The 72,089-nt window shown below is 39.9% G+C and overlaps 2 pseudogenes across 2 annotated transcripts; both read right to left on the reverse strand.

The window, feature by feature from the left end:
- Window positions 1-5,867: 5,867 nt before the first annotated feature.
- LOC308650968 (disks large homolog 5-like) lies at window positions 5,868-10,249 on the reverse strand (annotated as a pseudogene). Its single transcript has 2 exons — window positions 6,628-10,249; window positions 5,868-6,122 (listed from the first exon to the last, which is right to left on the reverse strand). The product of its transcript is annotated as a disks large homolog 5-like (transcript).
- Window positions 10,250-13,625: 3,376 nt separating this feature from the next.
- On the reverse strand, window positions 13,626-35,819 carry LOC308651031 (SNW domain-containing protein 1-like; annotated as a pseudogene). Its single transcript has 2 exons — window positions 34,281-35,819; window positions 13,626-13,766 (listed from the first exon to the last, which is right to left on the reverse strand). The product of its transcript is annotated as an SNW domain-containing protein 1-like (transcript).
- Between the last annotated feature and the right edge of the window lie 36,270 nt (window positions 35,820-72,089).

Genomic DNA, 72,089 nt, shown 5'->3' on the forward strand with positions numbered 1-72,089 from the left:
GTGCACTTTGTCCCCACATCCTTGTCAACATTTATTGTTATTTGTATTCTTGATAATTGCCATTCAGACTGCAGTGAGATGGAATTTCAATGTAGTTTTAATTTGCATTTCTCTAATTGCTAGAGATGTGGAACATTTTTTGATTCATTTGTTGATGATTTTATTGCTTCTTTTGTGAAGTGTCTGTTTAGTTCCTTATGTGATGGTACCTTTCACTCATTGTTATACCTGAAAAATTCAGTGATGCTGCATGTGACCCTAGTTTGTTCATTCTCATTACATCCTATGCTACACAAATATAAAACAACACATTAATTACACATAAACTTGTTTTCAAACCCCATTTTTTACTTATAAACATCTAGTTTCACATCTTCATATTCTTGGATTTTTTTCTCCTAAGATGTCACAAATACATTAATTGCTCTAGTCTCCGAGAATATTTCATTAATTACATTGAACAGATAAAACCTATTAAAATGAACAGTGCACACAGGCACAAACACACCAACTACACACACAGAAACACTCAAGTCCTTCACCACAGGTCAAGAAATCCATGCACATAGATATGTGTCAAACTAACAAAGAGACACAAACTACATTCATTCTTGCCCAAACTATACTTTCTCCATGTTCCCATCTAAACACCTAGTTCACATTAAACCAGGATCCAATTTTAACCAACGTGCTATGAACTCACTCATGCCAAGCTCACTCATTCCCCACACACCATTTGGCTGCAGTGTGTGCCATGCCAAGCTCACTCATTCCCCACACACCATTTGGCTGCAGTGTGTGCCTAGCATATGTGCAGAAGCATTAATGAGAGACCGTGATCATCTCGGACAATTAAATATTGGCCGGAATGCTTAGTAAACAGGGAGAGTGACAAAAGATTATAAATATTTAGTATTTTCAAGAATCAGATTTTACCAACTATTTGAGTTGAGTCTGTGATTCTCTAGGATATGAAATGGAGAAAATGAATGTATGGAAATTCAGAAAAAAGCAAGCAGTTCCCATGATTTTCACCAAGGTTTGTGGGCATGTGGAGTCTAGAGGGTAGGGTCATGGTGGAAGCACAGAGTATTGAAACATACCGGTTCCCTGTTCAATCCAGAGGTGATTGTACAGAACAAAATAAGTATCTATGGGCAGTGTCAGAGAAGGAGAATGGGGAGGTGAATGCTAGGAGCTGAGCAGCTGTTTTAGCTGTAAGTTCTTATCCCTGATGATTCTCTAGAGTTTGCTCGGGTATTTTAGTTCATCAGGGTATTTTAGTTCATTCAGTCAGCAGAATTTTCAAAGCAAAATTTGGCAAAATAATGGAAGTCAACAGTTGTACTTCATAAACATCATAAGTAATAGAGCTTTAGTGGATGGCACAGCATCCTATCCAAATGAAGGAAGTTTAATGCAAACCCCAACATGCATGAGAATATAGTGCTCATATAGCTTTGCTGTTTGGCAGGAGATGCAATTTTTTAAAAATAATGTCACGGATCTTAGAACTCAGCACATGATATTCAAAATTTTTTTATTTGAATAAATGAGTGCACTAAATTTCTACTATAGCTCCACAATGTTTGTTCTCATCTTTAGGAGCTTTAAACTTACACATGAACTATGGGAGACAGTGTCCTGGTCCATGATATTATTTTATTCTCTGATTTGGATATCTTCTCCTGTGACTCCTCTCTACACACACACTCATGCTGGCAGGGGGCCAGGTAGAACAGCAAACTCTAGATCAGTAGAATAGGGATCTGAGAACAGGAACACCTGAAGAAATCCAGCTCAGCATCTCTGCTCAGTCCCTGAAATAAAGGCGTAGTCTGAACCCAATCCTAATCTTCCATTCCTCTGTCTTTTGTTATGGTCTCTGTTTCTGTCCCATCAACAGGATCTCATCAATAACTTTGCATTTTGGGAGGAAGAAGAGGAACTCTATGGCTACATTTTTTTTTTTGGAGAAAATGTCAAATGTGAGAGGAGAAGAGATGAATTCATGAGAAATGATACTTCAACTTGTATTTTCAGTCAGACTTAAAAGCAAAGAGTAAACATAAAATTAACCTCTGCCAAGTAGAAGCCCAGTAACATCTGGCATGTCAGAATGTGGAACTATGAATAGTCAGTCAATCATCCTTAAGATGGTTCTAAAGACAGTGCCTTGAGAAAAAGGAGTTAACAACCTAAAACTACAAAACATGCAACCATAATGTCAATTCTTCCAACACAACAAACAACATATTTTAAGTTGTAGAAAGACAGATTAACCAGCAATTTTGGGGGGATGGTACATAAGTATGTTTAAATCTACTGAGGCTATAAAAATATAATCAAAATACTATCATGAAAGGATTTTAAAAATAGTAACATTCTAGAAAACTTATTTTATCTTGTGAATGAATGAAAACATCCTACACTACTCTATGGTTGGTTTCTGGGCCCAAATGTGAAGTAAAGAGATGAAAACATTCTTTTGACTCTAATAAAGTTTATGAATTCAAAGAAAATGGCCCTTCCCATTGGAAATATAGATGCACCAAAATATTAAAAGCTAGAGATTTTTATGCTGTATTTTAAATCTTAGATGCAGTAAAATTTATTCAAAAAGATAGAAAACATGGAAGAAAAAACACCCAGCTACTCAAAGTGCTCTTCCATTGGGAATCTTCCAAGGTAGCTTCTGAGTATAATGAGTAGAGATGAGAAGCTGAGAACACTGTGGGCAGAGGATATTTTGTGATATGGGAAAGGTGTCACAACTGAGTACTAAGTACTGTCATCACACAGAGATGCAGACACTCATACAGATACACAAAACACACATAGTGATACATGCTCATCATGACTCCCTTTAAACAGCACCACACATAGAACATACATAAAATTGGGGAAGACATACCACAGCTTCATATTCTCCACATTTATGCCAGGATGACATCTCAGATAAGACATGCCACACAGACAATTCTCATACTTCACAGATACATTTACCCACATTCCACAAGCTCTTACACAGGAACATTCTCATGGCCATTCTGTCTCCTTACATTTGAAAATTTCTTTCCTAGAAATCAATTAATTACATTAAAGTGTTCCATGACCTGGTCCCTCTGAAATGCCTCTATAGAATACAGAATTTGGCAGAATCTGAGTTTTCTTCCCTTTTCCACATATTCAATTTGCAACAGCCTTGGCCAGTAAGCCCTTTCCATCCTCAGGACAAGTGAAAAAGGAAAGAGTTATGAAGGTTTACTATATGCATGTCCAAATGAAGAGGGGCATGTCTGTCCTGTAAGAGACCAGAGAAGCCCTCCAAGGGAAGGCAAGAATTCAAACCATTGCCTTTTTTCAGAGGTGAACTTGTCCCATGTGTCCACAAAAGAGCACTAATGGGCAGTGATGTCAGCTTGGATGGTGTAGCACAAGAGGGGAGGAAGGGAGTGGACAGAGCAGCAGAGCTGCCTCCTCTGGAGGAGAGTCCAGAGCCACATCCCCTCTGTGGCTGGCTGTTGGGTCAGCAGAGTGGCTACAGGTGTATGGTTGCTGCTGGGTCTTCCCAGCTTAGATACCCATCTGGATCATGTGCAGCATGGGGTCAGAGAGGGCTTTAGCTGCCAGGCTTTCCATCTCACCTTTGCCAAATAGAGAAGCCAAAGGAGGAGGAAGAACAAGAACGACAGGAGGAAACAGGAAAATGGAGGAAATGATCTCTGGATTCAATTAGTAAAAAGAGCTGGAGATGAGGAAAGGCTTGTGGAGCAGTGAGCCGTGTAGGCAGAGAGACCTCAGAACCCTGGGAAACATGCTTTTCATGCCTAGAGCTGTGAACGAAATAGAAGATTGATGACAACTTGGCAGGAGGTTAGACGAACAGCGTGCTGATGACGAGGATTTAGAGGGACATGGCACTTTGGTATCTCACTGCTCAAGTCTCCATATGTCATCTACTATGGGTGTGAACACCTGGCTCTTCCGTTATCCTTCAGGCCAGATTGCCTTCACTTCATTCAATCTATTTAATTCTGTGCACTTCCAAGGATAATTTTCAATTCTTGTTTGCTACCTTGCTGTCTGCAATCAGAGAAACAAAAATAACATGATAATTTAATTCACAGGGTCACATGCTTAATTTGGTATGAATAACTTCATTTTATGACTTTCCCCTGTATGAGTATAAAACTGAATTGTCAGTAATAATGGCTCTTAAATTTTCATTTTCTTCTTCTTTTTTTATTACTGAAATTAACCTTTATTTTGTTGTACTAAAACTTTTTGATACAAAGTAACATTTTAGTACAGAACATCCCAGGCTGTCAAATCCGTACCCGCCTGCTCACTGGCCATCACAGCCTGATCTGCCTGCAACGTAGTAAAAGAGCATGCAAGCAATGCCTCGAGAATGGTCTACACTTTTTCTCAGTTGTCTGAGCTAGAAAACTTGTACCTGGAAAACAAAGGACAGCACTGAGGACTGAGACTTGTTTCTCTTGAACAGCTGTGCAAGAAAATATATCCTTTTTTTAAAAAAATGTCAGTAATGACTAAACTACAATCTAGTTTCTAGAATCACAAAGAATCAAATCAAATCAAAGACACCTTGCTATTAAAATGAAATGTTAGGAACAGTATTAAAATATAGGTCCTACTCCAACGACACTTACAGAGCCTGGTACAGAGCCTGGTACAGTACCCGGTACAGGACACACCATTTAAGGAGGAACCACATCAAATCTTCAGCCAGACTCGCCCGACATCAGAAGTGCAAAGGAAAGAAATCGAGAGAAGCCCAATGAGCCCAAAGTAACCTGACAAATGCCAAAGTCAGGCCCATGCTGTGAGCCCTGGGACCAAGATGAACAAGGTCGCAGGTTTTCTTTTTAGATATTCAATAGTGGCTACGCTAACCATTAAACTCCCCCTACAAGCTCTCATTCAAACATCTGAAACATGAATGTTTTCACTTCTAAAAGAACGGATGCACCTGCCCTGCTCTGCGAAGCTGAGAAAGGCTGTTGGGACTCTCAAAACCTTGAGGGGAGCCATGGCAGGCGTCCACCCTTGCTTGACACCCTGCCCAGGACCCAGCTCTGTGGCTGAGACCCGACGGGGACATGATGGACCAGACAGAATGTTTAAATAACAAATACAGCTGGAGAAGAGTCAGGAGACCGATGAGCGCTTGGGGAGTGGAGGAACAGGAGGGAAAGGCCAAGAGGTGAGTTTGTGTGGATGCCCAAGCTGCCCTCCCGGGTGTGGGAGGAAAACGCAGTGCTGGTGAGTTGACCCCACCCAGGCACTGGTTCTGCCATCTCCAGCAGTCTGAGCACCTGAAGTGATGATGTCCTTCCAGGAGAGGTACCGCCTCTGAGGAGCAGGAAGTCTACCCAAGCTCTGGTCCCACTGACAAGAACCTCCTGAGGTGGGACAGCCTGCCCCACCCCCCCCAACTAAAGCAACGAGGGGGGGGGAGAGGGTGGGGTGGGCACCAGCAGCATGGGGCGATCACCTAAACATAACCACCAGATACTTAGAAAAGGCTTGTAAACGTGTGATCTGAAAGGCTCTCTGTGCAGCATCACTGATTGGCTGGCTATAGAAAGGTGGGTGTTGTACCCCACTATCAAGTCTTTTGCGTTTTCTGCTTTGTTTTGTCTTAAAGCTCATGTGAGAGGAGCGGTCTGCCGGCCTGGGCCCAGATCAGAGTCTACAAAGGAGGGGCATCTGGAGTCCTGGTCTGGATCCTTCCCCTGCATGTCCATAAACAGGCCCATCTCTGTTTTCAGTTGCTGGAGAAGAGCAAGCTGGTCTCCCCACCAGTGGGCGGTCCAGTCGCCTCCTGGTGCCCACTTCCCCTAGAGTGGGCAAGCGGGGATCCACAGGACTTTATTTTGTTCTTGATTGGCAGTTGCCAAGATCTGAGTGCAAATGCTCCACAGGGCTCCTCCCTGGACCACCCCTATGAAGTACCTGCTGAATTCCTGTTCAATCTTCTGAGCTGTCTCAAACTGCTCTTTGGAATGCCTCTGTGTCACCTTGTCCCTCAGGTGGATGGGGTCTCTCTGCTCCTTGATGTGCTTGGCCCTCTTGTAGTGGATGAAGATGACAATGGGGTATGTTGGGGTTTGAGTGTGCAGAGTTTAGCTCCCTCAAGCATGACATTTTGCAAGAGCTGTGGTTGTGATTTAGGTCAGCTGAGGCAGACCTCAGTGGAGGAGAAAAAGTTCTCTTCCCCTTATCGCAAGTCACAAGTTCTGCATGGTTTGGCTAGGAGGAAGAAGCTTCCTGCATACTTGTCCTGGGAACAGTACATTCTAAAGAAACAAATGCATCCTCAGAGGATTAGATAATGTCTACAAAGAACTTTGGGAGGGTACTTATCAAATAAACAGGAACGATCTGAATTTAGCTCTGTATACCTGCTAAGGCATGATATTTGGGCAATGTGGGTAAAGTGTTATTGAAGAATTGCTTGCTTTGTTAGAAGAAGAATATAAAAGGAACTTGCAAATAAATCTCAGCATGCAGTCGCAACTGCTGCCTTTGCTCTGCATCCCCTGTGTCCTGGTTATTTCGCGACCCTTACCCAGGGACCCGAACGCTCTAGACGTTCACAGGGTAGATGTGCATGTGGTGTAGGCGCTCGATGGCGTGGGGGGCGACATCCAAGAGGCAGTGTCGATTCTTTTCTGTGATCTCCTTTATTGAAGCCACCGTGGTCACATCAAAATGGCCTCTCCTCCGCTTGTAGGCCTTCATCACCTCCAGCGGGCATCTGCAGAACTTGCCAGGAGCCTCGTTTATCAGCATTTCCTTCACCACATCCAACAGAGGCCCCAGAATCAGGACAGGACTCAGAGAGGTGCAGTCCACCTTCTGGACCCGCTGATAGGGCAGACTCACTGAATCTTCAAAGAGTGGGAGGGAGTCGTTGGAGAAGGTGTCCAAGGCCAGGAGGTCTTTCCCGTCTTTGGACCCACTGCGTTTGTGCTTGTGCTTCCTTCGAAAGAAGGACTGGTGAGCGGGTGCTGACAGCATCTTGGCGACACTAATGTCATCTTTGACCTCAGACATGCTGAGCCTCCTGGAGAATTCTTGGTCCATCACATATTTGCTGGGAATCTGCCCACGCTGGATCTTCTGGGCGTTCTCATCCAGCTGCCATGCCATCCAGGACCCGAACCTGCCCTGGGGCAAGGTGTCTTCCACATAGAGAATGTCGTCCTTCCTAAAGCTCAGCTCATGCTTCACCTCAGCCAGCTGGTCATATAGGGCCCTGATGTAGAAGCTGTCACCAGGCAGGCCCTTGATCCTGGTGAACTCCTCTGGGCGGTACTGCACCTTCAGGCTTCAGCATCTCCATGTAGACTTCCTCACCGTCTTATTGCGCACATCCAGGTTGCCATACTCAAGGATCAGGTCCCCTGGCACCAGGCCATCAGGACTCCTGGCAGGACTGTCATCCTCTACTTCGGCCACAAACATCCCGTGCAGGTTCCCACCACACAAATGCACCCCAAGGTCCAGTTGGGACTTCTTGATGAAGACAATGCGTGGTTCTTGGGTCTTCTTGTTGGCATCTCCCATGATCCTGGGGCGGGGGTGCTCTGCTTGGCTGGGGGTGTGCCAGGACCTTCATCCTGCTCCATGAGCGGATCAATGACACAGGGGTGCTCTGGGGTGGTGCTACCACTGCCCTGGAGAGTGACGTGGGCACCGGCAGGGTCCAGGAGGGAGCTGGAGTGGGAGTGGCTGCCAAGCTGGTGCATATGTGGGTTGTACTGGGCCAGGATGGTGATGGTGTCACACTGCTGCCCTATGATGAGTCGGGCCTCCTGCTCTGTGGCACTCCGCAGGTTAATGCCATTGAACTCAAGTAACTGGTCCCCATACTCAAGGCCAGCCTGGTGGGCAATGCTGCCGGTGGTCACTTTGGAGATGTAGATGCTGCCCTTCTCTCCACTCACAATGGAGATGCCCAAAGGCTCTGAGCTCTTCTGTACCTTCACATGGCGTGGTTCCTCCATGTAAGGCCTGTCCTTCCTTCGCTCCCTGAGGGATGCAGGGTTGACAGCAATCCTAGGCAACGTAGAGGCAGAGGTCTGGGACTGGCTACAAGTGGACAGGGTGTCAATGTTGAGGGGTGATTGCAGAGGGGTGCTGCATTCGGAATGTGACAACGAACCTCTGTCAGAGCCCATGACAGACTGAGGGTACCTCGGCGTTAATGGAATCTTAATGCATTCTGCCTTGAACTGCAAGTTACTGGAAGACCCGAGGCAGGCGCTGGAAGGCAGCGAGTAGGACCCATGGGAGGCTCTCAACTTAGCATAGTCACTGCTGGCCCTGTGGCTGAGGTCCAGGCTCAGGCGGCCTTGGTGCTGGACACTGGGAGGCAAGCCCTGGGGGCCAGCATCTTGGGGCACAGGTGGAGAGCTACAGGGGCCAAGATGGGGTTCCGCAGGATGGAGCTCACAGCAGTGCTGGGGGTCATGCTCCGGGGAACAGTTCCCACAGATGGTCTGTTGGGGTAGAATGGGGGGGGGGGGTTCCCATGCCGGGTGGAATGCCCTGGTGAGTAAGTGGACCACTCCTGCACCTCGGGGGAGAGTTCTCCACTAGCTGGGATGCACTTCTGCTCCTCCAGGAATTGAGCAGGAATCACTACCAGAGCAAGGTTGGGCCGAAATTTAGGCCCAGACTTTGGCCGGTGGCGCTTCTGCCCCAGCTCATCTGCCTTCTGGGAAGTGAGGTCCTCGTCACAGGACTTCTTGGCTAGCAGGTAGGAGGAGTCCTCATCCCCTTCGGGGTAGTAGCTGGAGGCGATGCAGACCCTGGCCTTGCGAGGGGGTGATGCATGCATGGGTTCTCCGAGGTCAGTGTCCGGGGGCGGGGCACCTGGTGGGCTGGTAGATGGAGAGCTGCCCACCAGTGTGGCCTCTGACTCAGAACTGGTTTCCAGTCTGTGCTGGAACTTGATGGAGTCGCTTCTCCTGGGGGGCTTTGGGGTTGTCAGAGGCCCCATCCTCTTGGAGGGCTGGGGGAAGTGAATAGGCCCAGGGCCTGGGAGCAAATAGTCTATTTTGGGGGGCGTCTGGGGACATTTAAAAGTGTTTGGGTCAAAGATAGACTTTCTTTGCTTTGGCTTCTTGTAAACGGAGCGCTTCTCCGGCCCTGCTGTGGAGCCGAGCACGGCCTTGGGCCAGGTCCCACCACTGTTGGAGCCCTCAGCATCCACCTTGTCTAGAGGGGCCTCCACCATCCCACAGGGGCCCACCTCGGTCTCAAAGGGCAGCAGGGGCCGCCTGCTCCGCATGTCCACCAGCCCGTAGCCACGCTCCCCAGAGGCATTGGAGTGGAAGGAGCTCAGGCTGCGCTCGGAGGTGCTGGGACAGGTCTGGGGGGAGACAGGAAAGGAGCTCCCAGGGAACAGTTTGTGTAGAAAGGAGGTGCTGCCTCCAGGGGGCCCCGCTCTTTCCTGTCTTCCAGCCCAGCACAGAAGAGCTCCGTCTCCGTGGAGCTGTAGTGCTGCATTGAGTTCCGCTTGTGATGAGCCTGGGCCTCCAGGCCATGGGTCCAAAGACTCAGCATCCTATCAGAGTCCTTGATGTTTTCAAAGATGTTCTGGCCTCTCCATGAGGAGCTCTGAGGGAACACCTTCAGGAGGGAGAGGGTCAAGGAGTCCTGGCAACTGCGCAACAGAGAGTCACATTCATTCAGGGACTTGTTGTCCAGTGCGATGCCATTGATTGCCAATGGCATCAGGGCTTCTGGGTACCACAGCAGCAGCATACACTCCACTATCCAGACTGATGCCGCTGTCTTTCTGTCCATTGAGGTTTATGTGCAGGGGTGTGACCACCTTTCCACCCAGGGACTTCTTCCACCGCAGGACCATGTTGATGGCCCCCTCTCCATTGAGGAGGGCCTTGATGGCCTGCTTCTTGTCCTTGTTGATGAAGTCCACATCGTTGATTCTCAGCAGCTAGTCGTTGACCCTTAAGCGGCCATCAGCAATGCTTCCTTTGTCCACTTTCGTGACAAATATGCCACAGTCCCCTGGGAAACAAGGCTCATTCACACCTTCTGCCATGTCAAACCCAAGTGCCTTCAAGTCAACATCCTCCGTCTCCCTTTCAAACTCGATGACTTCTGTTTCCCACTCCATGGAATCTGTATCCATGGCAGAGTCGTTGGAGCTGTGGGCCATCAGCTGCCCGAACGGGGCCTCCTTCATTTTTCCCCTCTATTGGTTAACTCAATGTTGGGTTTCTACTCTCATAGTACTGTATTCTACCATAGGTGAATTCTCTTTGATACACTCTGACTTTATTTTGCTGTAGTAAGATGAAGAACACATCCTTTCCCCCTATAAATATCAACCTCTCAATCCCTGGAATCTATGAATATGTGACCTTGTGTGGCAAGAGAGACTTTCCAGATGATATTAAGATGATGATTTGGAATAGAAAGATTTTCCAGGATCATCTGAGTACAAAGTCTTCACAATGGCCTTTATGTGAGGCAGCTAAGAGGGTGCTGGTCAGAGAAGAGAGTGACCAAGGAAGCAGATGTTAGACTGTTGGACTGATGACTATTGAAGAATATGAACAATAGCTAAGGATTGCAGCCAGCTCTGAAACTAGATAGATAGATAGATAGATAGATAGATAGATAGATAGATAGATAGATAGATAATAGAAAGAAAGAAAATAAATAAAGGAAAGCTCCTCCAGTAGAACTTACCATTAGGAGCAGCCCTGCTGACACAGTGATTTGGCTCTGAAGCTTAGAATGGAGCTTTGTTTGACCTTCAGAACTTCAACATAATAAATTCGTATTGTAAGTCATAAATTCCTGGTAGTTTTCTATGGAAGCAGCAGGAATCCAGCATGATTAGAGCAACCCTTTCCCCTGAGAGGTATGTGTTAGCATATTCCCCAGGCCTAACATACCTAAGAACTGACTTCTAAAAAGGGAGATGTGTGGATTTCCAGTTCATACCAGAGAAGAGGAAATGAAGGTGACAAAAAGAGGAAGAGAAGTAACTGAAAAAGGGAAGGAAGAAGAAAGTGGTGTTTTTCTCTATAGTTCTTGAAATCTCCAGGTTTGTCTGAGAATGAAGAAAAGATTCAGATGATTCAGGTCTTGTCTATGAGGTTTTGGATCCAGGCCACCCATACAAAGGCACTGTGTGTCTGACACAGGCATAGTGGTTGGTCCATATTATTTTTCTTAAAAAAAAAATCACATTTTCTTTCATTAGAGTTCTTATGAAGGCAATTGGGGAAATAAATAATGTGATGAATTTTCTAATAGTTCTTTTTCTTTCATGAAGAGGAAAATGGCTCCCATAAATGAGAGAAATATTGAAGAAACCCTGCAGGCTGAGCCCAGATACAGACTCTGAACAGCTTCAGGAAATGGGCAGGGCTGCCTCACCTCAAAGTGCAGATTGTACTATGCTCAATATTCAGGGTGGACACCAGCAATCAGCAGGAACTGAGATGTTACAAGCACCCCAATTCTCATCTGGACCTCTGTTCACGGCAACCACCTGTGTGCAACTATCTAGAATAGTTTAAGATTCAGTGGTGTGTGTGTGTGTGTGTCTACAGGAGGTGGCCTCACTCTCTTAACTATTTATGTTCTATGTGCATATTGGAGAGATATAATTACTAAGTGAAATTATTTACTCTTGTTTGGTCACAGAAACTGCAATCACACACTCACCATAGAAAATAGGATGTGACCTCTCTATATTTAAAAAAATAAGTTCTGTAGAGAAATCAATATCTACCACCCATCTGATTTATAATAAGAGAAAATTAGTGTATACTCATTGACCACAAAGTTAATCTAATTCATCATGTCATTTTTTTAAAAAAATTTTATTTATTTATTTTTTAGTCATATATGACAGTAGAATGCATTTTGATATATAATACATACATGGAATTACATACATCAATCATGTTTTCTATTCTATTCTGCTGCCCTTCCTATCCTCCCTACTCATGTTATTTTATTAGTACTGCTTTTTAGGGCCTATTGCTTTCCTAGAACCCACATCAGTAGGTGACTGGGTTACTGTGAAAATGAGCCAATGCTGAGATACCTTGGAAACATGGAGGGGAGTCTATGTGAAACCAGTCAAACCTTTTGGAAGAAGCAACTTAGCAACATAAAAATTAAAAAGTGCATGCTTCCTGGGCATGGTGGTACATGCCTGTAATCCCAGTGACTTGGGGGATGAGGCAAGAAAATAGCAAGTTCAAGTCCAGCCTGGGAAACTGAGCAAGACTATATCAAAATAAAAAAACGTAAAAATATCTGGGGATGTTGCTCAGTTGTCTGGCACTCCTGAGTTTAATCCCCAGGTTCACAAGAAAAAAAAGTACATGTTCCTCGGTAATTGCATCCAGATAAATATCTTGGAATCATTCATCATGTGTACAAAAATGAATATTTAATATATAAATATGACCACAAGTGATAAATCACCCAATGGCTCATCTCCTGGGGACTGTTAAGTAAATGGTGTCCATCTGTTCTCTGTGATTCTAGGCAGCAGTGAGAGACAATGAAGTAGAGCCAGCTGAACCAGCCTGGAGAGCTCTCTAGGGCACCATCAAGGGAGGAAATAGCTAGGTAGATAAACACTGCCAATATTTTTTAAATTGTCTTAAAAATATAAACCAAAACATATCTCATGTATTTCTACATATTCACATAGTAAATCCATTCACAGGATCTAGAATGAGACCAAACAGAGAGCATCTCAGAGAGGAGACTCAAGTCTGGGTATGATACTCAGGATATGTTTGTATTGTTCACATTTTAATAAGTAAAAAGTAATTGAATTTATTTTGAAATTAAATTTAAATATCTTAAATTGTTTTTATTTACCTACTTTTCCTTTTTTTACTCGTTAAAAAAAATCTATGCAAAATGCATTATCTTTTCTACAAACTGCCATGGTGTTTAAAGGCACATTTTTTACATCTGATCTTCTACCCACCTATGTTTCTATTATTTTCAAACTACCCTACAGACCTGCCCACTTGAGTAAGCAAGTGGTGAGAACAGTAAGTTAATTTATAATTTTGAAGGATAAATGAATTGTAAGGAATTACTCTCAGATTAGAAAAATGGATTTTTATTTGGATTTTAGTGTGTTCTCACTATTTTGTGCATAAAGTTCACGCATTAACAATGTAATTGAAAAAGTCCAAACCAGTGATTTCCTTGGGTGATTTTGACACCCAGGATGTTTGGCAATATGTAGAAACACTTTTGGTTGTCAAGCTGGGGGAGCAGTTGCCACTACCATTTTCAGGGTAGAGACCAGGGATGCAGTTAAATATCCTGCAATGCACAGAACCATCCCACATTAAAATATATCTGACTCAAAAATAGTGCTGAAGTTACAAACTTCTAAATATACCACATGTGAGTAACATGTAACTAGTTAGGTTCCACTTACTGATTTTCTTCACTCCTCTAAGAGGATGGGGGGAGGCCTAGGCTCACACCTGAACAATGTACTGGTAGATCCTGACCAGGCTGACCAGCATGCTGATGTTGGCCAAAAGGGAGAAGATGGACAGGACCTAGAGGTTCCTGATGGACACCAGAAGCACCAGGGAGGGCAAAAAGGTGAGCATGTAGAGTCTGGAGTCTGTGGTGGGTGTCAGGATCACCATCTCATTGTCATGGCACTTGTTGTTGGTCCCAATGGCTGCTTCTATCACCTAGAAGAGAGGAAGAAAGAAAAAGGAAAAGGCCTTCAATCATGAAGCTTGTGACTGTCCTGCTGGAAGAGGCTGCTGACCAAAGGCTCAGAATGTGAACCAGGACTTAGAGGCACCCGTGCTGGTGAACACTCCTTGAGGTCTTCATGGATATTGTTGTTAGCAACCCACCTGTCTGAGCTGGGTGTGGTCTATCCAAGACAGAAGAATGGAGAAGACATCTTGAGGTTTCTCTACACCCTAGGTCTTCAGATGAGAATCAAAGAAAAGAAATGTACATAAAGTGTTAAAACCTCAACTCTTTTGTTGACCAAAACTGGCTTGGAAGCAGTCCTAAACAGAAATTCCTCTCGTGTGTGATCATATTCTTTCTTCTCACCAGAACCCTACCTGTTTAAAGTTATCAGCCAGAAACAGAATAATTACAGCAAAATCCTGGCTCAGTGAAAATCAGGAAGAATTCCTTTATGTGCCTGGAGATGGGAAGGGGGAAGTACAAAGGTCATTAGAATAAAAAAGCAACCCCCCACCCCCAGAGAGACAAATGCTTTGTGCTTTTATCTAAATCATCACAGACCATTCCCAGCAGGTGACAAGAACAAGCACAATCTAGAGCTCTGGGAGGGGAGAGACACTCTCTGTGTGTTTTCTGAGATCCCCTTCCTGATTTCTCTAGGATGCTGTGTGAGGTCAGGGAATCACCAAGGCAGAGCACAGGCATCAGGACCCCTGCCTAGCCCCTTGTGCTCCTCTGTACCCATTTGCCAGCCTATTGCATTTCACACAGGGAGCCCTTGACATAAAAGGCCAGGAAGTGGACTCTTTCACAGCCTCTCCCTAAAACTGGGACCCAATAGCCAACCTAGAATTATATAAAGACACAGAAATAAATGTAACTGAACACAATGCTGGTGTAAGCACTGTTGTACATCAGCTGGTCACAACCTAAAGGGCCATCAAAAGGAAATTGATTACATTATCAACTTCTTAAATGGAACACTGTACTGCAGTGAGAAAGAATGTGAATTCCATATGTGCTGACAGAGGAAAAAACATCCAAGTGATTTAGGGGGGAAGCAAGTTTCTAAATAGTATATACAATATGGTCCATTTGTACACACATAAAATTTTAAGGATGTATATATGTTTGTAGATATATAAAAAATTCTAAGAAGATATTCATGCAAATGTGTCCCGTATTTACTTTTGCTTTTCACTTTATGTCCTTCTCTCTAGTTTAAAAAACAATGCTTTTCCTACAAGGGTACATTTTATTAGAAGGAAGTAGCATGTACAGAAAAGGTGGGAAGAAGAGAGCGAGGGAAGGAGGAAGGCAAAAGGCCAAAAACAGGGATCACAAACAGCGGCAGCAAGAAAAACAGTCCCAGTTCCATAGGCTGAGCAGGTGGCAGGACCCCAGAGTGCTCATCACACACACACACACACACACACACACACACACACACACAGCCTCTTGCCTACCCTTTTCCTCTGTCCCTACCACATGGTTTTTGTAGCTACATCTATTTATAAAACTCTTGAAAATTTACATTCTCTTCTCTAATAATTTCTATACTGATTTGTCTTGTTTTTGTATATGCATGGATTCAGTGCATACCCCAGTCATTTGGCCATGTAAGAGCTGTTTAAATCATTTCTTAGTTGGCTGGATTTCACAGTCAAGCTATATTTTTGCATGCATTTTTAAGTGAGACTCATGGGCACTGAACTGTTTTAGCTTTTCCAATTTTATGATTTTTGTATGTCCATTTTTGCTGAAGAATGAACACTGTTCTCCCTATTATTCCACCTGCTGCCCAATGTCAACCTCCGAATTTCTGAAAGCTATGAATATGTGACCTAGCATGGCAATAGTGACCCTGAGATAGAGACTCTGAAAATGAGATTCAGTTGATAATTTTGAATGAAAAGATTTTCCTAGATCATTTGGGTACAGCATAAGTCATCACAATGGCCTTCATGAGAGGCAGCTAAGAGGCTGATGGACAGAGTGGAGCTGTGATCATGAGTAGATGTTGGACCAATGCCTTTTGAAGATGAAGAACAACAGTTAGGAAGGCAGGCAGTAGAGCTTCCAGACAGGGGCAGCCCTGCTGACACAGGGAGGCCTGAGGTCCAGGGAGGGCTTTGACCTCCATAATAAATTTTTATTTTAGTCCATAAAATTCTAGGAGACAAATATGACAAGAATAAACTTTTTTCCTTATAGTTAGGTCAATGTGAGTCATTTTGATCTTGGGTGAGATTTTTTTTGTTCTGTATTAAAATTATAGATGATTGAGTTAGTAATATGCTTAGTACATACTAGCCTGCTCATGAAGGTACTTGTGCTTATTTCATGGAGTTATATTTTCTCTTGATCCTGATGCTAAGGAATAATTTACTCAGCATAACCTATATCTTTAGAAATGAATTCTGCAGGAATAATCCTCCATACTTTGCTTATTTATTACTTTGTGTCAGAAATAAAAGTTCCAACTCCCCCAAAGCAGAAGTCGTGTTACAAATATTAACCTTGTGAATGTCCCTTTTCAAACTGAGATTATAGAGTTATAAGACATATATTTTATTTTATGAAACATTTGGGTAATTTTTCTCTAATACAGCTACATAGAGCAATACTTCACTTAGTTCATAAAGATTCCTTATTCCCTTATATCTAGATCATTATTTGACATAGATTGACCCTCTGTATTTTACCAATTTGATTCAGGCAAAATAGTATCTTTTATTTTTATTTCTTTAAAAAGCTTACAAAGTTGAATATTTGCTGATAAATATGCCTGTCAGTGTTGGAGAATACCCAGAGTGATAGGGGTATCATGGGGTGAAGGAGACAAAACACATATTCAATTGAAAAGATTAAGTGCAATGTACATGGCATGGAAGGTCCAGTATAGCTCCCTCAGAGCTGAAAATCTGATGGGATCTAAATGTTTCCAGAAGACAGACTGGACTGTGGCACAAACTGCAGGAGAGTGACAACTTTGGGCTTGATAAGAGAGGAATTCCTGAGAAAGGCTAGGTGTGGTGAGCACAGGGTTGTCATCTCCCTAGCACTGTGGGTGTGATGAGGAAGAGTGGTGGAGGAGAGAAGTCTGGCTGTGAAGATACAGGAGACTGTGCTAGGATTAGGGGAAATTCAATAACTGCTGGGGTGGATGGATGGATGAGATGTTCTCAGCTGCACACCTACATTCCAACATGTCTCTTTCCTAGGTTTCTACATAATATAAACAGCACTAATGAAATAAAGTCTTTACCTCTTCTATGAGTCAAGCATGGTTCTGAGCCTGACCCTCTCTGATACTGCCGTATCCTTACCACCTCTTCTTAGGGTACATTATGTGGTATCCCAAGACACATAGAAGAATTTCCTTTGTGTGTTTCATAATGTCTCTCTAATTTTGGTATCAAGTAAAAGATTGGAGAGTTCAAGAGAATAATAGAATTTAAACTGTATAAATGGTGTCTTTTATATGACAGGCTTTGGCAATGTGCAGTAGTGTGAACACTGCCTGGGTCCCTGGACTGTGCTGATGTCACCAATAGGTCATAATTCCCTGCTGAGCCTTAGTGAGAGCTGGTCTCCTAACAACCCTGATGCTGTAGTGAACACTGCTCAGGACAGTGGTCTGAAAAAAAGCCTCTCTTTATTTATTGTTTCTGAAGGTACAGATTTCATTCTCTGTCATCATCAATGAACTCCTTCAGAGTCGAGCTTCAGAGAGAAAGTTACCTGGTCTGAGTGACCCTCTGAAAGTTGTACCTTGAAGAGAAGCCAGAAGATGAAACATGTAGAAAACCCCTTCATCACCCAGCTATCAAAGAAATCAACGGGTATGTATAGAATCTTGTCTGGGCATAAACTAGCCAGCACTGCCTTCTAGAAAGAGGAGAGCATGTCTAATTTGTGATGGATGACGGAGGAGTGAGGGAGAAAGCATAAGGTAAATGACTGAAGAAGGGACAAAGGGACATTTTTCCGTATAGCTTCTGAGGAAAGAAAGTGAAAAAAAAAATTAAAATGTGTCTGGAACCAGCAGTGTCCTGGAAGCAGATCAAGCTCTATAAAACCAAATTGTAAACAGAAAGCCCTGCTGGGCACTGAAGGGGAGCCCACATTTTGGGAAGCCCACAGTTGACCAGCCATCCCCTTATATCAACAGTGCATCTCCCCACCTCCAGACAGAGCACCCTGCAGTGGGTTCTCATAGGAATTCAGCTATAGAGAAGGCAGATGGCCAAGTAGAGGACAGCTTTCACGCAGTGGTACTGGACAAAAGCAGCATGTGGACGAGATCCTCAATGAAAAGAGTGAAAGAGGGATTTCACTAAAATTCAATATTGGGTACTCAAAGTGACTTTTGAGTCAGAAATTTTGATACAATGAACAAAGAAAGAATATATTGAAGCACCACTGCCACACCAAAGCCGAAAAGCAATGATGGTGGTGCTGATTCACCAGAGGGAGGGAGAACACAGATCTTATATGGAAAAACCTGAGTTCAAAAAACTGCCTCGAATTAATATGATCCAAGTGGCCCTACTACGCAAAGTGCTCTACAGATTTCATGCACTTCCTATTAAAATTCCAATGATGTTCTTCATAGAAACAGAAAAGGCAGCCATGAAATTCATTTGGATAAATAAGAGGCCCAGAATAGCCAAAGCAATCCTTAGCAAGAGAAGTAGAGCAGGAGGCATCACAAAAGCAGATCTTAAATTATACTACAGGGCTATAGTAAAAACAAACAGCATGGTATTGGCATATAAACAGGACCAAAGAACTTCAAAATAGAAGACCCACAGACAAATCCACTTAAATACAGTTATCTCATCACAAACATACATTGGAGAAAAGATGGGCTCTTCAACAAATGGTGCTGGGAAAACTGGAAATTCATGTGTAACAAAATGAAATTAAACCTCTAGCTCTCAACCTGTCCAAACCTCAAAGTGAATCAAAGACCTAAGCATTAGACCAGAAATCCTGCACGTATTAAAACAAGAAGTAGGCCCAACTCTTCATCTTGTAGGTTGAGGAACTGAATTCTTCATCAAGGCTCCTAAAGCACAAGAAGTAAAATCAAGAATAAATAGGATGGATAAAACTAAAAAACTTCTTTACAGGAAAGCAAATAATTAAGAACATGAAGAGAGAGCCTATAGAATGGGAATAAATCTTTGCCTCCTGCACCTCACATAGAGAATTAAGCTCCAGGATATATATATTTTTAAAAAAACCTCAAAAAACTTACCACCACAATAAAATAAAATAACCTAAACAATAAATAGGCTAAGTAACTGAACAGAAGAAGAAATACAGTTTCTGTATTTCTGTATGTTCTGAACTACACAGAAGAAGAAATACAGTCAACAAATACATGAAAAAATGTTCAACATCTCAAGCAATTACAGAAATACATATTAAAACTAAACTGAGATTCTATCTAATTCCAGTCAGAATGGCAAGTATCAAGAATACAAGTAACAATACATGTTGGCAAGGATGTTGCTGTTGGGACTCCATACTGGAAAGCAGTATGGAGATTCCTCAGAAAACATATATACCCAAAGGACTTCAAATCAGCAAACAATAGTGACCCAGCCACATCAATAAATGTAGCACCTGACTCACAATAGCTAAGCTACGGAAACAACCTAGGTGCCCTTCAACAGATTAATGGATAAAGAAAATGTGATATTTACACACAATGAAATATTACTCAGCCATAAAGAAGAATGAAATTATAGCATTTGGCTATAAATGGAAGGAATTGGAGACTATCATGCTATGGGAAATAAGCCAATCCCCCCAAATCAAAGTCCAAATGTTACCTCTGATATGCAGATATCAACCCATTTTAAGCAGGGAGTGGGAGATAGAAGTTTATTGTATTAGACAAAGGGGAATTAAGAGATAGGAGAAGGGATGGGAATAGGAAAGCCAGTAGAATGAATTGGACATAACTTTCCTATGTTCACATATGACTACATGAGCAGTGTAACACCACATTATATACAAACACAAGAATGGGAAGTTGTACTCCATGTATGTATATAATATATCAAAAGCAGGTGTATTCTTTAAAAAAAATGCTGCCTAAACATAGTTGATCCAGAGGCTGCACTGTACACTAGTGCTTGAAAAGCACTCCCGTTATCCCACTGACCATGAAGAGCTGAGGCAGGAGCAATCTTGGGGCCGTCTCTCTGCAACAGTGGCTCAGGAGGCAGGAGAGCAGAGCAAACTCCGTTGCAATATCCCAGCAGATGCCAACCAGGTGGGAAGGGTAGCCCAACTCACCTCTCCTTTGAGTCTGGTGGCTCCCTTGACCAGAAGTAGTCCAGGAGTCTGAGCAGGAGCCGTGATTTCACTCATGGACTAAACCCAGGAAGGCCGTGCTCAAGGGCAGCAGTGAGAGATGGATTGGCCCCTATGCCCCATGATTGGATTTCCTTGAAGGTTGCTGAGAACAAGACCCACATCAGAGATCAGCTGCTGTGAAGCCTAGAGGCAGGTGGGTCTAATGCCTCCAAAGCAGACACCACCCAGCAAAGCCTGATTAGCCCTCAGCCCCACCTGCTGGAAGTCTCCTCCCAGATCCCGCAGAAGCAGTACCCAGAGAGTGCACCAAACTGGCCTGAATGGACAGAATGCCAACTGACAGTCCATCCCAACTCACCCTGCCTCATACTGGTGAGAAGGGAAGCTGAGTCTTAAACAGCTTCAGTATTAGGCTGCTCCAACTGGCAGCTCAGAGAGCAGCACAAACACAGGAAGAGGCTAACAACCCCACCCCAGCTCTATTAGTGCCTGACTCAAGAAGGACTGGAAAGGAAGAGTACTGGACATGGACATGACCACCCAATCTGGGCAACTGCTTACCATCTCAGTGGTCAATCTATTCTTTAGAATTTTTTTTCTTTCCTTTTTTTTGTGTGTGTGTGTGTGTATGTGTGTGTGTAAGTATGTATGTGAATTCTTGCTGTGCTGCTTGGTTCAGGGACAAGATACATATACTTATTTGTTTCTTTTCTCTAATTTTTAGCATTTTAAAAATGTAATTATTTATTCTTGCTTTATCTTTTGAGGGTTTGAGTTTTTCAGACTATAGTTGTTGGTCTGATTTTATATTATTTTCGTTGGTTTATTTCTCTTTCTCTCCTGCTAATGACTAAATTCTATTGCTTTTCAGAGTGTTTGTACCAGTTTGTGGACTCACCAGCAAGTATGAGTGCACCTTTGAACCCACATTCTCATCAACATTTATTGTTATTTATATTTTTGATAATTGTCTGGAGTGAGAAAGAATCTCAATGTAGTTTTAATTTCTCTAATTTCTAGACATCAAACTTTTTTTTTCATACATTTGTAGACCATTGGTCTTTCTTCTATTGAGAAGTGTCTGTTTAGCTCCTTTGTGTGTGGCTTCTTTCATTCATCATTTTATATGAAGAATTCATTCATGTCACATATGGCTTAGTCCGTCCATTCTCTTACTTTGTATGCTACGTGAATTACACATAAACATATTTTGAAAAGTCATGATTTTTGTTTAAGCACATTGATTTTCATATCTTCCTATTCTTTGAAGTTTTTCCTTAGATTCCACAAATATAATTGCTCTAGTCTCAGATAATAGTTTATTAATTACATTGGTCAGATAATCCCCGTAAAAATGAACAACACACACAGGCACAAACACAAAACTACACACACATAAACAAGTTCCTCATCACAGGACAAGAAATCACTGCACACAGACATATGTCAATCTAACCAAGAGACACAAACTATATTCATTCTCACTCAAATGTACTCTTGCCCAGACTCCCCTTTGGAAAAAAAAAAAACTAGTCTATTGTACATTAAGCAAGGATCCAATATTAACCAATGTGCTATGAATCTACTCACACCAAGCTCATTTGCCACATACCATTTGATTGAAGTGTGTATATAACATACATGCAGAGGAATTCATGAGAGATCTTGATTACCTTGGACAGTTAAATACTGGCTGGGGTGCTTGGTTAGCAGTAGGGGCAGTGACAAAAGACAATAAATATTTAATGTCTTCAAGAACCAAATTTTACCAATGTATGATTTGAGACTGAATCTGCAGGAAGTGAAATGAAGAGGATGAACGGATGAACGTGTAAATGCAAGGGAAGGTGAACAGTATCCAATATCTTAACCAGGATGGTGGGTATGCAGAGACTTGAGGGCAGGGTCTAGATGGAAACATACTAGTTCCCTATTCAAGCCAGAGATATAGAACAAAATAAGAATCTGTGTGTGCAGGGCTGGAGAAGTAGGAAGGGGAGATGTATGCTAGGAGGTGAGCAGCTGTTTTAGCTGTAAGTTCTTGTTCCTAATGGAGCTCTAGAGTTTACTCAGGTATTTTGGTTCTTCTGGGTATGCAACTGTGTCTTAGAAACAAGGAACTGGAGTGTGTGAGCCTTCAAGCTCCATGTCAGCAGAATTTTCAAAGCAAAATTTGGCAAAATAAAAGAAGTCAACAGTTCTGCTACTTCATGAGCTCTGACACCATCAGGAATAGAGCTATGGTGAATGGCATGGAGTCCAATCCAAATGAAGGAAGTCTACTGCAAACCCCAATGTGCAATGAGAATATAGTGCTCATATAGGTTTGTCTTTTAGCAAGATATAGAATTTATTTTCTATAAAGTCATGGGCCATCTCTATTATTAGAACTCAGCACATGATATTCAGAATTTTTTGTTTAATAAATGAATGCACTAAATTTCTACTATAGCTTTATGATCTTTATTCCCTTATTTAGGAGCTTCAGACTTACACATGTACTATCCAAATCCTGTGTACTCATTGGAGGACTATGTCCTGGTTCTTGAGGATAAAGATTCGTTCTCTGATTTATATAACTTCTCTGAGACTCCTCTTTCTACATACATTCTCTCATGATGGCAGGGGACAGGTAGAACAGCAAAGTCTAGATCAGTAGAGTAGGAATCTGAGTATGCCTGAAGAAACCCAGCTCAGCATCTCTGCTCCTTGATGGATTAGGGACATGCATTAAGTATGGTTGGAGGTGAAAACAAAGGGACAATTTCAACAGCAATCCTGTGGACTTCAATCCTTTATTACCATTAAGTATTTTTGTACCCTTTCTAAATAAGATCTTTTATTTTGAAAATGGAGACCACATTACTTAAAATTATACTATTTTTGATGGTAATAAGACCCAGGTAAAATGGCTGGAGTGTCGCATAATTCCTCAATGAAAAATTTTCACTCATTTTTAACTTTAACCCGTGACTTGGATATATCACAAAGTTTTTAATCTATTTACTTCAGAAACCATAATTATTATTTATTACTTTATTGCATCATTTGGCTTTTCTTTTTAAAAAGTATCATCTTTGAATCAATTATAACTTTGTTTCTTTCCTTCCCTTACTTTATGAAAATTAATATACCAAATATTAAAATATAAGATCATGCTATTTCTTTTCTGATTCCTATTTGTTTATTCTGATATGAACTTGTTCATCATGTCTATTTTACACAACTCTTATGTTTTCCCTTTTCATTTCTTTGCAGTGACTTGTCTTGGAATTCTTGTTTATTAAATCGGGGTGCCTAAGTTTTGTACCACGAAAAATATTTTTGTGATTGCCCTTTCCATTTCTTTGGCTAAAGTTTAATTTCCAACTATAGTTCTGTTTATTTCATGCTGCTTTGCTCTATTCAATATAATTATACAATTGCTGTGTCATTTATTCTGTATTGTTTTGCTCATTGTTGGTTTCTTCTCACAGAGTACTATATTTTACCACAGGTGAATTCTCTTTGATACACTCTGACTTTATTTTTGCTGTAGTAAGGATGAAGAATGAGTCCTCTCAATAAATTTCACAAATCCTGGACAGTGAATATGTGACCTTGTATGGCAAAAGAGACTTTGGAGATGAGAGTAAGACAAGGATTTTGAATGGGAAGGTTTTCCTGGGTCATCTGGGTTCAGTCAAAATCTTCACCATGGCTTTTATTTATTTATTTATTTTGTTCATTTATTTATTCGTGTCTTTTCTGCCCTTCCTTATTCCTCTTCTTGATCTCTCCTGGATGGCACTATATGTAAGCTTCTTTATTTATTCTTTATTTATTAGAGTGTTTCTGTGTCTCCTTATGTCTTTATCAAAATTGTTGCTGTATTATTTGGTATATAGATATTCATTAGTTTTATATTCATGGTGAAATGTAGATTTTAGTGGCTTTTTAAAAAATATTATTATTTTTTATGACAGAGCATAATTTTATTCTTTAAAATTATCTTTAAATTTATAGCTGTCCCACATCTTTGCTTTTATGACATTTTTTCTATGGTTTATTTATTTCATTTTTATTTATTGTTTTTGAGAGGCAGATAAAAGGGAGCTCATCAGAGAAGAGTGTGATCAAGTGAGCAGATGTTGGACTGATGCCTGTTGAAGTTGAAGAGTGTGAACAACAGCTAAGGATGGCAGCCAGCTTAAAATAAATAAATAAATAAAGGAAAGATCCTCTAGTAGAGCTCCTAGACAGGAGCAGCCCTGCTGCCACACTGATTTGGACTTGACGCTCGGAGTGAATTTTTGACCTCCAGAACTTCAATATAATACATTTGTATTTTAAGTCATAAATTCCTGTACTTTTCTATGGAAGTAGCAGGAATCCTGTATGATTAGAACAACCCTTTCCCTTAGATCTAGACCTAATGAGAGTCATTAAGACCTTGGGTGAGATTAATATTTTTCCGTCCTGTTTAAAAATTATAAATCACTCAATTATCAATTATCAATGTTAGTGTTACATACTGCCCTGGTCATGGGCCACCTGTGCTTATCTCATGGAGTTATATTTCTTTTTGAAACCTGATCACCAGTGCCCTCCTGAAGCTGCATTCTAGGGAATATTTTACTGAGTTGGACCTGTATCCTTGGAAATGGATTCTAGAGCAATCACCCACCATAATTTGTTTATTCATTGTTTTGAGTTAGAAACTCTGAATACTAACTCTCCAAAAGCAGAAGTCATGTTACTTATTTGATCCTTGTAAATGTCCCTTTTTAAAGTGAGCTCATAGAGTTGTAGGTTGTGTATGTACTTTATGAAATGTTGCCTAATGTTCTCCAATAAAATCAACGTAAAGGAATACATTCAGTTCATGAAGATTCCTCATTCCCTTATAGCGATATAATTCTTTGGTATAGTTTGATCCTGTAATTTTTATCAATTTGAAACATGCAAGATAGTAAGTATTTTTATTTATTTTTATTTTTCAATAATTTATTGGTAAATTATATTTGCACATAATGGTGGGATTTGTTGTTACATATTCATATACACACAATATAACAATATAATTTGACCAATGTCATTCCCCAATATTTCTCTTTCCTCTTTCCACCTCCCTTCCTCTGATCTCTTTCCTCTACTGAGGTCCCTTTGATTTTCATGAGACCTCCCTCTTTACTTTTTTTCTATGAGACAAGCATGCTGCAGAGCCTGACCTTCTCTGTACTGCCATATCCTCACCACTGAGGAGACTGAGGAATGCAGTCTCCCTAGACACACAGAAGAATTTCCCTTGTGTAATCCATATCATCTCTCTGAATTTGGTATAAAGTGTCATATATGAAAGTTCATGTTAATAATAGAATTTCCACTGTATAAAATTCAGCTCCTCAGGTGATGGGCTTTAGCAATCCTGCAGTACTGTGGACACCGCCTGGACTGTGCTGATGTCACCAACAGGTCATAATACACTGCTGAGGCCTTAGTGACAGCTGGTCTCCTAACAACTCTGATGCTGTGCTGAGCACTGCTCAGGACAGTGGTTTGTCAAAAAGCCTTTCTTTATTTCTTTTGGAGGTAAAGATTTAATTCTTGGTCATCATCTACTAACTTTTTGAGACTTGAGCTTCAGAGAGGAAGTTACCCGTTCTGAGTAACCCTCCAAAGAGTTGCACCATGAAGAGAAGGTAAAAGAGGAAACATCTGAAAGCTTAATCGTCTCCCAGCCTGCTAAGAAGTTTAGGAGTATGTGTTAATATATTCTCTGGGCCTAAGATAATCAGGAACTGCCTTCTCAAAAGGAAGATGTGTGGATTCCCAGTTAGTGGCAGAGAAGGGGAAGAGAGAAAGAGCCAAGAGCAGTCACTGAAGGAGGGAAGGTAGAGGAAAGGGGTGTTTTTCTGTGCACTCCCTGAGGTCTTCCTGAGGGCCCAGGTTGAGAGTGAAGAGAGGATTCAGATGATCCAGTCTTATCTCTGTGGCTTTGGATTCAGACCACCCACACAAAGGCACTAATGTGTCTTGTCGCAGGGATAGTGGTTGGTCCAGATTACACTTCCTTTAAAAAAGATTGTATTTCCTTTCATTAGACTTCTTATGAAGGCGTTTGGTCGCTTCTCCCAAAAGCCATTGGGGCATAAATGATGTGATGAATTTTCTAAAGATACTTTTCCTTTTAATGAAGAGAAAAGTGGTGCCCATAAATGAGGGAAACATTGAAGGAACCCTGCAGGTTGAGCCCAGACACAGACTCAGAACAGCACTCAGGAAATGGGCAGGCTGCCTCACCTCAAAGTGCAGATTGTACTGTGTACAATGTTCAGGTTGGACACCAGCAGTCAGCAGTGCATAAAGTCAGCAGTACATAAAGTGTTAAAACCTCAACTCTTTTGTTGATCCAAACTAGGTTTAGAAGCAATCCTAAACAGAAATTCTACTCATGTGTGATCATACTCTTGCTTTTTACCAGAACACTACCTGTTTAAATTTGCCAGGCAGAAACAAAATAGACACAGCAGAATTGCAGTTGAGTAACTATCAGGAAGAATTCCACAATGTGCCTGGAGATGGGAAGGAGGGAATACAAAAGTCATTATAATACGAATGCAAGACCCCTCCCCCAAGAGAGACAATGCATTGATTGTGCTTTTTCCTAAGTCATCACAGACCCTTCTCAGCAGGTGACAAGTATAAGCATGTCAGTCTAGAACTTTGTGAGGTGAGAGACAGTATCTGTGGGTTTTCTGGGGTCCCCTTCCTGGTTTCTTAGGATGCGGCATGAAGTCAGAGAATCACCAGAGCACAGCACAGACAACCAAGATCCTGCCCAGCCCTTTGGGCTCCTCCATACCCACCTGCCAGCCTATTCTACCTCACATAGGGAACCCGTGACATAAAAGACCAGCAAGCGGACCCCTTCACAGTCTCTCTCTAAATCGTGGACCCAAGAGACAACCTAGTCTCATGTAAAGATGTAGAAATAATGTACCCGAACCTATTGCTGGTGGAAGACTGCTGTACAACATTTGGTTACAATGTAAAGGGGGAAAAAAAGGAAATTGATTACAGTATAGAGTTCTTAAGTGGAACACTGTACTGCAGTTAGAAATAATGTTAGTTCCACATGTGCTGATAGGAAAAAAAGATCTAAGTGATTTAATAGTGAAAAGCAAGTTTCTGAACACTATACACAGTACTGTTCATTGTACACACACAAAATTTTTAAAATGTATGTATGTTTGTGGATATATGGAAAATTTCAAGAGGATATTCATGCAAATATGGCCTGTATTTACTTTTGCTTTTCACTTTATGTCCTCTCTTGTTTAAAAAAATCCTTTTCCTACAAGCACACATGTTATTAGGAAGTAGGGTGTATCGACAGGTGGAAAGAAAAAAGGGAGAGAAGAGGGAAGCAAAATGCCAACACAGAGGTCGAAAGCAGTAGCAATATGGAAAACAGTCCCAGTTCTATAGACCTAGGAGGTGGCAAGACCACAGAGTGTTTCTCTCTCTCTCTCTCTCTCTCTCTCTCTCTCTCTCTCTCTCTCTCTCTCTGACACACACACACACACACAAATACACAACTTGTCTGTGTACCTGATCCCAGGTTTAATGTCTAGCGGTGACAGACGAAAGGAAGGAGAAAGGAAGGAAAAACAGATTGGAACAAAGGCCCAAAGTTACTGGGAGGGACATGTGGAGGTGAACAGGGGCTGCTTCAGGGACTTGAAAGTGAGAAAGTCCCAGGCCTGTTCCACATCCCCAGTGCTGGATTCTTCTCTTAGCAGCCCAGGTCAGCTTCCTTCCATTGGGGATCCAGAGGCTGGGAGGACAGCCTCCGCTGTTCTCCTCACAATGTCCTCCCTGCCCTGGCCTAGGACCCCAAATCGGGTCCCTTTCACTCCTGCTTAGGGAGGTTGCCAGGCGAGGAGCAACCTTTGCAAAGTATTCTTAAGGGTTGGGGGGGGGGGGGAGCAAGTGCAGGAGAGGAGCATCTTCCAGGCGCCCATCTGGTTCCCCAAGTTCTCCTCTGCTGACCCCCCACCCCAGGGAACCCCTTCCTCCCACACCACACACACTCAGAATTACAGAGGCACGCTAGCATTCACCTTCCAACCATCCCAGGTCCCTCCATGAAACCTCTAGTTGATTTTCTTTCTGATTGAAAAAAGAAAGTGCAGCGACTCCTCTCAGGAGTCTCCTGAGCAAAGAAAGCCCACCCGAAGGCGTCTTCTGTAGTTCCCAGGAACGGGGAAATCTGGAGATCCCAGGAAGCCCCAGTGGATCAAGAGCCGGGAACTCCCTGCTAATTCCCGCGCCTCTCACCTCAAGTTCTTCCACCAGGTAGGTCCTTCTAGTCGCCTGGGGCTAATTGGGGCTAATTCCAAATCCTTGGCAATGATCTGACCATTTCCCTCATCTTGCTTTTGGAGGCTGCTGGTGCTGCTCAGCTGGACCAGACAGGACGCTCCCCTTAGACTTGGCTGGCATTCTTTGGCTGCAGTTAGGTCGGGTGGGACTGGACAGAGAGGCTGAGGCACAACCCAGACTCTGGCCCTGCTACAGCTGCTTCTACCACAGAGCACCCACATCTTGGGCGCTCCCAATGCAGCAGCATATGACTAGGTTCTTTGGTTGTTGTTGTTCAAGGATTGAACCCAGGAGAGCTTAACCACTGAGCCAATCTCCAGCCCTTTTATATTTTATTTAGAGACAGGCTGTCCCTAAGTTGCTTAGGACCTTGCTAAATTGGTGAGGCTGGCTTTGAATATCCATCCTCCTGCCTCAGCCTCCTGAGCCATTGGGATTACAGGCCTGCCTCAGTTCTTGTCCAGGCGTCAGCGCTCTCCTGCTGCATCAGGATGCCCACATATGGCCTTTGGCACAGGGCTGTGGACCGGCCAGCAGGGCTCCTGTAGCTCCTGCTTCCTCCTGCAGCTCTCCCCTCTCACAGGCCACCTCCCAGGGGTGCAGAGGGCACAGGTTAGCAGACTCCACTGTCAGAGGTCAGGCGAAAACCATGGCAGAAGGGCCTGGTGGAGGAGCCGCTAAGCTCGTGGCAGCCAGGAAGCAGAGAAAGAGGCAGGAGCCTGGGAAGAGATATATTCCAAGACCACACCCCAACGACCTGCCTCCTCCAGCTAAGTCCCACCACCCACGGTTGGTACCCAGCTGTCCATTCAAATCATTAATCCTTCAGATGGACTCATCCACTGAGAGGTTACAGCTCTCATGACCCAGTCTTTCCATCTCTGCCCATTGCCACGGTTACCTAACACGTGAGCTTTTCCGGGGACATTCCTAGTGTCAAACCATACAGCCAGCAATGTTATGAATGTGTTTCTACATTTTATTTATCAATTTGTGTTAAAGTTTACATTAGAACCTAATTAATCACCACTTTTATCTTTAGTTAATAAGAAAAAAAGATAAACATCTTCATTAGGACTATTTTACTCCCTTAAAAAAATCAGAAACGTGGTAATGTGATGATCTATTATTAAGCAAAAAGGAGATATTTTAGCAAAAGAAATGCTAACCTATGCAGAGGTTTTAAAAATATCTTCCCCAGACTACTTCTCTTTTGCTCTTACCATGAGCTAGTGTTTTGTATGACTGATACATATTCACATAGAAATTCAAATGTTATTAAGAATCATACACTTGAAAATTACCTGAGTTTATTACTCAAATGTAACCATTTTGAATAGATGGGGCAAACAGTTACAGGTCATCCCAAATAAATATTGTTAGGTGCAGGACAGGCTGAGTAAGCTGTCTGCAGGTCATGCCAAACAAAGTTAGCTGCAGGGTGACCTGGTCACTCAAACCCTCTGTCTGGCTCTTTATCACCTGTTTGCTTCAAGCCCAAAGGCCCAAGCCCCTACTCAAGGCTGAGCACTTCGGCACCCCCCCACACCCAAGGCTGAACACTCAACCCCCTGCTCAAGGCGGAACACATAACCCCCCTTGTGCCAACAAGGCAGCTTGCAGACCCAGAGACCTCATTAGATTTGGGCTATAAAAACTCCCTCCTGCCGGGCCCCTCTCTCTCTTGCTTTCTCTATCTCTCTTGCTATCTCTCTTGCTTTCTCTGTCTCTCTCTTGCTCTCTCTCTCTCTCTCTCTCTCTCTCTCTCTCTCTCTTTTCTCCTCTGTTGCACTGCTGCAATAAAGATCTCTTGGTTGCTCTGAGTGTTGTGGTCACTTTTCTTTCAAATATCATACCTGTACTTACTTATAAATAGAAGGCAAAATGAGGAGCTGAATCAGACTCAGAAAATTGTATAAGTGATATATGTAGATTTTTATGTATATCAATTACACATCAAGCTATTTAATGTGCATGCATGAAGAATGGATGATGGAAAGAGAAATATACTATTCTCCCCAAACTAAGTCATACTATCATTATTTAAATCATATATAAAATTTGATAATCCTTAAATATGTCAGAAAAAATGAAACTGGAATAAATAAAACAATGTTGTTGAACTTCAAGTGTTTCACAGAAATGAATTTATTAATACTTAAAATTTCCCCAGTAAAGATACAGATTTAAAATATTGAGGCCCAGTGCTGTGCTGTATGCCTGTAATTCCAGTGTCTTGGGAGGCTGAGGCAGGAGTACTGCAGGTTCAATGTCAACCTCAGCAAAAGAAAGGTGCTAAGAAACTCAGTGAGATCCTGTCTCTAAATAAAATACAAAATAGGACTGGAGATGTGGTTTAGTGGTCAAGTGTCTCTGAGTTCAATCCCTGGTGTAGTGTTAAGTTTCATTCTGAGTATAAATGAAATCCTGACTTTAGAGATGAAGAAATTGACACATTTTACCCTTTTCCTCTGTTCAATCTTATGATTTTTTTTTTGCTATTTCTACATTGTAAAACTTTATATATATGCACACACACACACACACACACACACATATATATATATATATATATATATATAATATATATTTGGGGTTGTAGATGGACACAATACCTTCATTGTTTTTTATTGATTGTTCAAAACATTACAGAGCTCATGATATGTCATCTTTCATATATTAGACTCAATTGGGTTTTGAACTCCCATTTTTACCCCAAATACAGATTGCAGAATCACATCTGTTACATACTCACATTATTACATAATGGCATATTAGTGACTGTTGTATTCTGTTACCTTTCCTATCCCCTACTATCCCCCCTCCCCTCCCCTCCCCTCCCATCTTCCCTCTCTACCTCCTCTGCTGTTGTTCAGTTCTCTCCCATTTTCCCCCTCCCCCTTGCCCCTCATAACCTCTTATAATTTTGTGTATCATTGAAGGTCTCCTACCATTTCCATATGCTTTCCCTTCTCTCTCCCTTTCTCTCCCACCATTCGTCTTTGTTTAGTGTTAGTCTTTTCCTCATGCTCTTCCTTTCTGTTCTGTTCTTATTTGCTCTCTTTATATCAAAGAAGACATTTGGCATTTGTTTTTTAGGGCTTGGCTAGCTTCACTTAGCATAATCTGCTCTAATGCCATCCATTTCCCTGCAAATTCTATGATTTTGTCATTTCTTAGTGCTGCATAATACTCCATTGTGTATAGATGCCACATTTTTTTTATCCATTCATCTATTGAAGGGCATCTAGGTTGGTTCCACAGTCTAGCTATTGTGAATTGTGTTGCTATAATCATTGGTGTGGCCGTATCCCTATAGTGAGCTCTTTTAAGGTCCTCAGGGAATAGTCCGAGAAGGGCGATAGCTGGGTCAAATGGTGGATCCATTCCCAGCTTTCCCAGGAATCTCCATACTGCTTTCCAAATTGGCCTCACCATTTTTCAGTCCCACCAGCAGTGTACAAGTGTACCCTTTTCCCCACATCCCCTCCAAGAAGATGGAAAAATGTACCCTGTTCATGGATAGGCAGAACTAACATCATCAAAATGGCGATATTACCCAAAGTTCTCTACAGGTTTAATGCGATGCCAATCAAAATCCCAACGGCATTTCTGTAGAAATAGATAAAGCAATCATGAAATTCATATGGAAAAATAAAAGACCCAGAATAGCAAAAGCAATTCTAAGCAGGAAGTGTGAATCTGGAGGTATAGCGATACCAGATTTCAAACTATATTACAGAGCAATAGTGACAAAAACAGCATGGTACTGGTACCAAAACAGGCAGGTGGACCAATGGTACAGAATAGAGGACACAGAGACTAATCCACAAAGTTACAACTATCTTATATTTGATAAAGGGGCTAAAAGCATGCAATGGAGGAAGGATAGCATCTTCAACAAATGGTGCTGGGAAAATTGGAAATCCATATGCAACAAAATGAAATTGAATCCCTTTCTCTCGCCATCCACAAAAGTTAACTCAAAATGGATCAAGGAGCTAGATATCAAATCAGAGACTCTGCGTCTGATAGAAGAAAAAGTTGGCTCCGATCTACATATAGTGGGGTTGGGCTCCAAATTCCTTAATAGGACGCCCATAGCCCAAGAGTTAATAACAAGAATAAACAAATGGGACTTACTTAAACTAAAAAGTTTTTTTCTCAGCAAGAGAAACAATAAAAGAGGTAAATAGGGACCCTACATCATGGGAACAATTTTTTACCCCTCACACCTCAGATAGAGCCCTAATATCCAGAATGTACAAAGAACTCAAAAAATTAAACAATAAGATAACAAATAACCCAATCAACAAATGGGCCAAGGACCTGAACAGACACTTCTCAGAGGAGGACATACAATCAATCAACAAGTACATGAAAAAATGCTCACCATCTCTAACAATCAGAGAAATGCAAATCAAAACCACCCTAAGATACCATCTCACTCCAGTAAGATAGGCAGCCATTATGAAGTCAAATAATACCTTCATTTTATTTGTTTATTTTTACTTGGTGCTGAGGATTGAACCCAGTGCCTTACATGTGCCAGGCAAGCGCTCTACCACTGAGCCACAACCACAGCCCCCATTGTAAAGCTTTTTAAAATTTATTTTCTCTTCTTTAATCATAATTTTCACACTCGTATGTCTTGTTTTTGTAGTATACATGCATTCAGCGATCATCCTAATCCCTTGGTCATAATCCTGTAAGAGACTTTGTAAGTCATTTCTTAGTCAGTTGGATTTCATGGTCTAGCTCATTTTTTGGAATGCATTTTCAAATAAGAATCATGGACAGTGAGTTATTCACAATTGTGTTAACTGTTAAAATTTTATGATGGTTCTGTGCACAGCATCTTGGTTGAAAGGGATAAGAACCCAGTACCACATGACATCAGGTTTACAGAGATGTATTCATGAAAATTCCTGACCTCAAAAACTTTTGAATTGAACAATAAAATATACACAGTGCCCCAAACAAGAATAATTCGTCTCAGGATGTTATGTGAATCTTCAAGACAGGAGGAACAGATGGGGCAAAAGCACAACGTGAGAGATATCATATAGAGTTACCATGGTGACTGAGATATGCTGGAGTCCCTGATGAAACAGAGAAGGATGGAAGAAGAGTCTGCAGCAGCCATCCCTGATGAGGACTTACAAGACCTGAGGACAGAACATTATTCCTAGGAAACTGTATAAAGTAGTTGGGCCATCAATTCCCACCCTGTCCCATTCTACCTGAATTCCAAGATGGTTTTGTCAAGATTTTACTGAACTTACTGTACTTATCTTCTTTCATGATATATCTATATATTTTTCAGTTGGCTCTATTACAAAGTTGTTGGTCTGTTTCCTTCAGAAGCTGTAATTATTTTTTTGCATCATTTATCTTTATTTTTACAAAATCTATTTTCTACAAATTATTTTCTTTGTTTCTTTCTTTGCCTTACTTTTTATCAATTGATATAATAAATATTAAATTTTAAGCTTTGTTCAATTTCTTTCAGATCTCATTATTTTCTCTGATAAACTTGTTCAGCCTATGTGCGATACAAATCTAAATTCTCTATATTAATTTCTTGAACCTACTTGTCATTTTTCTTGTCTAAATGTTTTTATTTGATACAAATTGATGTATTAAGAAAAACCTACTTTCTCCACTCCAAAATAAAACAGCACAATAAGGGCAAAACTCATTTGATAGCACAGTCTTAATTTGTGAACATTCGCCTTCTCATCATGATTGTGGTAACCTTATTCCTAAGCAGATGTTCTTATGCAAAATATTACCCCCAGAGCTCTTTTAGAGCCACCATGATGTTTGACTTCTTCCCAAAACTTGTCCAAACCAAAAGGATCTTCTTCAGACTTAATTGGTCCTTCTCGGCCTCTTTGTCTACTTTCTGAAAAAGAAAATTCCATGTTGGGAACACATCTGTTGGTCTTTATTCTGGCTTCTAATTCATCACCATAGTGACTTTGTCCAGATTTTTACTGGGCCTATAAATCCTCGGGGCCATACCTTTAGCACCTTTCCAGGATTGATTGTAAACATTGTAAATGAATTCCATCTTCTCCACCTGTGAATACACTGTTCAAACTCTTGGTTTGGTTGAAAACCCTTTGGTCACACTGCGCTTCCTTGGAATTCTGAGAATTGGGCACTCCAAGAGCCCTGACTTCATTGACATCCATTTTCATTTCTTTGAAGCTTCGACCTCTTATCAGAAGCTTCCCTAGAAGGATTCTGCATCTCTTTTTGTCCATCATGATGGATTCCATTTCTCTCACATGCTTCCCATCCTCTTTTTCCACATGAGTTTTCATCCCTGTTCTCCTCTCTTTTTGACCCATTTCTGTAAGTTTCTCTTCATGTTTCTACTTTTCTTTTAGAGCCATCTTTTGCTCTACTTGAACATGCATTTCCACAGCTTCTCAAGCCTTCTAATAAGCAATATAAAGCACTTCAGCAAGTTTAGCAAAATTCTCATTTATGTGAACTGTCTGGAGTCCTCTTCCATGAGCAGCTGGACATGTCTCTAATGGAATTGTATAAACCTCTGCATTTTTCCAGTTGGAAATACAAGCAGCAATCTTCCACTCTTGTTGTTCCTTTAAAGTCATCTTTTGACTAGGAGAACCCAAGACAGGTACAGGAGAAGGTGGTCCCTGGGGAATTTTCTTATTAATCTTGAAACTTGGAGATCCTATTGGATATTTTTGCATTTCTACCATTCAAATAACCCTCTGTTTAGCTCCATAGTTGAAAGCTATTCCTTGCTGTGATGGTGTGTACAATATGTAATGAGCAGGAGCTAGTTTATCACCTGCTCAAAATGGCATGGCTACAGCAACCTTCTGCAATACAGATTTCTCTAAGGATACCCTTGTCTTCCGTTATCTCTTTAATAGCTTCTTCATTAGGTCTTTGTAGGTCAGGATAATCTGTATTCATAACCTCTTTTGGAACCAGGTCAATGTATTTGCTATAAATGACCTTGCCTTCTGACTGTCCTTGTGAAGAAATTGTATCACATTTAATTTTTTTCCTTCAGGATCCACCTGAGTAACCAGTGCATTTGACATTTTTTTCCTTTCATCCCATATTCAGTGAATAATGGGCCACATGGATCTCTGGAAAAGCAACCCATCTCCAAAATCTTGTAACAACCGAGGTATTTAGTCTTTCCGGTATCCATATGGAGAAGATTCTCTTCAGGAGGAAAAGAGTGAGGTGTAACATGACCTCTAAGAACTTGCTTTTTCTTCAGCCTCAAGCTGGTCTTGAGACAGCTGAGTAGGTGCAGATAAAAAGCACTTGAGCACCATCTTCTTCCGCTTCCTTGACTTGTCACCTGTCCTCAAGTTTTCATTTAATAAATCAGGGTACCTGAGTTTTATAGCTTGAAACATTCTTTTGTAGTTGCCCTTTTATTCCTTTGGTTAATGTTTAATTTAAAGTGTAGTTTGGGTTCTTCATTTCATGCTTTGTTTAATTCAGTGTTTAGACATTTGCTGTGTCATTTCTTTGCCATTGTTTTAGATCTCTTCCATGTACTCTGACTTGACTTTAGTGTAGTCAAATGAAGAATGAACTTTCTCTTCCCACTCTCCTCAAAAAGAAGAAAAAAACCCACATATTAACTGCCTAATCCATGGAAGCTATGAATATGTGACTTTGCAGTGTAAAAAGACTTTGCAGATGACATTAAGTTGATAGATTTGAATGAAAAGATTTTCCTGGCTCTTCTGGGTATAGCCAAGGTCATTACAATGGCCTTTATGAGAGGTAGCTAAGAGGCTGATGGACAGAGTGGAGCTGTGACCATGAGCAGGTGTTGGACTGATGCCACTTGAGGATGAAGAACAACAGCTAGAAAGGCAGACAGCTCTGGAACCTGGGGGAAAAAGTAAAGGGAAAGATCCTCCAGTAGAACTTCCAGACAGGGGCAGCCCTGCTGACACACCGAGGCCTGAAGTCCTAAGAGCACTTAGACCTGCAGAACTACAAGATCATAAATTTGCATTTTAATCCATAAAATTATAGAAAATGAATGTCAGTTATGTGCATATTTTATGAATCAATACTTAAATGTTCCTCAGTAGAGTTACTGTTAGCATAACTGCAGCCATCTTCCTTTCCCCCACCCCCACTTTATGAATACTGTTGTTATTTCCAAGAAATAGAAACTAGCCTAAAATAAACCTACTGGCCTGAAGATGTGCTGGACTCTCCCCATTCTCTCATTGAGAGATAAGATACAAGGTACCAGCCCCTGAGATGGGGACGTACTGGTTTCCCTGTTCTTACCTTGAGAAGATAAAGGGACATGCCGGTTTCCCTGTTTTCCCTTCTGGCTCTGTTCCCAAGAAACAAACTCTCTTCCACAAGATCAGGGGATGCTTACCATGTCAGTCAAGACTAAACCCACCCCTAGCACGAGGCCATGATTTTAGCCTATAAAAGGTAACATTCAAGGGGCAGTTGCTGCTGCTGTCCCTTCCTCTGTGCAGAGCAGCCTTGTCAGGCTCCTGACAGTAAACCCGCTTCTTATCCCAGGTGTGTGTGATTAGCCTGTGCCACTTTTCTTTCAGTTACATAAATCAATATTTCCTTTTAGTTCATGAAAACACCCCATTATCTTATATCATCATTAGCATTTGGTATATTTTGACCCTTTTTTACCAATTTGATACATAAAAGAGAGCATCTATTTTTATTTTTGCTACTTGAGTAGCTACAAAGATGAAAACCTGCTGGAAAAATGTAACTATTATTCAGTGGTGGTGGTGACTATGAGAACACCAGAGTCATGGGCCTGGAGAAGTCAAGGAGAATGAATGGGCAGGGTCATGGTGATTAGTAAGATTTAGAGTCAACATTCAACTTAAAAGATGGGGTTGCATTCTACACTGGGTGGAAGATAAAATGAGTGTTCAGACCTCTAACTCTGTATAGAACCCACGTTTCCAAAAGATGGACTGGGTCCTGGGACAGAATCCAGGAAAGGGAGATCTTCAGACTTGACAAGAATTCAGATTCCTGAGAAAGGCTAGGTGTGGTGAAGCCTAGGGTTACCCTCTCTCTACCAATGTGGACATGATGAGGAAGAGTGGCAGAAGAGACCAGCCACGCTATGAAATACAGAACGTTGACAGCTGCAGGGAAGATTCAATAATTGCTAATAGTGTAGGGATGGATGAGATGTTCTGAAACCCACATCTTCATTCCACATGCCTCTGACCTGGATTTCTACATAATGTACACAGTACTAATGAGATATAGCCTTTACTTTTTCTATGAGTCATGCATTGTTCTCAGCCTGAACCTCTGTGGTACTGCTATATCCTTACAATTGGGAAGCTTGAGTAATGAGGTATTCCTGAGACAGAAAGAAGAAATTACTCTAGTAAATACATACAATATCTCTAATTTTGGTGTCAGTTGTAAGGTTTGAAAGTTCATGTTAATGACAGAATTTCCACTGTATATAAGGTATCAGTTTAAATGATGGGCTTTAGCAACGTGCACCACTGTGAACACTGCCTAGGTCCCTGGAGTGTGATGATGTCATCAATAGGTCATAATATACTGCAGTGGCCTTGGCAATAGCTGGTCTCATAACAACCCTGATGCTATAGTCTGGTGAACACATAGCCTCTCCTTATAAAATTTGTTCTTTCTGAAGGCACAGATTTCATTCTTTGTCATCAACAACTAACTTTTTTAGGAGTTTAGATTCAGAGAGAAAGTTACCTGATCAGAGTAACCTACCAAGGAGTTGCATCATGAAGGAAAAGCAAAAGAGGAAACCTCTGGAAAACCCACTCATCCCTCACACAAAGAATTCAAGCAGTATGTGTTAGCATCTTCTCTGGGTCTAAGGTAACCAGGAACTGCCTTCTACAAAGGGAGAAGAGAGGGTTTCTTATAGAGCAGAGGAGGATAGAGGAAGAAAAAGAGCGAAGAAGCTACTGAAGGAAAAGGAGGTGGGGGGAGAAAGCAGTATATTTTTGAACAGTTCCTGGTTCTTCCTGAGGGCACAGGTTGAGAGTGAAGAGAAGACTCAGATGATTCAGGTCTTGTCTCTAAGCTGTGGGCCCAGGCCACCTACACAAAAGTCACTCTCTGTTACAGAAACAGTGGTTTTGTCTAATTGTAATTTAAAAGAAAAAAAAAGGTACTACATTTCCTTTCATTAGATTCCTTATTAATTTAATTGGGTAAATGTGGTTCTAAATTGTTAATAGTACTTTTTAAGTTTAATGAAGAAGGTGGTTCCTAGAACTGAGGGAAATATTGAGAAAAAAAAACACTTTAAAACTGGCTATACAATGATGAATGTAAAGTCAGAAAATTTATATACTCAAGAATAAAATCAAAATATTTTGTTTCAGACTCTGAAGATGGAAATGTGTGAAAGGTAAAGAAAAAAGACAAAGAAACACTGTTTGACCATGATGGTTGAATTGAAGAGATAAGATTGGTCCTTTTATAGGAAATGAGGAAAATTAACGGTGAACAAATCACTCCTATGAAACAGAACCATTGTTCAGTGTTGCTAGGGGACACACTAAAGCCAGCTGTAAGATTCCAAATTATGGCTCATATTTATGAGGATAATCTGATATTTCCAACAAAAATTTCTGAGAATAAGCAGTTATTTCCAGTGAACTTTTGGTGCTTGAGTATTTCCCGATGGTCTCTTTGGAGAGGCCTGGAGAGTGAAGTTTTCTTCATTTACCAATAAAACCAATAATATTCATTCACCAATAAATAGTCAAGATACTATTGATTGTAACCTGAGATATGTCGGCACATACATCAATTCATATTCATGTGTACACTTAGGAACATACATCAAACACATAGCAGAACAGGGAAAGATACATATTTACATTATAATAATTGTCCACTTATTATAAACTAGGTTACATTATATGCCTCTTTAAAAATTCTTCAGGACTTAGAGCATCCAAAGCTATCGTAACTCTTCTGAGGAATCTCCTTAGTTAAATAATGAAGAGCATAGATGCAGATGGAAATGAAAAGTGTCCTCTGTGATATAAGTCATAATGCATGGATTCAGATGGAAGAAAACTTTGTCTTGATCACAGAGCATTCTAGGCAACCTTGGATTATTAACATTCCAGTCATCTACAAAATACAAAAGCATGGAGAAGTCAAAACAGCCACACTAACAAACCTGTTACACAGATTCAATGCGATCTGCATCAAAATATCAATGACACACTTAAATGAACTAGAAAAAATAACCTGGTTCTGAAATACATATGAAAAAAATTATAGACCCAGAACAGCCAAAGCAATACTGGAAAAAAAAAAAAGGAGTGAAGCTAGAGCCATCACAATCCTTGACTTGCTACAGAACAATGGAATAGAAGACACAGAGACAAACCCACACAGATACAATTGTCTGATACTAGACAAAGGCACCAAGAACACATGTTGGAGAAAAGGAGAGTCTTTTTAAGAATGGAATTGAGAAAGTTAGATATCCACAAGAAGAAGAACAAAATTGGACCACTGTCTCACCCTGCACAAAAGTCAATTAAAAGTGGGTCAGAGATTTACGAATTGGACCAGAACTTCTGCAACTAGAAAAAAATGTAGGCCCAGCACTCCTACATATTGGCACAGGCTTCAACCTACTTATGACTCCTAAAATGCAATAAATAAACCCAAAAATCAGGATTGAAACCTGCAGCTACAGGTGTGTGATCCCCTAGCCTTCCCTCTCCACACATCGGGGAAACCTTATGGGCCCCTCCCAGCTCTCCCGTAAGGGCCCCTCCCAGCTCTCCCGTGAGTGCTACAGCCAGCCCGAGGGAATCAGAGGTGGTGCGGGACCCGTGGCGCGGAACTACCGCTCCCACCAGGGCTGACTGCTGAGGTCTCTTGCACCAGCTACGGGGAAGTGGATACCGGAGGGCAAGTAAAATCCGCTGAGGATTCTCAGCCCCAAGCTCTACAAACTTAGGGTTTGAGGGAATGGCAAACTGGAAGAGTTTGCCCAGTCATTCATGAAAACAGGGCTCCCGGGAGCAGCAGACCTGGCATGTAGCCAGTATTGTGGTGAGAGGGGCCTGGCTAGAGAAAGAGTGGGAAGTGACTAGACACAAGAGGAGGCCCTAGACACTCAGGATTGGAGACTCGACCAGTCTGGGAGGAGCTGCTGCATAGTGATTGGTTCCCGCGTATTGACAGGAGAAACTTGACATGGTGGGCACAGCGCCACCTACTGAAAGAGAAGTTAATCAAACTCTAAGACGGCATTTATTAGGTTTTTTTTTTTCTTTTCTCTTTTTTTTTTTTTTTTTGATTTGGGTTTTTCTTTCACTTTCATTTTTCTTTCTTGTTGTTTTATTAATTTTTTTACAAAATATTTTTTAATTTAATTTTTTTCTACTAATTTTAATTTTAACTTTTTTTAAAAATTATTATTATTTTTTTTCTTTTTTAGTTCCTATTTTTTTCTTCTTTAGTCTTTTCATTTTTCTTATCCACCTTTCCTTGAATTCTACCTGCCTACTCTCATTCTCTTTAGTGACTTCTTCCCTTCCCTTCAAATACCTTTCCTCCCAAGCATCAAATTAATTTATAGGAGTAAACAGTAACTCAGCAGTCAAACAGAACAAGAAGTAACATGAGCAGCTTCAAAAAACAAGGAAGAAAAGGAGTACAAACAATGCAGGGCAGCCTAAATATTCAGGAGGACCTAGAGTCATCAGAAAAATGGTCATATAAAGAACTCAAGGAACACCTTAGACAGTGGAATGGAACCTTAAAGAGGATAAAAGACAGCAAATTCAAGCAGTGAAAGAACACATTGAGAATGAATTTCATAAACAGATAAAAGAAGAAGTTAAGCATCTTTATCAGGAGATAGAGATTATAAAAAATAATCAAACAATAATTCTAGAAATGAAGGAAACGATAAACCAAATTAAAAACTTAATTGAGAGTATCACTAACAGAGTGGAGCAAGTAGAAGCCAGAACGTCAGATAATGAAGACAAAATATATCATCTTGAAAAGAGTCTAGCCAACTCAGAAAGGCTGGTAAAAAATCATGAGAAAAACTTCCAAGCATTAAGGGATAACATAAAAAAACCAAACTTAGGAGTCATCGGGATAGAAGAAGGTACAGAGATTCAAACCAAGGGAATGAGTAACCTGCTGAATGAAATAATTACAGAAAACTTTCCAGAAATAAAAAAGGAAACAGATATACAAATTGAAGATGCATATGGGACACCGAGCACACAAAATCACAGTAGACCAATGCCAAGACACATTGCTATGAAGATATCCAATATACAGAACAAAGAGAAAATATGAAAAGCTACAAGAGAAAGGAGACAGATTACATTCAGGGGTACACCAATAAGGTTAACAACGGATTTTTCATCACAGACACTGAAAGCAAGAAGGTCATGGAACAATGTATTTCAAACACTGAAAGACAATGGATGCCAACCAAGAATTCTGTATCCAGCAAAATTAAGCTTCAGGTATGACAACGAAATAAAAATCTTTCATGATAAACAAAAGTTAAAAGAATTTGCAGCCAGAAAAACAGCATTGCAAAGCATTTTGAGCAAAACACTACACGAGGAAGAAATGAAAAACAATAACCAAAACCATCAGTGGGAAGTGCCTCAGTAAAGACAGAGGGCGAGGGGAAAGACAATCATGGAGAAACAAACTAAATTTTTTTTAAAAAAGGATAAACAATCAAACATGGATGGAAGTTCAAACCATATATCAATAGTAACTCTGAATGTTAATGGCTTAAACTCTCCAATAAAGCGACATAGGCTGGTATCATGGATTAAAAAAACAAATCCAACAATATGCTGCCTCCAGGAGACACATCTGATTGGAAAAGACATACACAGGCTGAAGGTGAAAGGATGGGAAAAAATATACCACGCACACGGTCCTCGTAAGCAAGCAGTGGTGGCCATCCTCATATCGAATGAAATCGACTTCAAGACTAAGTTAATCAAAAGGGATAAAGAAGGTCATTATATACTGTTAAAAGGAACCATTCACCAACAAGACATGACAATTATCAATATTTACACACCAAATAATGGTGCTGCAACATTCATAAAACAAATTCTCCTCAAGTTCAAGAATCAAATAGACCACAACACAATAATTATGGGAGACTTCAACACACCTCTCTCACCATTGGACAGATCCTCTAAACAAAAGTTGAATAAAGAAACTATAGAACTCAATACCACAATCAATAACCTAGACTTAACTGACTTATATAGAATATATCAACCATCATCAAATGGCTATACTTTTTTCTCAGCAGCACATGGATCCTTCTCAAAAATAGACCATATATTATGCCATAGGGCAACCCTCAGTAAATATAAAGGGGTGGAGATAATACCATGCATTTTACCTGATCATAATGGAATGAAACTGGAAATCAATGATAAAAGAAGGAAGGAAAAATCCTACATCACATGGAAAATGAACAATATGTTACTGAATGATCAATGGGTTACAGAAGACATAAAGGAGAAAATCAAAAAATTCTTAGAGATAAACGAAAATACAGACACAACATATCGGAATCTATGGGACACAATGAAAGCAGTTTTAAGAGGAAAATTCATCGCCTGGTGGTCATTCCTCAAAAAAAGAAAAAACCAACAAATAAATGAGCTCACACTCCAACTCAAAGCCCTAGAAAAGGAAGAGCAAAAGAACAGCAAATGTAGCAGAAGGCAAGAAATAATTAAAATCAGAGCGGAAATCAATGAAATTGAAACAAAAGAAACTATTGAAAAAATTAACAAAACTAAAAGTTGGTTCTTCGAAAAAATAAATAAGATCGACAGACCTTTAGCCATACTAACGAAGAGGAGAAAGAACTCAAATTACTAACATACGGGATGAAAAAGGCAATATCACAACAGATGCTACAGAAATACAGAAGACAATTAGAAATTATTTTGAAAACCTATATTCCAATAAAATAGAGGATAGTGAAGATATCGATAAATTTCTTAAGTCATATGATTTGCCTACACTGAGTCAGGAGGATACACACAATCTGAACAGACCAATATCAATGGATGAAATTGAAGAAGCCATCAAAAGACTACAAACCAAGAAAAGCCCAGGACCGGATGGGTATACAGCGGAGTTTTACAAAACTTTTAAAGAAGAATTAATACCAATACTTTTCAAGTTATTTCAGGAAATAGAAAAAGAGGGAGCTCTTCCAAATTCATTCTATGAGGCCAACATCACCCTGATTCTGAAACCAAAGACACATCAAAGAAAGAAAACTACAGACCAATATCTCTAATGAACCTAGATGCAAAAATCCTCAATAAAATTCTGGCAAATCGAATACAAAAACACATCAAAAAAATTGTGCACCATGATCAAGTAGGATTCATCCCTGGGATGCAAGGATGGTTCAACATACGGAAATCAATAAATGTTATTCACCACATCAATAGACTTAAAGATAAGAACCATATGATCATCTCGATAGATGCAGAGAAAGCATTCGACAAAGTACAGCATCCCTTTATGTTCAAAACATTAGAAAAACTAGGGATAACAGGAACTTACCTTGACATTGTAAAAGCTATCTATGCTAAGCCTCAGGCTAGCATCATTCTGAATGGACAAAAGTTGAAGGCATTCCCTCTAAAATCCGGAACAAGACAGGGATGCCCTCTATCTCCACTTCTATTCAAATATAGTTCTCGAAACACTGGCCAGAGCAATTAGACAGACGAAAGAAATTAAAGGCATAAAAATTGGAAAAGAAGAACTTAAATTATCACTATTTGCAGATGACATGATTCTATACCTAGAAGACCCAAAAGGGTCTACAAAGAAACTACTAGAACTAATAAATGAATTCAGCAAAGTGGCAGGATATAAAATCAACATGCATAAATCAAAGGCATTTCTGTATATCAGTGACAAAACTTCTGAAATGGAAATGAGGAAAAACACTCCATTCACAATATCCTCAAAAAAAATAAAATACTTGGGAATCAACCTAACAAAAGAGGTGAAAGATTTATACAATGAAAACTACAGAACCCTAAAGAGAGAAGTAGAAGAAAATCTTAGAAGATGGAAAAATATACCCTGTTCATAAATAGGCAGAACTAACATCATCAAAATGGCGATATTACCAAAAGTTCTCTATAGATTTAATGCAATGCCAATCAAAATCCCAACGGCATTTCTTGTAGAAATAGATAAAGCAATCATGAAATTCATATGGAAAAATAAAAGACCCAGAATAGCAAAAGCAATTAGAGGCAGGAAGTGTGAATCAGGCAGTATAGCGATGCCAGATTTCAAACTATATTACAGAGCAATAGTGACAAAAACAGCATGGTACTGGTACCAAAACAGGCGGGTGGACCAATGGTATAGAATAGAGGACACAGAAACTAATCCACAAAGTTACAACTATCTTATATTTGATAAAGGGGCTAAAAGCATGCAATGGAGGAAGGATAGCATCTTCAACAAATGGTATTGGGAAAACTGGAAATCCATATGCAACAAAATGAAACTGAATCTCTTTCTCTCACCATGCACAAAAGTTAACTCAAAATGGATCAAGGAGCTTGACATCAAATCAGAAACTCTGCGTCTGATAGAAGAAAAAGTTGGCTCCGATCTACAGATTGTGGGGTCGGGCTCCAAATTCCTTAATAGGACACCCATAGCACAAGAGTTAACAACTAGAATCAACAAATGGGACTTAATTAAACTTAAAAGTTTTTTCTCAGCAAAAGAAACAATAAGAGAGGTAAATAGGGAGCCTACATCCTGGGAACAAATTTTTACTCCTCACAATTCAGATAGAGCCCTAATATCCAGAGTATACAAAGAACTCAAAAAATTAGACAATAAGATAACAAATAACCCAATCAACAAATGGGCCAAGGACCTGAACAGACACTTCTCAGAGGAGGATATACAATCAATCAACAAGTACATGAAAAAAGGCTCACCATCTCTAGCAGTCAGAGAAATGCAAATCAAAACCACCCTAAGATACCATCTCACTCCAGTAAGATTGGCAGCCACTATGAAGTCAAACAACAACAAGTGCTGGCGAGGATGTGGAGAAAAGGGTACACTTGTACATTGCTGGTGGGACTGCAAATTGGTGAGGCCAATTTGGAAAGCAATTTGGAGATTCCTGGGAAAGCTGGGAATGGAACCACCTTTTGACCCTGCTATTGCTCTTCTCGGACTATTTCCTGAAGACCTTAAAAAGGCATGCTACAGGGATACTGCAACATCGATGTTCATAGCAGCACAATTCACAATAGCTAGACTGTGGAACCAACCCAGATGCCCTTCAATAGATGAATGGATTAAAAAATGTGGCATCTATACACAATGGAGTACTATGCAGCAATAAAAAATGACAAAATCATAGAATTTGCAGGGAAATGGATGGCACTAGAGCAGATTATGCTTAGTGAAGCTAGCCTATCCCTAAAAAACAAATACTAAATGTCTTCTTTGATATAATGAGAGCAACTATGAACAGAGCAGGGAGGAAGAGTAGGAAGAAAAGATTAACGTTAAACAGAGACATGAGATGGGAGGGAAAGGGAGAGAAAAGGGAAATTGCATGGAAATGAAGGGAGACCCTCATTGCTATACAAAATTACATATAAGAGGTTGTGAGGGGAATGGGAAAATAAACAAGGAGAGAAATGAATTACAGTAGATGGGGTAGAGAGAGAAGTTGGGAGGGGAGGGGAGGGGGGATAGTAGGGGATAGGAAAGGTAGCAGAATACAACAATTACTAATAGGGCATTATGTAAAATTGTGGATGTGTAACCGACGTGATTCTGCAATCTGCATTTGGGGTAAAATTGGGGGTTCATAACCCACTTCAATCTAATGTATGAAATATGATATGTCAAGAGCTTTGTAATGTTGTGAACAAACAATAAAAAAAAATAATATTGAACCTTTAAAAAAAACCCAAAAATCAGTAAGGGGGATGGCATCAAATTAAAAACTTCTGCACAGCAAACAAGGGTCTAAAGAGAGAGCTTAGAAAATGGGAGGAGAGCTTTGCTAACTGTCTTGACACGGGATTAAGATCCAGAATATAAAAAGAACTAAAAAAATACTGCCCGCAAATAAAATTTAAAAACCCCATCTATAAATAGACAAAAGAACAATAAGTGTAAAATTCTACAAAGAAGAAACACAAATGGCCGACAAATATATGCAAAAATGTTCAACATCTCAGTGATTAGGGAAATGCAAATAATACTACACTAAGTTTTTTTTTACTCCATTCAAAATGGCAATGATCAAGAATATAAGTAATAACAAATACTGGTGAGGATGTGACAAAAATGTTATGCTTATACATTATTGGTGGGTGGGAATGAAAATTAGTATAACTACTATATGACCCAGCTATCCTACTCCTTTATATTTACACAAAGGAATTAAAATCATATGCTCTAACAATATAGACACTTCAATACTTATACACACACAATAGCTAAATTATGGAGTCAATCTAGATACTTGTCAACAGATGAATGGATAAAAAAATGTGACACATATACACAATGGAATATTACTCAGTCATAAAGAAGAATGAAATTATTGCATTGGCCAGTAAATGGATGGAAAAGAAGAACATTATTCTAAGTGAAATAATCCAGACTCAGAAAATCAAGGGTCAAATGTTTTCTCTCAGATGTAGAAGCTAGAACAAAATAAGGGAAAGAAGGCAGTGGGATATATTGGACATCATAAATATATAGGGAAGATCAGTGGAATAGAAGGAGATTGAGTGGGAGGAGGGATGGGAAAGAGGAAGAATATGGAATGAATTTAACAAAATCATGTTATATGCATATATATATATATATATATATATATATATATATATATATATATATATATAAATGTACCATAGGACATTTTACCTTTATAGGTAGAAAGTATCAATTAAAAATAAATGATTGAAAAGAAGATCAAGAAAGAAGAGAAGAAAGAACAGGCAGATGAAGAAGGGGAGGGAAAGGAGGGATGGGTATTGAAATAAAGTTCCACACTTATATGATTTTGTCAAAATGAACTTAACTACTACGCATAAGTATAATTCTCTAATAACAAAAAGAACACACACATACACAGGAAGGGAGGGAAGGGAGCGGGAAACAACCAAGAGTATAACAAAAAATCTGCACATCCCCAAATCTTCAGTTCTGGATTAATTAATTAATGTTGTAAGTATGTGATTTTAGTCAACAGATCTTTTTGGAAGGGAAAAAGTGTTCTTATTTATATTTTCAAATTTAACATCAAATCTCTTCTTAGTACATTGATTAAATTAACAGTATTTAGCTTTTTAAAAAAATGTACCTTTGGAGGTACCCTTTATACCCTTTCTGAGTAAACTCTCTCATCTTAAAAATAGAGACTATAATACTTAAAGTGAGAGCCATTGTGGGGGTAATAAGACAACATAAAAACCTAGTAGAGGGTGAGGCATGAAGGATTTCTCAATGTATTTATTTCTCTTTTTAAACCTTTAGATATTTTATCTATGATTTTCAGCATTTTGATTAGAATAAGTTTGGATGTATTTTTATTTCCTCATTTTAAAATTGATCTTGATTGAAATTGTCTCAGTTTTCAAAAAAATGTTAATTTATGCAAAGTAGAGTCACAAATATTTGAAAAAAATAGAGAATTTCTATGTAACCATTATTTAGCTTCCCCCAATATAGTCAATAATATACTTGTCAAGAACAACTTAGCTAAATTTTATTTTATTTTTTAAATTGCTTTTACTTTTTTAAAGAGTTGACAGCAGAATGCATCACAATTCTTGTTACACATATAGAACACAATTTTTCATATCTCTGTATATAAAGTCTGTTCACACCAATTAATGTCCTCATACATGTACTTTGTATAATGATGTACTTATCTACTGAAGGGCATCTTCAAGAGACTTCACATACATGTGCTCATCTACTGAAGGGCATCTATGTTAGCTTCAGAGGTCATAGTGCATGATCACCTGACTCCAGTGTTCTGGGTCTAAGTGGGGCATAATACTATGATGGAATGGTGTATCAGAGGAAAGTTGCTTACCTAATGGCAATCAGAAAGCAGAGGGGGACGAGCCAGAGACAAGTTATAGTCCCAAGCCATACTCACTGTGACCTACTTCCTCTAGCCATGCACACCTGCCTACTGTTACCACCCTATAGTCTATTCAAACCAATTATCCTGCAAGCGGATTCATCCACTGCTAAGGTTACAGCTCTTGTTACCCAGCCTCCTCATCTCTGCACATTACTACATTGCCTACAACGTGAGCTCTATTAAATTGAGGGGATATTTTTAGACCTAAACTGTAACAATCAGTAAAGTTATTGAATGAGTTTCTCTATTTTTGTTTGTCATATTTATTGATATTTATATAATTTTAATCTAGTTATCACTTAAATTTCTTCTTGTGTTACTAGGAGAAAAGTAAGATAAACATGTTCATCAGGACTGTTCTGCTGCCTTGAAACACTGGACACTTGGCAATATGATTATCCATTATTAAGCAAAGAATTTCAAAAAGGAGGTACTTAGCAAAAAATTACTAAACTATACAAATGTTTCAAAATATTATTCCTCCTGCCATGATTTGGTGATCATAATTGATACATACTAAAATTGATTTCAAAAATTATTAAAAATTATAAATTAAAAAAATACTTCAGATTTTACTTCTCTAACGTAAATATTCTCATCTCAAAAGAATATCATCTGTACCTGTATATGAATAGGAGGTAAAATAGTTGAATCAGACTTATCCAATTGCATCCCTGAACTATGCTGTTTTAATGCATATCAGGTATACACCAATAAAGATCTTTAAATGAATGTATGTGTGATAAATGTAGGCTAGAAAGTGAAACAAGTTGTTTTACAAAATTAAATCATATTGTAATTATTTTAATCACATGTTAAATTTAATGACCTTTTAATTTGTCAGAAAAATGAAACTGACCTGTTATGGATCTTTAAATGTTTCATAAATCCTACTAGTTTATTAATAGTTAAAAATCAACCCCGTATTTAAGAATAAAGATTTGAAATATTGAGATGGGTGTAGGGTTAAGTTATTTGGATACGTAAATATTTAATTGTGAGATTAGAGGTGAAATTGATAGTACAATATACTTCTTCTGTGCCTATCTCTTGGTTTTATAAGTATTTCTCTTCAAAATTTACATTCTCTTCTCAATCACTATCTCTATAGTTGTTTTCCTTATTTTTATGTACACAGGTTAAGTGCTCATTCCGGTGCTTTACCATTTTCAAGAGACTTCACATAATTTCTTAGTCTGTTCAATTTCATGGTCAGACTCATTGTTTTGGATGCATTTTCACATAAGAATCATGGACAGTGAATTATTGACAGTCGTGTTGGCTGTTAAAATTTTATGTTTATTCATGCACAGACTTTTGGTTAAAGAATGCCCCTTAAATGGGAAAGCAGTACCGTGTGAGATCAGGTACACAGAGATGGATTCATGGAAATTCCTAACCTGGAAATTTTTGAGTTGAACAGTCAAACACAAACTGCACCCAATACAAGAATAATTCATCCAGGGATGTTATGTGGATTTTCAAGACAGGAAGAAAAGATGGAACAAAAAACACTAGAGTTTGGTGCTGGGAATGTGTCTCAAGTGGTAACATGCTCGTCTGGCATGCGCGGAGCGCTGGGTTTGATCCTCAGCAACACATAAAAATAAAATAAAGATGTTGTGATCACCAAAAACTGAAAAATAAATATTTTTTATGTAGGTACTCAGTGCTATAAATTTTATAATTTAAAACTATTTTCATACAGTCCCAGAGATTTTGTTATGTTATATTTCTGTTCTCATTTATTTCTAAGAATATCCTGATTTCTAGTCTCATTTCTTCTTTGATCCATTTTTCACTTAAAAGAGTATTATTAAATGTTCATGTTTTTTTTTGTATCCAAAGTCTGTTTTCTTTTTTTTATTCTAATTTGTTATGTATGACAGCAGAATGCATTACAATTCATATTACACATATAAAGCACAGTTTTTCATATTTTTGGTTGTATACAAAATAGAGTCACACCATTTGTGTCTTCATACATATACTTAGGGTAATGATGTCCATTTCATTCCACCATCTTTCCTTCCCCCATGTGCCCTCCCTTCACCTCCCCTTCCCTTTGCCCTGTCTAGAGTTTGTCTGTTCCTCCCATGCTCCCCAACCCAACCCCATTATGAAACAGCATACTTACATCAGAGAAAAACTTTGGGTATTTGGTTTTGGGGATTGGCTTACTTCACTTAGCATTATTTTCTCCAACTCCAACCAGCAAATGCCATGATTTTATTCTCTTTTAATGCTGAGTAATATTCCATGTGTATATACCACATTTAATTTATACATTCATCTACTGAAGGGCAACTAGTTTGGTTCCACAGTTTAGCTATAGTGAATTGTGTTACTTACTATAAACATTGATGTGGCTGTGTCCCTGTAGTATGCTGTTTTTTTCTCCTGTGATTAGTTATCTTTTTTTTTTTATTGGTTGTTCACAACATTACAAAGCTCTTGACATATCATATTTCATACATTAGATTGAAGTGGGTTATGAACTCCCAATTTTACCCCAAATGCAGATTGCAGAATCATGTCGGTTACACATCCACAATTTTACATAATGCCCTATTAGTAATTGTTGTATTCTGTTACCTTTCCTATCCCCTACTATCCCCCTTCCCCTTCCCTCACATCTTCTCTCTCTACCCCATCTACTGTAATTCATTTCTCTCCTTGTTTATTTTCCCATTCCCCTCACAACCTCTTATATGTAATTTTGTATAGCAATGAGGGTCTCCCTTCATTTCCATGCAATTTCCCTTTCTCTCCCTTTCCCTCCCATCTCATGTCTCTGTTTAATGTTAACCTTTTCTTCCTGCTCTTCCTCCCTGCTCTGTTCATAGTTGCTCTCATTATATCAAAGACAACATTTGATATTTGTTTTTTAGGGATTGGCTAGCTTCACTAAGCATAATCTGCACTAGTGCCAAGCATTTCCCTGAAAATTCCATGATTTTGTCATTTTTTAGTGCTGCGTAATATTCCATGGTGTATAAATGCCACATTTTTTTATCCATTCATCTATTGAAGGGCATCTGGGTTGGTTCCACAGTCTAACTATTGTGAATTGTGCTGCTATTAACATCGATGTGGCAGGATCCCTGTAGCATGCTCTTTTAAGGTCTTTAGGGAATAGTCCAAGAAGGGCAATAGCAGGGTCAAATGGTGGTTCCATTCCCAGCTTTCCCAGGAATCTCCATACTGTTTTCTAAATTGGCCACACCAATTTGCAGTCCCACCAGCAATGTACAAGTGCACCCTTTTCTCCACATCCTCGCCAGCACTTGTTGTTGTTTGACTTCATAGTGGCTGCCAATCTTACTGGAGTGAGATGGTATCTTAGGGTGGTTTTGATTTGCATTTCTTTGACTGCTAGAGATGGTGAGCCTTTTTTCATGTACTTGTTGATTGATTGTATGTCCTCCTCTGAGAAGTGTCTGTTTAGGTCCTTGGCCCATTTGTTGATTGGGTTATTTGTTATCTTATTGTCTAATTTTTTGAGTTCTTTGTATACTCTGGATATTAGGGCTCTATCTGAAGTGTGAGGAGTAAAAATCTGTTCCCATGATGTAGGGTCCCTATTTACCTCTCTTATTGTTTCTCTTGCTGATAAAAAACCTTTTTAGTTTAAGTAAGTCCCATTTGTTGATTCTTGTTACTAACTCTTGTGCTATGGGTGTCCTATTAAGGAATTTGGAGCCCGACCCCACAATATGTAGATCGGAGCCAACTTTTTCTTCTATCAGACGCAGAGTCTCTGATTTGATATCAAGCTTCTTGATCCATTTTGAGTTAACTTTTGTGCATGGGGAGAGAAAGGGATTCAGTTTCATTTTGTTGCATATGGATTTCCAGTTTTCCCAACACCATTTGTTGAAGATGCTATCCTTTCTCCATTGCATGCTTTTAGCCCCTTTATCAAATATAAGATAGTTGTAACTTTGTGGATTAGTTTCTGTGTCCTCTATTCTATACCATTGGTCCACCTGCCTGTTTTGGTACCAGTACCATGCTGATTTTTTCACTATTGCTCTGTAATATAGTTTGAAATCTGGTATCGCTATACCGCCTGATTCACACTTCCTGCTTAGAATTGCTTTTGCTATTCTGGGTCTTTTATTTTTCCATATGAATTTCATGATTGCTTTATCTATTTCTACAAGAAATGCCATTGGGATTTTGATTGGCATTGCATTAAACCTATAGAGAACTTTTGGTAATATCGCAATTTTGATAATGTTAGTTCTGTTGGGGGAAGAGCATACTGGTGACAGAGGAGTTAGAGGGGTATTGTATTTTGGCTTCTCACTCTTCAAGTCTCCATATCTCATCTACTGTGGGCGTGAACACCTGGCTCTTCATGTTTATCTCAAGTTTGCCTTCACTTCATTCAATCTATTTAATTGTGTGCACTTCAAAGGATAATTTTAAATTTTTGTTTGCTATCTCACTGTCTCCAATCAGAGGAACAGAAATAATAACAGGATAATTTAAAATGTGCCAACACACAGTGTCCTATCCTTATATATGTTATGTATCACTCTTCACTTTATCAGTTCCCCTGTATGCGTGTAGAACTGTAAATTGTCAGTAATAATACTTCTTAAATTTTCATTTTCTTCTTTTTGTCCCTTTGATTTGAGATGGCAAAGTAACAGACAGAAGTTAAAATTTGTTTTTGGAATTAAACACAATTATATAAATTGAATGTAGTGGAACTTGATGCTAAAACAGTAAGGTATACCCTTAACCTAAGCGGATACAACATGTCCTTGATGGATTAGGGACATGCATTAAGTATGTTGGAGGTGAAATCAAAATGACAACTTCAATACAGCAATCCTGTGGGTTTAAATCCTTAATACTGTTAAGTATCATTGTAACCTTTCTAAGTAAGTCCTTTTATCTTGAAAGTGGAGACTGTGCTGCTGAAAGTGACAGTATTTGTGAGGGTAATAAGACACAGGAAAGATGACCTGAATGTGATTACTCTATGAATTTTTTGACTCTTTTTTAACTTTGAGGCACTTACCTGTGAGTTGGATATATTGCAAAGTTTTTCATCTATTTACTTCAGAAACCATAATTATTACCTATGACTTTGTTCCATTATTTGGCTTTTCTTTTTTAAAATCTCTCATCTTTGAATCACTTATAATTTTGTTTCTTTCCTTCTCCTTTATGTATATTTACATACCAAAAATTAAATTGTAAGCCGCATTCTATTTCTTTCTGATTCCTAGTCATTTATTCTGTAATGAATTTGTTCAGCATGTCTATTTACACAAATCTAAGTTTTCCATATTCATTTCTTCACAGTGACTTTCTGGTCTTGGAGTTCATATTTATTCAATCTGGTTGCCTAAGTTTTGTAGCATTAAAAAATATTTTTGTGTCTGCCCTTCCATTCCTTTGGTTAAAGTTTAACTTTTAATTATATATTTTTTTTGTTTATTCCACGCTGCTTTGCTCTATTTACTATATTTATACAGTTGCTGTGTCATTTATTCTCTTTTGTTTAGCCCAGTATTGCATTTCTACTCTCATACTACTATATTTACCACACGTGAATTTTCTTTCATATATTCTGACTTTATTTTGGTGTAGGAGAATGAAGAATGAAGATAACAGCATATTACAATGATGTAGCCACATCAATGTTTATAGCAGCACAATTCATAATATTTAAATTGTGGAACCAACCTAGATGCCCTTCAGTAGATGAATGGATAAGGAAACTGTGGTATATATACACACAATGGAATATTACTCAGCATTAAAAGAGAATAAAATCATGGCATTTGCAGGTAAATGGATAGAGTTGGAGAATACTATGCTAAATGAAGTAAGCCAATCCTGAAAAACCAAATGCTGAATGTTTTCTCTGATATGAAGATGCTGATCTATAATGGTGGTGGGGGCGGAAGCATGGGAGGAATCGGAGGAACTTTAGATAGGGCAAAGAGGAGGGAGGGGAAGGGAGGGGGCATGGGGGTAGGAAAGACGGTGGAATGCAATTGTCATCATTACCCTAAGTACATGTATGAAGACACGAATGGTGTGACTATATTTTGTGTACAACCAGAGACATGAAAAATTGTGCTCTATATGTGTACTATGAATTGAAATGCATTCTGCTATCATATATAACAAATTAGAATAAATAAATAAATTTTAAAAAAAGAATGAAGAATGAATCTTCTCTACCTACAAATGTCAACCTGCTAATCCCTGGAAGCTATGGATATGTGAACTTGCATGGCAAAAGAAACTTTGCAAATGAGATTAAGATAAGAATTTTGAATGGGAAGATTTTCCTGGATCATCTGGGTAAAATCAAGATTGTCACAATGGCCTTTATGAGAGGCAGCTAAGAGGGTGCTGGTCAGAAAAGAGGGTGACCAAGGAAGCAGATGTTGGACTATTGATTGTTAAAGATCAAGAACACGAACAACAGCTAAGGATTGAAACCAGTTCTGAAAATTTAAACAATAAATAAAGGAAAGATCCTTTAGTAGAGCTTCCAGACAGGAGCAGCCCTGATGCACACTGATTTAGACCTGAAACTTAGAGTGGACTTTTTAATCTCCAGAATGTCAAAATAATAAATTATATTTTATCTCATGAATTTGTGGTAATTTTCTATAGAAGCAGCAGAAATCCAGTATGATTAGAACAACCTTTTCCCTTAGATCTACACCTAATTAATGAGTGCTATTAATACTTTGGGTGAAATTAATATTTTTCTGTCCTGTTTAAAAATTATAATCAGGGGGCTGGGGTTGTGGCTCAGTGGTAGAGTGTTCGCCTAGCACGTGTGAGGCCCTGGGTTCAATCCTCAGCACCACCTAAAAATAAATAAAATAAAGGCAAGTGTCCAACTACAGCTAAAAAAAAATAAAAATAAATAAAAATTACAAATCACTTAGTTATCAGTACCCTTAGTGTTATATACGAGCCTGGTCATGGAGTTACTTGTGCTAATCTCAAGGAGTTATATTTTCTTGTTGAAACTTGATCATCAGTCCCCTCCCAATGCTCCTTTCCAGGGAATATTTCACTCAGTTTGACCTGTATCTTTGGAAACAAATTCTAGAGCATTCAGCCATCATAATTTGTTTATTCATTTTTTTTGAGTAAGAAAGTAAAAACTCCAATTCCTGCAGAGCAGAAGTCATGTTACTGATTTCATCCTCATATTTCCAGAAGATGGACTAGGCCTTCAGGGGAGTGAGATCTTCAGGATTGACCAGAACTGAATTCCTGAGAAAGGCTAAGTGTGGTAAAGTCCAGGATTATCTTCTACCAATGTGAACCTGGTAAGAAAGAGTGGTAGAAGAAATCTGGCTGTGAAGATACAGGAGACTGTTGCCAGAAACCGGGGAAATTCTATAACTGCTGGGGGTTTCTGGATAGATCCAATCCACAGCAACATTCCGGCATGCCTCCCACCCAGGTTTCTACCTAATGTAAACAGTACTGATGAGACATAGCCTTTATTTTTTTCTATCAGACAAGCATGGTTCTGAGTCTGACCCTAATTGAACTGCTATATCCTTACCACTGAGGAGACTGAGGAATGCAGTATCCATAGACACTCAGATGAGTTTCCTTTGTATAATCCATATCATCTTTTTAATTTTGATATCAAATGCCATGTATGAGAGTTCAAGTTCATGATAGAATCTCCACTGTATAAAAGTGACCATCTCAGGTGATGGGCTTCAGCAATCCTGCAGTACTGTGGACACTGCCCGGACTGTGCTGATGTCACCAATAGGTCACAGTACCCTGCTGGGGCCTTAGCGACAGCTGGTCCCATAACAACCCTGATGTTGTACTGAGCACTGCTCAGGAGAGCAATGTGGTGAACAGATGGCCTCTTTCCATTTTACTTGTTTTTGAAGATAAAGATTAAATTCTTAGTCATCATCTACTAACTTTTTGAGAGTTGAGCTTCAGAGTGAAAGTTACTTGATCTGAGTAACCCTCCAAGAGTTGAACCTCGAAGAGAAGCTAAAAGAGAAAACATCTGAAAGTACACTCATCCCCCAGCCTGCTAAGAAGTTGAATGGTATTTGTTGGGATATTCTCTGGGCCTAAGATGACCAAGAACTACCTTCTAAAAAAGGAGATGTGTGGATTTCCAGTGAGTGGCAGAGAAGGGGAAGAGAGAGACAAAAAGAGGAAGAGAAGTAACTGAAGGAGGGAAGAAAGAAGAAAGGAGTGTTTTTCTCTATAGTTCCTGAAGTTTCCAGGTTGTCTGAGAGTCAAGAGAAGATTCAGATGATCCAGGTCTTCTCCATGTGGTTTTGGATCCAGGCCACCTACACAAAGACACTGCAAGTCTGTCACAGGAATAGTGGTTGGTCCAGATTACTTTTACTTAAAAAAATTGCATTTCCTTTCATTAGACTTCTTTTGAAGGCAATTGGGGAAATAAATGATGTGATGTGTTTTCTAATAGTATTTTTACTTTAAGTGAAGATGAACCTGACTCCCATAAGTGAGGGAATCATTGAAGAGACCCTGCAAGCTGAGATCAGAAACAGATGCAGAATAGCTTTCAGAAAATTGGTAGGGCTGACACCAGCGGTCAGCAGGAACTGAGATGTTACAAGCACCTGAATTCTCATCTGGACATCTGTTCATAAAAACTACCAGTATGTAACTGCTGCAATGGTTTAAGATTCAATGTGGTGAGTATGCATATCTACAGGAGGTGGCCTCACTCAATAGCCTTTAGTGTTCACTGGAATGTCCTATGTAAACACTTGATAGATATAATTAATATGTGAAGTTATTACTAAGTGAAATTATTTGCATTTGTTTGATTATACATATGGTCAAATTATACACTTACCATAAAAAATAGGACAAGAGTTCTTTATGTTTTTATGAAAAATAACTCTTCCAAATACATAATATCTGCCACCCATCTGATTCACAAGAAGAGAAAACTAATATATATGCACTGACCACAAAGTTAATCTAAGTCATTATGTCATTTTCTTAGTACTGCTTTTCAGGGCCAAGTGGTTTCCTAGAAACCACATCAGTAGGTGACTGGGTTACTGTGGGGAACGAGGCAATGCTTGTGTGCTATGGAAGCTTGTGGGGTGGCTATAGGAAATCAGCCAACAACTTTTGGAAGAAGTAACCTGGCAATATAAAATTCAAAAGCACATGCTTCCTGGGCATGGGGGTGAACTCCTGTAATCTCAGCAACTTGGGGGATGAGTAGGAGAATAGCAAGTTAAAGTCTAGACTGGGTGATTTAGAGAAACATCCTCTCAAAGGAAAAAATAAAATGTAGTGGGGATACAGCTCAATGATGGAGCCCCCCTGAGTTCAATCCCCAGTACCACACATACCACATAATTCAATATACTCAGTAATTGCACATATAGATAAATAGCTTAAAGGAGAATTCTTCATGTCCACAAAAATGAATATTCATTGTCTTAATACTGAAATATAAGATGCCAAGATATAAATGACCTACAGGGGACTGGTTAGGTAAATGGTGGCCATCTGTTCTCTGTGGTTCTAGGCAGCAGTGAGAAATAATAAAGTAGAGCCAGCCGAACCAGCAAGGAGAGCTCTGTGAGGCACTATGAAGGGAGGAAATAGCTCGTGAGGTGAACACCACCAATAATTCAAAAAAAATTGTTTTAAAAATATAAAACAACATATCGCTTCTCGGCCTTTTGGCTAAGATCAAGTGTAGTATCTGTTCTTTTCAGTTTAAAAATATAAAACAAAGCATATTGTATGAAATACATAAGAAAGGAAAAGGTCTCCAATGACAAAGCTGGTGACTGACCTGCTGAAAGAGGCTCTTTACTAAAGGTTAGTGCATCCACTAGGCCTTAGATGCACCTGTGGCTGGTGAGATCTCCCTGGAGGTCTTCGTGGTGGTTATTAGCAAACCAACTGTCTGAGCTGTGTTTGATCCATCTGAGACAGAAAAATGGAGATGACATCTTGAGGTTTTCCTACACCCTAGGTCTTCAGATGAGAACCCAACCAAAGGCTCTGTACATAAAGTGTTAAAACTTCAACTCTTTTGTTGACCAAAACTAGCTTGGAAGCAATCCTCTTGGATTGCAATGGATATTCCACGCATCTGTGATCATACTCTCTTTTTACTAGAACCCTACCTTTTTTAAAGTTGTCAGCCAGAAACACAAAATGGACAGCAGAATCCCATCTGAGTGACCATCAGGAAGAAGTCCAGGATGTGCCTGGAGATGGGAAGAAGGGAAGACCCAGGTTATTAAAATAGAAATCCAAGTTCCCCAGAGAAACAAATGCTTTAAATAGTGCTTTTTTCTAAGTCATCCCAAACCCTTCCCAGTTGATGACAAGGACAAGCATGTCAGTCTAGAGCTTTGGGAAGTAAGGAGAAACTGTTTTCTGAGGTCCCCTCCTGCCTTCTCTAGGATGCTGCATGAAGTCAGGGAATCACCAAGGGCACAGCACAGACACCATGACACCTGCCCATCCCCTCGGCCTCCACCGTATCCATCTGCCAGTCTACTTCTCCTCACATGGGGGGCCCCTTCACAGTCTCTCCGTAAAACTTGGACCCAATATTTCTGGGTTGCTGGTGGAAGCACAGGTGTACAACAGCTGGTCATAACTTAAAGGGGCATCAAAGGAAATTGATTACATTATAAACTTCTTAAATGGAACACTATACTGCAGTGAGAAAGAATGTGAATTCCATATGTGCTGACAGAGAAAAACATCTAAGTGATTTAGAGGGGGAAAAGGCAAGTTTCTAAACAATATACAGAGTATCGTCTATTTGTATACAGAAAAATAACTTAAGAATGTGTGTATGTTTGTAGATATACAGAAAATTCCAAGAGGATATTCATGGGAATGTGGCTTGTATTTACTTTTGCTGTTTCACTTTATGTCCTTTTCTCTTATTTAGAAAAAAAATGATTTTCTATGAGCATTCAGTTTATTGGAAGGAAGTAGTACAAAACAGGAATGAAGAAGAAAGGGAGGGAAGGAGAAAGCAAAATGCCAAAATAGTGGTCAAAAACAGCAGCATCAAGGCAAACAGTCCCAGTGCCATAGACCTAGGAGGTGGCAAGTCCCCAGAGTGCTCACCTCTCCCTCCCTCCCTCTCTCTCTCACACACACACACTGATGCACACTTGCCTGCCTGCCCAGCTCCCCATTTCAGTGTTGAGTGGTGACAGAATGAAAGGAAGGGAGGGAAAGGAAGACAGTTGGGGGACAGGGCCATGGTCCATGGTTACTGGGAGGGACATTTGGAGATGAACAGGAGCTGCTTCAGAAACTGTGAAAGTGAGAAAGTCCCAGCCCCCCTCCACATTCCTGAGTCTCCGATCAGCAGCCCTGGTTGCCTTCCTTCCATAGGAGCTCCAAAGGCTGGGAGGAGGGCCAGAGCCCACGCTCCCCACAATGTCCTGCTTGTCCTGACCCAGGACCCAGAACACAGCCCTACCTTCAGCCCTGGCTGAGGAGTCTGCCGGCCATACAGCAGCCTTTCCAAAGGATTCTTGGGGATTGGACAGGTGGGCTGGGGGTGGGGACCTAGAGCAAAAGCAGGAGAGGACCACCTTCCATGCCCCTGTCTGGTTCCATGTGGAAGCTGACACACTCCAGTGAACCCCCTCCTCCCACACCGCACACACTCAAATACAGAGACCCCCCTAGCGTTCACCCTTCCACCATCCCAGGCCCACCCATTAAAACACTGATTTTCTTCCTGATTGAAAAAAGAAAATGCAGTCACTCCTCTCAGGAATCTCCTGAGCAATCAAAGTCCGTCTGCAGGTGTCTCTTTGTAGTTCCCCAGGAGCTGGGAAATCTGAAGGTCCCAACCAAAACCAGAACTAAAACATGAAGGGGACCAAGGGTGCGGAACTCTGTCCCCACCTCTATATTTCTCTCTTGCATAAGATCTTCGACCAGGTCCTTCGGGTCGCCTGGGGCTAATTCCGATACTCCCTGATGACCTGATAGTTTCCCTCATCTTGGTTTTGGAGGCTAATGGCCTGCTCAACTGGAGAGGATGAGGAGGCTCCCCCTGGACTTGGCTGACATTCTCTGGGGGCAGGTTAGGCCTGGGGCAGAGCGGGGCATGGTGGAGGCTTCTCCAGACTTTAGTCTCTGGCTGCTACAGCTGCTTCCAACACAGAGCCTCGGCATCTGGGGAGATCCCAGAGCAGGGACAGATGGCTGGGATGGTGTTAGGTTTTTGTTTGTTTGTTTGTTTGCCCTGGGGATTGAACACAGGGGTGCTTTACCACTGAGGCACACCCCCAGCCCTTTTCATATTTTACTTCGAGACAGGGTCTGGCTGAGTTGCTTTGCTGAGGCTGACTTTGAACTCGAAATCCTCCTGCCTCAGCCTCACAAGCCCCCGAGATCACAGGCTTGTGCAACGGCACCCAACTGAGCCAGGTTCTTATCTAGGCATCAGCACTCACACCAGTCCAGCTGCCCAGATATCGCCTTTGGCACAGGGCTGCTGACTGGCCAGTGGGGCTCCTGCTTCCTCCTACAGCTCTCCTTCTCTCGTGCTCCCCATCCCAGCGGTGAGGAGGGAGCAGGTCATCTAACTCCACTATTGTTGCTCTGAGGTGAGGCTGCAAACCATGGCAGAAGGGCATTTGGAGGAGAGCAGCTAAGCTCATGGTAGCCAAGAAGCAGAGAGAGGGGGAGGTGGGAGGGAGGGGGAGGGAGAGAGGGAGAGAAGGGATGATGATAATGATGAGGAGGAGGAGCAGCAGCAGCCTGGGAAGAGAAAGTCCAAGACCACATACCCAGTGACCTGTTTCCTCCAGCCATGTCCCACCACCCACAGTTGGCACCCAGCTGTCCATTCAAATCATTAATCCTTCAAATGAACTCATCCATTGGTGAGGTTACAGGTCTTATGACCCAATCTTTTCACTTCTGCACATTGTTACCTTGCCTAACACATAAGCTTTTCTAGGGACATTTCTAGAGCCAAACCATACAGCCAGCAATGTTACAAATGTATATTTAGATTTTATGGATCACTTTTGGTTGAAGCTTATGTAATAACATAACTAATCATCACTAGTATCTTTTGTTAAGAAAAGGAAAGAAAGATAAACCTCTTCATTAGGACTATTAAAAAAATCAGAAAACTTTGAAGGTACGGTGGGGTACACCTGTGATCCTGTGGCTGGGGAGGCTGAGGCAGGATGATCTCAAGTTCAAGGTCAGCCTCAGCAAATTAACAAGGCGAGGATCTCAGTGAGATCCTGGCTGTACATAAAATATAAAAAATGGGCTGTAGATGCAGCTCAGTGGTTAAGCACCACTGGGTTCAATTTCTGGTACCAAAAACAAAACAAAATAAACACAAATCAAAAGCAAAACTCAGAAACTTTGTCAATGTGAAGATCTAATATTAAGCAAAGATTCAAAAAGGAAAAGTTCAAAATGCAAAAGTTTCAAAATATCTTCCCCAGATTAGTTTTGCTTTTACCATGAACTAGTGATTTTGTATGACTGATACATATTCTAGAAATTTAAATGTTAAAAATAAAAATTTAAAAATTACTCAATGAGGGATGGATAAAGGAAATATGGCATATACACACATTTGGAATATTACTCAGTGATAAAGAATGAAATTATTACATTTGCCAGTAAATGGATGGAAATGAGAATAGCATACTAAGTGAAATAGTAAGCCAGAGGTCATCACGATCTGCTATTGAAACACAGAAAATCAAGAGTTGAATGTTTTTCTCTCATATGTGGAAGCTAGAGCCAAATAAAGGAAAGAAGGCAGTGGGGTGTATTGGATATCATAAATACAGAGAGAATATCAGTGGAATAGGAGGATACTAAAAGGGAGGAAGGGTGGAAAAGAGGAGGGAATATGGAATGAATTTAACAAAATCATGTTACATGCATATGTAAACGTGCCACAGGAAATTTCACCTTTGTATGTAGAAAGTACTAATCAAAATAAATTACTGAGCCAGCCACTGTTGTTCATGCCTGTAATCCCAGAGGTGCAGGAGGCTGAGACAGGAGGACTGTGGGTTGAAAGCCAGCCTCAGCAACAGCAAGGCACTAAGCAACTCAGTGAGACCCTGTCTCTAAAATACAGAATAGGGCTGGGGATGTGGCTCAGTGGTTGATTGTTTAGGAGTTCAATCCCCAGTACCAAAAAAGAAGATAAAAAATTAGTGACCCAAGGAGGTACAATCAGTGAGGGAATTTAAGTCCCACCCCTTGGTATCTACTCACATATCAAAAACAGAATTCCCAGAACAGAATAAGGTAATTACATACAAACGGATATGTGCAAAATCAAAGAGGTAGGAGGGGTTTACATTTTTTTTTAACATATGTAAATCAATAAATATAATTTCTGCCGTGCGACCAGCGCTGGCTTCATTAAAGTTCGATTTGTGAGTAAAATGCTATGGAATTTTAAATTAAAGAGACAAGACTCTAATTACCTTCAAAACCAGCTCCAGGACTGCTTCTCCTAGCTCCATCCTCCAGCTACCTAATGCGGTAGGGAGGTTTACTGAAGAGGCCAGTGAGAGGGAGTGGACTTTTATTGGGGAACAAAAATTCCAGGGAAAATCCCATTCAATGAAGGTTAAGGGGGCAGCATCCCAAGGTCACGTGCGACTATTGGGTCTTCAGGGCAATGGCCAGACACGCCTATGCACGGACAAGCCCTTGGACCTGGAGAAGGGTAGGGAATAACTCTGACACAGCTCTGTCTAAATGCCTCTCGCCCAGCCAGGGAGGTAACTCAAATCACTTGCGAGGCTGGGCTCCCACAGTAATTCACTCCTGGGTTTCTGTTCTCGTGACTAAAAGGCTCAGGGATCACTACAGTTGAACTAGGCTGACTGGGCTGTGCAAAATAACCACACAAGAGACACAAATACCTTTTTCTTTGGGGTCACATGACGGCTCCTGTGACCTTAACGGTCCACAGGAAGAGAGAGAGTGAGATAGCAGGCGCTGACCCCTTTTATTGAGGAGAAGCTATTCAAATAAGGCAAGGGGTCAGGTTTCAGGGGGCTGAATCTCTTCCTGATGTCCACTGTCAGACTGACACCTGGGTAGGCCACACCCAAGGGCACAGTAAGAGAAGGGGACACACACAAGGCACTTCCATGAAAGATTCTATCCTTAACAGGACAAGGGGTTATATTATAAAGGAACAGGTGAGTGTAGCCTCACCGGTGGGGCTGTAGCAAGACACACCCATGCATGAGTCACTGATCCTGGAACCCAAGAAGGGTGGGGAAAGCTCTGCCACGTTTGTGACTGAGCGTCTCAGCACCCAGCAGGGGAGTGTGACCCAGTCATGTGTAAGGTTGGTCTCCCACATATTCCCCCTTTTCATATATATATATATATATATATATATATATATATATATATATATATAGAGAGAGAGAGAGAGAGAGAGAGAGAGAATTTAACTGGGATATTTTATCTTTCAGTCACTTGACTCTTGGTCCAAGGTGATCACGATCTGCTATTGAAACACAAGAAGAATTAGTAGAAAACATATTATCTTCATAACACAATCAACGTCGACAAACACTCATCAGATTTTTAATCTTTTCCCAATTTTATTGGGAGGCATTGTGTTTGGCCATAGTAACAGATATTTTCATTGCCATGACATTTAGGCCTCTCCATAAACCATAGAACAAAGGGCTTACTCACATTATTTATTACTTTGTCTTTTATAACATTGTAACTTAGTTCTCATCCTTCCATCAGCACTCATCTGACCATGAAGGATTTTTAGAAATAATTTAAGTCAAACATTAAGAAAATCCATACATTGTAAGTTTTAAGATATAGCCACAAGGCTGCAATTGAATAAGGAAGGAATAATAAGTAAAGTAGTCACTTCAGGGATTATGAGACCAGCAGCTTGCCTAGGTCTGGTTAATTGACATAACCTGTTTTAAAGCCTGAATATTAACTTCAGCATATTATAGCTCTGAAATATTAGCTGGCAATAACCAATGATAGAATAAGTTGTATTTTTACAGGCTACAGGATATTTATCATCCTTTTTAAAAATTCTCACATTTAAGGAGTTAATTATGTCTGTCAGTAGTGTAAATACTCTTGGAAAAATTTATTTTATTAATCTTTCCAACAATTGTCTATATAGGTAAATGTAGTCTTAGTCACTAAAGTTCAATATAATTGGCTGGCTTGGGTTTTTTATGTGCTGTCTAGCATACGTCCTTGTCACTGGTGTGGTCAATTAATTATTAGGCTACCTTGGCTACCTCAGTCGTGAGGGGTAGAGATGTGGAATCAACACACAGACTCTGGGAGCTGGTGACCACTGGCTGGTGACAAACCTCAAGTTGACATCCAGTAGCTAAGTTTATTTTTGGAATGCACACAACTGTTATAGGGTTCGAGTGGGGCATGCCTGTCAATCATACATAAGCAAGATAATATCCATAAGCCATAATCATCTTCTGCCTAATGTAACCACACTGGAGGAAACTCTAAATGCTAATAGCTGTTAGTTGCAACTGAAGGCTACTCCAACATTTCCTCCCCTTTTATTAAATTTGTTGCCAAAGGAGAACCATGATGAGAGAAGAAAGGAAAAGGGAAAAACATAGAAAAAAGGTAGAACATCCAGATATGGCCCTTTCCTGTAGCTGCAGTTGTTTCCTGCTATGGTGAAAGGGCAGTCACTGTGGACTAGGTCTCTGTCACTTGGGTCCCAATCTGAGCTGGACATGGGGAGCAAAGCAGTCATGGGGGCAGGAGACCTCTCTCAGAAGGAGTGAAGAATTAGGCCTTTGCACAGGTGTGTGGGGGGTAAGATTCTGTGCCTCACCTCTGTTGGCCCCCAAGTTTTCTCCTGAGGGCCCCTCTGCAACCGTGCCTGTCTTAGGTTGTCCCTCCCTTGAGGAATCTTACCCGTCTTTGACTAACCAGCCATCCTCTGGGGCCAAACAGGGTGATGTGGAGTGTGCAAGGCATTGTGCCCGAGAGGGCTCTCTGTCTCCTTGATAGATAATGTCCCCAAGGCTTCCAAACCAGCATTTATCTTAGGATCAGCAAACTCAGGTTTCTTCTCCATGGAGGGCCCAGCTCACAGCACTGGGCTGGTGAGGCTGCGTTCAGGAAGGAAGGAGACAGGCCATCGACAGACAGACAGCAATATTGTGACAAAGCCAAGAGACACAGATAGATGAAGAGGAGAGCAGTGCCAAGACTCAGGGCAGATCCCTCATTGAGAACTGGCTCTTAGTTGGTGTTACTCACATCTGGTCCATAGCCACCATCCAAATGGATGCGGGAGACTCTTCTGTTATTCCAACACTGTCTTTTTCTCAAAAGATACTTCCAGACAGCTGTTTTACCATAGAATCAATACATAATGACCATTACAGTCAGAACAATTAATCTAGTTATATGAGTGGACTTTCCAGTCCACACTGTAAGACACGTTAAAGGTGGACCAGGGAAATGGGTCCATACAAGTCTTTTCATAATTTTTACTTAAATGACAACCTCATGAAGCTGCATGACTATAAACTCTGTAGCTGGAAATTTACCTTCCTGTGCCAGGCTTCTCAGTCATTATCATGACTGGTTTAAACTCTCCTTTAAATCTAATATAATTTAATGAAGCATGTTTAGTAACATTAATCTCTCAATATTACAATTTAAGAAAAAATTTAAAAATATTTGTAAAATCTGTTAGGTGCAGGACAGGCTGAGTAAGCTGTCTGCAGGGCATGCCAAACAAAGTTAGCTGCAGGGTGACCTGGTCACTCAAACCCTCTGTCTTGTTCTTTATCACCTGTTTGCTTCAAGCCCAAACGTCCAAGCCCCTGCTCAAGGCTGAGCACTCAACCCCCTGCTCAAGGCCAAGCACTTAACCACCTTGTGTGCCAACAAGGCAGCTTGCAGACCCAGAGACTCTATTAGATTTGGACTATAAAAACTCCCTCCTGCCGGGCCCCTCTCTCTCTTCTCTCTTGATCTCTCTGTCTCCTTTGCGTGTGTACTCTCTTCTCTCTACTCTCTCTCTCTCTCTCTCTCTCTCTCTCTCTCTCTCTCTCTCTCTCTCTCTCTTCTCTCTTTCTCTCTCCTTTTCTCTCTTTTCACCTCTGTTGCATTGCTGCAATAAAGATCTTTTGGTTGCTCCGAGTGTTGTGGTCACTTTCCTTTCAAAATCTAGTGTCTCTCTGGGGTCCTGTATTCCCCCTCTTTATTTAATAAAATGAGTAAAGGTTTGGCATAAGTCATAGTATCATCAGTTTGAGTTATATATTATAGTATAAATATTTAAATAAGAATAAATTTACCTTTTATTATTATGATTTTTAATATAGACTAGTTGATCCATACTAACAATTTAGAAAGAATTCTCAATCTCTTTTTGAGAGAAGGTCTCAAAATATCTCTATTTTACAATATTATCTTTTAAATGTCTCTTAAGTATGTCTTAATTGTCTTTTAAAAAATATGATTAAGGTTATTTCCCAGTGTAGGGAGCAGTATATAAACCTCACTATATTTTTTATAGATAATAGGTCTAGCCAGAGAACTTATATAATATCAATGAATTTTTAAAGTTTGTAATCTTTATTGCTTAAAAATTAACATATGACTTTAATTTGGAGGACCTCAGTCCTAATAAAATGTTCTCTTAAATCTCATATAATTATCTAACAAAATATGTAAAAATCAACAGTGTCTCAGTGTCTTAGAACCAATCAAATTTAGTCTCAAAGGAGAAATGTCAAAATTGGGATATAAATTAGTAGTTTAATATACTTAATGTTTAATCAAGATGTGAATTTATTTACCAAAATCAATCTTTGTCTTAACAGCAAGAATCATTAGGCAATAAAGACTTTTTTTTTAAAGAAATAAACTTAACATTTTAATTGATTTTTATCATGTCAAAATATGGACAAAATCTTAGCTCACATCAGTAAAATCAGAAAAATAGCCTGAAATATCCTTGAATTAGTTAAAATTTTTATAGTCAGTCCAGTATATATAAATGTCTTTTTAAATTTGTTTTAACTTTTTGTATCATCTGTTTAGATAATAATATAAAAATCTTTTTATTTAGGAAATACTTTTACCATTAAAATCTAGAATATAAAGACCTTATTTTACCCAAAGATGATTTCGTTTCTTTCTTTCTTTCTTTCTTTTTTCTTTCTTTCTTTCTTTCTTTCTTTCTTCTTTCTTTCTTTCTTCTTTCTTTCTTTTCCCTCTTGAAAAGGAAATGAATTTATTTTTTAATTTTTTTATTGGTTGTTCAAAACATTACAAAGCTCTTGGCATATCATATTTCATAGATTTGATTCAAGTGGGTTATGAACTACCATTTTTACCCCAAATACAGATTGCAGAATCACATCGGTTACACATCCACGTTTTTACATATTGCCATACTAGTGACTGTTGTATTCTGCTATCTTTCCTATCCTCTACTATCCCCCCTCCCCTCCCCTCCCCTCCCATCTTCTCTCTCTACCCCATCTACTGTAATTCATTTCTCTCCCTTGATTTTTTCCCTTTCCCCTCATTTCCTCTTATATGTAATTTTGTATAACAATGAGTGTCTCCTTCCATTTCCATGCCATTTCCCTTCTCTCTCCTTTTCCTCCCACCTCTTGTCCTTGTTTAATGTTAATCTTTTTCTCATGCTTTTCCTCCTTGCTCTGTTTTTAGTTGCTCTCCTTATATCAAAGAAGACATTTGGCATTTGTTTTTTAGGGATTGGCTAGCTTCACTTAGCATAATCTGCTCTAATGCCATCCATTTCCCTGCAAATTCCATGATTTTGTCATTTTTAGTGCTCAGTAATACTCCATTGTGTATAAATGCCACATTTTTTAATCCATTCATCTATTGAAGGGCATCTAGGTTGGTTCCACAGTCTAGCTATTGTGAATTGTGCTGCTATGAACATCGATATAGCAGTGTCCCTGTAGCATGCTCTTTTTAGGTCTTTAGGGAATAGACCCAGAAGGGTAATAGCTGGGTCAAATGGTTGTTCCATTCCCAGCTTTCCAAGAAATCTCCATACTGCTTTCCAAATTGGCTGCACCAATTTGCAGTCCCACCAACAATGAGCAAGTGTACCCTTTTCCTCACATCCTCGCCAGCACTTGTTGTTGTTTGACTTCCTAATGGCTGCCAATCTTACTGGAGTGAGATGGTATCTTAGGGTGGTTTTGATTTGCATTTCTCTGACTGCTAGTGATGTTGAGCATTTTTTCATGTACTTGTTGATTGATTGTATGTCCTCCTCTGAGAAGTGTCTGTTCAGGTCCTTGGCCCATTTGTTGATTGGGTTATTTGTTATCTTATTATCTAATTTTTTGAGTTCTTTGTATACTCTGGATATTAGGGCTCTATCTGAAGTGTGTGGGGTAAAGATTTGTTCCCAGGATGTAGGCTCCCTGTTTATCTCTCTTATTGTTTCTTTTGTTGAGAGAAAACTTCTTAGTTTGAGTAAGTCCCATTTGTTGATTCTGGTTGTTAACTCTTGCGCTATGGGTGTCCTATTGAGGAATTTGGAGCCTGACCCCACAGTATGTAGATCATAGCCGACTTTTTCTTCTATCAGAGGCCGTGTCTCTGATTTAATATCGAGCTCCTTGATCCATTTTGAGTTAAATTTTGTGCATGGCGAGAGAAAGGGATTCAGTTTCATTTTGATGCAAATGGATTTCCAGTTTTCCCAGCACCATTTGTTGAAGATGCTATCCTTCCTCCATTGCATGCTTTTAGCCCCTTTATCAAATATAAGATAGTTGTAGTTTTGTGGATTGGTTACTGTGTCTTCTATTCTGTACCATTGGTCCACTCGCCTGTTTTGGTACCAGTACCATGCTGTTTTTGTTACTATTGCTCTGTAGTATAGTTTGAAGTCTGGTATCGCTATACCGCCTGATTCACACTTCCTGCTTAGCATTGTTTTTGCTATTCTGGGTCTTTTATTATTCCATATGAATTTCCTGATTGTTTTATCTATTTCTATAAGAAATTCTGTTGGGATTTTGATTGGGATAGCGTTGAACTTATAGAGAAATTTGGTAATATTGCCATTTTGATGATGTTAGTTCTGCCTATCCATGAACAGGGTATATTTTTCCATCTTCTGAGGTCTTCTTCTATGTCTCTTTTTAGGGTTCTGTAGTTTTCATTGTATAGGTCTTTCACCTCTTTTGTTAGGTTGATTCCCAGGTATTTTATTTTTTGGGGGGATATTGTGAATGGAGTAGTTGTCCTCATTTCCGTTTCAGAGGATTTGTCGCTGATATACAGGAATGCATTTGATTTATGCCTGTTGATTTTATATCCTGCCACTTTGCTGAATTCATTTATTAACTCTAATAGTTTCTTTGTAGACCCTTTTGGGTCTGTTAGGTATAGAATCATATCATCTGCAAATAGTGATAATTTAAGTTCTTCTTTTCCTATTTTTAATCCTTTAATTTCTTTCATCTGTCTAATTGCTCTGGCCAGTGTTTCGAGGACTATGTTGAACAGAAGTGGTGAGAGAGGGCATCCCTGTCTTGTACCAGTACTTAGAGGGAATGCCTTCAATTTTTCTCCATTCAGAATGATTCTGGCCTGTGGCTTATCATAGATTGCTTTAACAATGTTGAGGTATGATCCTGTTATCCCTAATTTTTCTAGAGTTTTGAACATAATGGGATGCTGTACTTTGTCGAATGCTTTTTCTGCATCTATCGAGATGATCATATGGTTCTTATTTTTAAGTCTATTGATGTGGTGAATAACATTTATTGATTTCCGTATATTGAACCAGACTTGCATCCCAGGGATGAATCCTACTTGATCATGGTGTATCATTTTTTTGATACGATTTTGAATCCGATTCGCCAGAATTTTATTGAGGATTTTTGCATCTAGGTTCATTAGAGATATTGGTCTGTAGTTTTCTTTCTTTGAAGTGTCTCTGTCTGGTTTAGGTATCAGGGTGATGTTGGCCTTGTAGAATGTATTTGGAAGTTCTCCCTCTTTTTCTATTTCCTGAAATAGCTTGAAAAGTATTGGTGTTAGTTCCTCTTTAAAGGTTTTGTAAAACTCTGCTGTATACCCGTCCGGTCCTGGGCTTTTCTTAGTTGGTAGTCTTTTGATGGTTTCTTCTATTTCCTCTATTGTTATTGGTCTGTTTAGGCTGTCTATATCTTCCTGACTCAATCTGGGCAGATCATATGACTTAAGAAATTTATCGATGCCTTCACTATCTTCTATTTTATTGGAGTATAAGGATTCAAAGTAATTTCTGATTATCTTCTGTATTTCTGAAGTGTCTGTTGTGATATTGCCTTTTTCATCCTGTATGCTAGTAATTTGGGTTCTCTCTCTTCTTCTCTTCGTTAGCATGGCTAAGGATCTGTCAATTTTATTTATTTTTTCAAAGAACCAACTTTTGGTTTTGTCAATTTTTTCAATTGTTTCTTTTGTTTTGATTTCATTAATTTCAGCTCTGATTTTAATTATTTCTTGCCTTCTACTTCTTTTGCTGTTGTTTTGCTCTTCTTTTTCTAGGATTTTGAGATGATATATGAGATCGTTTATTTGTTGGTTTTTTCTTTTTTTAAGGAATGCGCTCCAAGAAATGAATTTTCCTCTTAAAACTGCTTTCAATGTGTCCCTTAGATTCCAATATGTTGTGTCTGTGATTTCATTTAACTCTAAGAAGTTTTTAATTTCCTCCTTAATGTCTTCTATAACCCATTGATCATTCACTAACCTATTGTTCATTCTCCAAGTGATGCATGATTTTTCCTTCCTCCTTTTATCGTTGATTTTCAGTTTCATTCCATTATGATCAGATAAGATGCATGGTATTATTTCTACTCCTTTATATTGTCTAAGAGTTACCCTGTGACATAATATATGATCTATTTTTGTGAAGGATCCATGTGCTGCTGAGAAAAAAGTGTAACTACTTGATGTTGGGTGGTATATTCTATATATGTCAATTAAGTCTAGGTTGTTAATTGTGTTGTTGAGTTGTATAGTTTCCTTATTTAACTTTTGTTTGGAAGATCTGTCCAGTGGTGAGAGAGGTGTGTTGAAGTCTCCCATGATTATTGTATGGTGGTCTATTAGACTCTTGTACTTGAGAAGAGTTTGCTTGATGAACGTAGCTGCACCATTGTTTGGGGCATATATATTTATGATTGTTATGTCTTGTTGGTGTATGGTTCCCTTGAGCAGTATGCAGTGTCCCTCTTTTTCCTTTTTGATTAACTTTGGCTTGAAATCTATTTTGTTTGATATGAGGTACCCCAGCCTCAGG

Source organism: Spermophilus citellus, assembly GCF_964194105.1.
Source record: "Spermophilus citellus genome assembly, chromosome: 1".
Lineage (NCBI taxonomy): Eukaryota > Metazoa > Chordata > Mammalia > Rodentia > Sciuridae > Spermophilus > Spermophilus citellus.